The sequence below is a fragment of the Cervus elaphus genome, chromosome 14, assembly GCF_910594005.1.
Source record: "Cervus elaphus chromosome 14, mCerEla1.1, whole genome shotgun sequence".
NCBI classification, from domain to species: Eukaryota; Metazoa; Chordata; class Mammalia; order Artiodactyla; family Cervidae; genus Cervus; species Cervus elaphus.
Window position 1 is genome coordinate 17491731 of NC_057828.1, and position 72089 is coordinate 17563819.

Genomic DNA, 72089 nt, shown 5'->3' on the forward strand with positions numbered 1-72089 from the left:
ACCTGAGAATATAAATTACAATTATTGAGCTTATTCATATGCAACTAAATGTAAGTTAATGGAGGAAAAAAAACTAAAAAGTCAAAATCTTTCATTTGAAAACACTGTGATAAGTCTTTAACATTCAATGTGGGTTGAATCAAGAACAATAAAATATTATGTCATGCTCACACTCGAAAATCAGTTATGTTGACACACTCTTTAGTCAATTAAGTCTCATTCAGCTTTCAAACCTTTGTATAAAAAAACAACTCATAACTAAAGCATAGAAGAGAAATTCACAATTTATCAAAGGATGATTAAATTTTATGTCAGTCTGGCTTCATTTATCATTATCCTTGGAATATCACCATCTTAGATGCAGACTCTTGAATGTAACTTTTAAAATTAGTAATCTGATCTGATAAAATTTATCTATTTTTGACCTTTATTGCCTTAAAGAATGAATTACAATACAAGTCTGTTAAACTGCTCAGTCGTTCCCAATTTTTCTTAAAATGACCATAAGAAAAAAGATCTTTTATTTCAATCTTAAAAAACCTTCTATTATGCAATTCCAGTTAAATCATATATAAATAAGTTATCATCCATGTCTTTATTCAAAACATATATTTCAATTGATCTCTCAAATAATGCATTTTAGGAACTATATTACTCATGTTTTCAGAGCTTAAGATAGATAAATAAAAATTGAGGAATCTAAATGATTTTATTCTGAATCACATAAATTGATGAAGGTATTGTAAAAAGTGTTCATACTGATGTATTATGCCAATTTTTACCAGTATAATAGATGGTGATAGTTCAGTCCTTCAGTCGTGTCCGACTCTGCAACTCTGGACTGCAGCACGCCAGGCTTCCCTGTGCATCACCAACTCCCAAAGCTTGCTCAAACTCATGCTCATTGAGTCAGGGATGCCATCCAACTATCTCATCCTCTGCCGTCCCTTTCTCCTCCTGCCTTCAATCTTTCCCAGCATCAGGGTCTTTTCCAGTGAGTCAGCTCTTCGCATCAGGTGGCCAAAGTATTAGAGTTTCAGCTTCAGCATCAGTCCTTCCAATGAATATTTAGAACTGATTTCCTTTAGGATGGACAGGTTGGATCTTCTTGCAGTCCAAAAACTGTCCAGAGACTTCTCCAAAACCAGAGTTCAAAAACATCAATTCTTCAGTGCTCAGCTTTCTGTATAGTCCAACTCTCACATCTATACATGACTACTGGAAAAAACCATAGCTTTGACTAGATAGACCTTTTTAGCAAAGTAATGTCTCTGTTTTTTAATATGCTGTCAAGGTTGGTCATAGCTTTTCTTCCAAGGAGCAAGCATCTTTTAATTTCATGGATGCAGTCACCACCTGCAATAATTTTGGAGCCCAAGAAAATAGTGTCTCACTGTTTCCATCGTTTCCCTATCTACTTGCCATGAGTGATGGGTCTGGATGCCATGATCTTCATTTAAAGAATGTTGAGATTTAAGCCAGGTTTTTCACTCTCCTCTTTCACTTTCATCAAGAGTCTCTTTTAATTCCTCTTCACTGTCTGTCATAAGGGTACTATCATCTGCCTATCTCAGGTTATTGATATTTCTCCCGGGAATCTTGATTCCAGCTTGTGCTTCATCTGACCCAGCATGATATACTCTGCATACAAGTTAAATAAGCAGGGTGACAATATACAGCCTTGACATACAACTTTCCCAGTATGGAACCAGTCTCTTTTTCCATGTCCAGTTCTAACTGTTGCTTCTTGATATGCAAACAGATTTATCAGGAGGCAGGTGAGGTAGTCTGGTATTCCCACCTCTTGAAGAATTTTCCACAGTTTGTTGTAATCCACACAGTCAAAGGCTTTGGCATATTCAATAAAGCAGAAGTAGATGTTTTTCTGGAATTATCTTGCCTTTTTCTATGATCCAACAGATGTTGGCAATTTCACCTCTGGATCCTCTGCCTTTTCTAAATCGAGCTTGAACATCAGGAACTTCACGGTTCATGTACTGTTGAAACCTGGCTTGGAGAATTTTGAGCATTTCTTTGCTAGTGTGTGACAAGAGTGCAATTGTGCGGTAGTTTGAACATTCTTTGGCATTGCTTTTCTCTGGAATTGGAATGAAAACTGACCTTTTCCAGGCCTGTGGCCTCTGCTGAGTTTTCCAAATTTGCTGGCATATTGATTGCAGCACTTTCGCAGCATCATCTTTCAGGATGTGAAATAGCTCAACTGGAATTCCATCACCTCCACTAGCTTTATTCATAGTGATGGTTCCTAAGGCCCACTTGACTTCACATTCCAGGATGTCTGATTCTAGGAAAGTGATCACACCATCATGGTTAACTGGGTCACAAAGATCTTTTTTGTATAGTTCTTCTGTGTATTCTTGACACCTCTTCTTAATATCTTCTGCTTCTGTTATATCCATACCATTTCTGTCCTTTATTGTGCCCATCTTTGCATGAAATATTACCTTGTTATCTCTAATTTTCTTGAAGAGGACTCCAGTCTTTCCCGTTCTCTCTCTCTCTCTTTTTTTTCCTTCTATTTCTTTGTATTGATCACTGAAGAAGGCTTTCCTATCTCTCCTTGCTATTCTTTGGAACTCTGCATTCAAATGGGTATATCTTTCCTTTTCTCTTTTGCCTTTAGCTTTTCTTCTTTTCTCAGCTATTTATAAGGCCTCTTCAGGCAATCATTTTGTCTTTTTGCACCTCTTTTTCTTAGGAATGGTCTTGACCACTGCCTCCTCTACAATGTCATGAACCTCCTTCCTTAGTTCTTCAGGCACTCTGTCTATCAGATTTAATCTCTTGATTCTATTTGCCACTTCTACTGTATAATCATAAGGGATTTGATTTAGGTCATATCTGCATGGTCTAGTGGTTTTCCCTACTTTCTTCAATTTAAGTCTGAATTTTTCAATAAGGAATTCATGATCTGAGCCACAGTCAGCTCCTGGTCTTGTTTTTCCTGACTGTATAGAGTTTCTCCATCTTTGGTTGCAATGAATATAAAAAATCTCATTTCAGTAATGACCATCAGGTGATGTCCATATGTAGAGTCATCTCTTGTATTCTTGGAAGAGGTTGTTTTCTATGGCCAGTGCAATCTTTTGGCAAAACTCTGTTAGCCTTTTCCCTGCTTCATTTTGTACTCCAAGGTCAAATTTGCCTGTTACTCCACGTATCTCTTGACTTCCTATTTTGCATTCCAGTCCCCTGTGATGAAAAGGACATCTTTTTTGAGTGTTAGTTCTAGAAGGTCTTGTAGGTCTTCATAGAAAAGTTCAACTTCAGCATCGTCAGCATTACTGGTTAGGGCATAGACTTGGATTACTGTGATATTGAATGGTTTGCCTTGGAAATGAAAAGAGATCATTCTGTTGTTTTTGAGACTGTGCCCAAGTACTGCATATCAGAATCTTTTTTACTATGAGGGCTACTCCATTTCTTTTAAGGAATTCTTGCCCACAGTAATAGATATAATGGTCATCTGAATTAAATTCACCCATTCCAGTCCATTTTATAAAGTCCACTGATTCCTAAAATGTCGATGTTCACTCTTGCCATCTCCTGTATGACCGCAACTAATTTACCTTAATTCATGGACCTGACATTCTAGGTTCCTATGCAATATTGCTCATTACAGCATCAGACTTTACTTCCATCACCAGTCACATCCATGACTGGGCATCTTTTTCTCTTTGGCTCCATCTCTTCATTCTTTCTGGAGTTATATTTCTACTCTTCTCCAGTAGCATATTGGGCACCTGCCAACCTGGGGAGTTCATCTTTCAGTGTCCTATCTTTTTGCCCTTTCATACTGTTCATGTAGATCTCAAGGCAAGAATATTGAAGTGGTTTGCCATTCTCTTCTCCAGTGGACCATATTTTTTTCAGAACTCTCCACCATGACTTGTCCATTTTGGGTGGCCCTACATGTCACGGCTTATAGTTTCATTGAGTCAAACAAGGCTGTGGTCCATGGGACTAGTTTGATTAGTTTCCTGTGATTGTGATTTTCATTCTGCCTATCCTCTGATGGATAAGGATAAGAGGCTTCTGGAAGCTTCCTGATGGGAGACACTGACTGGGGGAAAACTGGGTCTTATTCTGATGGGCAGGGCCATACTCAGTAAATCTTTAATCCAATTTTCTGTTGATGGGTGGGGCTGTGTTCCCTCCCTGTTGTTTGACCTGAGATCAAACTATGGTGGAGGTGATGAAGGTAATGGCGACCTCCTTCAACAGGTCGTGTACAAGCATTGCCACGCTCAGTCCCACACCTTTGCTGGAGACTCCTCAACACTCACAGACAAGTCTGGGTCAGTCTCTTGTGGGGTCACTGCTCCTTTCTCCTGGGTCCTGGTGCACACAAGGTTTTATTTGTGCCCTCCAAGAGTCTGTTTCCCCAGTCCTGTGTAAGTTCTGTTATCAAATCCCACTGGCCTCCAAAGTCAAACTATCTGGGGGTTCTCAGTCCCTTTGCCAGATACCCAGGTTGGGAAATCTGCTGTGGGTTCTGGAAGTTTCCTTACAGTGTGAGAATTTCTTTGGTATAATTGTTCTGCAGTTTGTGGGTTGTCTGCTTGGTGACTCTATGGTGGAGTTAATGGCAACCTCCTCCAAGAGAGCTTATGCCACAGGCTGTGAGACCCAGGTAGCTGCACCCCGAGCCCCTGCCCCTGTGGCAGACCACTGCTGACGCATACCTCTGCAGGAGACACAAACATAGGTCTAGCTCAGTCTCTGAGGGGTCTTCATGTCCTGGGGTGCACAAGGTTTAGTGTGAGCCCTCCCAGCATCTCTGGCAGGTATGGGGTTTGACTCTAAATGTGACTTCGCTCCTCCCACCATCTTGCTTGGGGCTTCTCCTTTGCCCTTGGATGTAGGTATCTTTTTTCGGTGGGATCCAACATTCTCCTGTTGATGGTTGTTCAGCAGCAACTTGTAATTTGCTGAGCAAGCAAGATGAGCGCATGTGCTGCTGCTCCACCATACAAGTTAACAAAGCCTCAAATTTGATTATTTTATGTTTGATTACATATGATTTTTAAATAAATTTTTTGAGACATACATATAAGCATGTGAAAGTTACATTCAAAAGTAATATTTTCTATGGCCTGTACTTTAAAAATGCCACACTAAGATAAGCACTTAAATTAAACTAAGAGTATGCTTTTATGTCCATTCCACACCCTCAATTATTTAAATCAATTTACTGCATATTCTGAAATAACTTGATTTATATAAATAATTGTTCTTCAAAATATTATTTTTATTCCTGTTTCTAAGTTCATTTTTTCTGTGTCTTATATTAGAGATTTTATACTGATAATGAGGCAAAACAAACTGTTTTGTCCAAATTTATCAAGTGCTACAAAATATCTGTTACCTGCAGTCTCACTAGGTAGTGATTAACCCATACCGAGAAAATAACTGCATTTATAAATTGCTAAAATTTATTTAATAATCTTCAACTTCAGAAATTTTAAATTATAAATATTGAGTTGATAAAATGAAAAACAATAAAATAGTAGCAACTGGGCCCTAAATATTTGGTTCCACCTGGTGGCGCTAGTGGTAAAGAACTCCCCTGCCAATGCAGGAGATGTAAGAGACACAGGTTCCATCCCTGGGTCAGGAAGATCCCCTGGAGGAGGCATGGCAACCCACTCCAGTATTCTTGCCTGGAGAATCCCATGGACAGAGGAGCCTGGCGGGCTGCAGTCCATGGGATCAGATATGACTGAAGCAGCTTAGCACAGCACACATACACTGTAATACTATAGATGAGTCTGCCGTCCAGAAAACTGCAGTTAAGGCGTAGCTCTTAAATTTCAGCATTACTTACATGAGAACTTTCAGTGAAAAAGTTGACACATTAAAAAAAATTAATTACTAAACATTTTTCTAACAGCTCTAGGATTATTAAAAAAAAAATGAGCAGTACAGAGAGTTTTCATATATCCTCTTATGTACCTCCCCAATTTCCCCTATTATTAATATCTACATTAGTGTGCTGCTCTTGTTACAACTGATGAGCCAATATTTCTATTATTATTATTGAAAGTGAAAGTTGCTCAGTCTTGTCTGACACTTTGTGATCCCATGGACTATACAGTCCATGGAATTCTCCAGGCCAGAATACTGGTGTGGGTAGCCTTTCCCTTCTCCAGGGGATCTTCTCAACTCAGGGATTGAACTCAAGTCTCCTGCATTGCAGGTGGATTCTTTACCAGCTGAGCCATAAGTGAAGCCCAAGAATATTTCAGTGAGTAGCCTATCCCTTCTCCTGGGCATCTTCCTGACCCAGGAATTGAACTGGGGTCTCCTGCATTGCAGGCATATTCTTTACCAACTGAGCTATCAGGGAAACCCCCATTATTATCACTAATAATAATAAATTGTTATTATTAACAAAATTAAATTGAGGCAGGAGATAGATGGTCCCCAGGTTGAGCAGCTGGAGTGTTTCCCCTGTAAACAAGTACTCCAAGATGAAGATAATAGCAAGTGGATTACATCAGAGGCTAAGTCTTGTCCAGATAAAAGACAGAGAGTACATACTTTTCATTCTTGAGGTCAAAGAGACTTTCCTGACTACATATGTGCAGAAAGGCTCCTTGAAGGTCAAAAACAAGAGTGATGTCAACCTTCCCAGAGGCCTCTTCACTTGAATCCATCTTAGCTATGAGATGCAGGTGTGCACACGGGATGATACTGAGATAAACCAAATATAGACCCAGAACCAGGCAAAGCAAGATAACTGGCCAAAGGAAACCCAGAAGAAATGCCCCACAAGTGAATTCAAACTACCATGAAAGTCAGGCTCTGTCTCCAAGTCTGTCTACCAACATGTACTCTTCCCTATTAATAAACACTTATTTCACTACTTTCTATTTGTAGGAATTTGTTTCTGCAAAGCTGATGAAGCAAGGGACTTGCCATTGTCTACTGGTCTAGTGGCTAGCATTCAGTAATACTAAGGAAAGTTTTGGAAGTGTTCTGCATGTGGATCGTGAGAACTATTCATATGAAAGGTAAATATGACTTCAGTCTCTGGCCAGAAACCTAAATCCTGCTTCAAGCCACTGCAGACCAATGGTACCAGAGATCACAACCACTGACATTAGTATTTACCTTTTGTGTTGGATATTCTATGGATTTTGACAAACATGTAAATGACATAAACCCATACTACATAACACAGAGTATAGTTTTTCACTGTCCTAAAAATCCACACTAGTCATCCTTTCTGCCTACAAACTTATTTTTAGTGTGCAAAACACTCATGGATCAACATTTATTTATTAAAGAAATGAGAAGACCCCAGGAGGTTCATCTACTCCAGTCAATATGGTAGATCAGGGTGTCCGGGGAATCCTTCAACTGAAAATAACCTTGCTGTTTAGAAAATAAAACTTAAAGGAGCCAAAGAGTTACCCAGAAAGAATGGCACACACAAGACAGAAGCCAAATGGAGGGCAGAACCCAGGACATAGAGGGGAGCAGGAACAAAAGGACTTAGCAGTGAGCATACTGACCAAGAGAAATGAAGTGAGATTTAGATCTCACAGAGACAGAGAGGATAAGATACAAAGGAACATTTTCACTAACACTAGAGACTGTAAAAGAAAATAATCAAACTGGAATTCAAAAGTCTAAATATTGATTGTAGAGGGGAATTAAGAGTAAGCCCATACTCCAGAACTCTGAGAAAATTGTCCATCTTAATTTGGCACCCAGTGGAGTAGGAAGAAAATTGCCTCTGAATACTAAAAATCAGAAGCTAGTCCTCACGTGAATTTATAGAATGAATTCACACTACTTCAAGCAAAGAATTTAGTTAAAAATAGTTCTGTACAAGTACTTGTTAAACTTTTATATATATTGTCAACTACAAATTGGGATTAAAAGATGCCTGCTCCTTGGAAGAAAAGCTATGACAAACTTAGACAGCATATTAAAAAGCAGAGACGTTACTTTGCTGACAAAGTTCCGTCTAGTCAAAGCGATGGTTTTTCCAATAGTTATGTATGGATGTGAGAGTTGGACCATAAAAAAGCTGAGTACCAAATAATTGATGCTTTTGAACTGTGGTGTTGGAGAAGACTCTTGAGAGTCTCTTGGATTGCAAGGAGATCCAACCAGTCAATCCTAAAGGAAATCAGTCCTGAATATTCATTGGAACGACTGATGCTGAAGCTGAAGCTCCAATACTTTGACCAACTGATGAGAAGAACTGACTCATTAGAAAAGATCCTGAAACTGGGAAAGATTGAAGGCAGGAGGAGAAGGGCATGACAGAGGATGAGATGGTTGGATGGCATCACTGACTTGATGGACATGAGTTTGAACAAGTTCCGGAAGTTGTTGATGGACAGGAAAGTCTGGGATGCTACAGCCCATGGGGTTACAAAGAGTTGGACACGACTGAGCAACTGAACTGAACAAATTGGCACTTGCAAAGGGCATTTGCCATCTGCCTCTGTGAAGATTGAATCCTGTGCTGCTGCAGGTGTTCACCTTCCACAGGCCCTGAAGGGAGTTTGGGATGGAGAGTCCGTGCTCCAGTGAAACTGGTGGAACAGGTCTTTAAAAGGTTAGATATTTTCAGGAACTGATTTCATCGTCCCAATCCTTGCATCCCTGGTATCTAGAAAAGCACTAAATCCCTTCTTGGTGACATCTGCTCCTCATGACTAGCAGAAAACCTTTTGTAAGACACGTGCTTGATAGCATGAACTTCCCCTTCACCAATATCACATACATGGGCATTGGTAATGGACAGGGAAGCCTGGCGTGCTGCAGTCTACGGGGTCGCAAATTGTTGGACATGGCTAAGTGACTGAACTGACCTTCCCCCACTACCTCTTTGGAGCAGATTCTCAGAGCTATCTGATGTGTAGTCTCCCAGACTGCAGGCCTCATCTTGTCCCAAATAAAACTTTACTGGCAACTCTCATATTGTGCATCCTTTTTTTTAGTCAATAACAGTTACTTTTTCATCCTCATAGGTTTTGTGTGTAACTAAGTCAAAAGGAGAAGAGGGTGGCAGAGGATGACATAGTTAGATAACATCACCCATTCAATGGACATGAACTTAGGCAAACTCCAGGAGATGGTGAGCGACAGGAAGACCTGGTGTGCTGCAGTCCTTGGGAGACAGCACCTCAAAGAGTAGCAAAGAGTCGGACAAGACTTAGCAGCCGGATAGCAACAACAAAAAGTCTGTTTCAGAGACTTGCACGACACAACACAATGAGAGCCAGATGTAGCCTGTGCTCTCAGAGGGTCTGTGGCAGAGGAGAGGAATCTTGACATGTTGAATTTTAGAGCTTATATTGCTGCCTATCTTCTCCACCAGAGAAGGGTATAGGGAGAGTCTCTGTCTTTCTAATGTAAACAAATCCTCTCTGGGAATAGAATAGAAGGCTCTAAGGTCAATTATCCTTTGTAAAGTAAATAAATGGCTCCACAGGAGATTATGCAAATAAATCTCTCCTGAGTTCACAATTCAATACTTCCATTGTGAAATAAAATTCAAATTTGATGGCAGGATAAGTAAAATTTAAACATAAAAAATACTTCTCTGTGCTTTTGTCTTCTCTCTCCCTCTGCTGTGTGTTGTGTACCCACTTATCTACCAAACCTCAGCCATTAGCAGAAATACCTGCTTAACTTTAAAGAGCAACATTCTCCTAGCATCAACAAGACAGCTCCTTAAAAGATACTCATTCCTGATGTTGTAAAGGGTCAAGATGACACTTAGATTTGTATTGTGTAAACTGTCAACAGTTTATTTAATATACAGCATTCTGTCTTAAAAACATATATCTGTGCCTTGACTTCTAACAGGTGGAACAGTTCTTAGCACTTTCTGATATGCTCTTCCTGGGTCATTATCCTCAAATTTGGCTCAAATAAAATTTTCCACTTCTTTTTTATTTTTATCAACTAGATTTTTATCAACACCATTACAATAGATTTGAAACCAAGTTGTCAGCAATTTTTGCTCAGAAAAGTCCTAACTGTGAATACACACGAATATATTCAAGAATATTTTTTCTTATCAGTAATTTCCAATGCTATTTTATAAGCATACTTTTTTTTTTTCCCCCTTTCAAAATGAACCTACCTTCATTTCAGGACTCAAATAATATCTATCTGTTAGGCAGTCAGAATAGGGAAAAGGAGTCCAGAATGGCGGTGGCTAAAAGACCTGGAAGGGAAAAGCCCATGAAAATAGAACAAAGGAAGGTCCGAGGACTGGAGTGAGGATCTCAGGTAAAACAAACAGCACTCCTGGCTGGCCCAATTTACATAGGACAGGCCCAGGGAGAAAACAAAACAAACATATAAAAAGAGGATCCATGGGCTCATTCTCTCTCTCTCCCGCACGATGGGGCGCTCTTCTCTTCGCGTCTTAGGATCTACGTGCCCTCACGCCTCAAAGATGGATTTTCCTGCTATTATCTAAATAAAATAGAGCTGTAACACTGACTTATCTAAGAGCTATGACACGGTCTGTTCGAGACCTGAGAGCTATAACACGGTCTGTACAAGACCAGAGAGCTGTGACACGCTGAGGGGACTTTAATGTCCATCACTCCAAATCTTTGTTGTGACGAGATAAAAACTGTGGAGCATACACTGGCCTGACATATCTAATATTTTCCAAGAAACTTGATTTTACACTCAAAAATAACAAAGTACACAAGGAAACACTGCACCACGAATCGGAGCAAACAAAGCAGCAGAATCGTACCAAGAATTTTGAAAAGAAATTCAGATATACAATGTGAAATAAAAATAAGTAAATTATTTAATTAACTCAAATAAACATCTTCATAGAAGTTAACAGCAGACATGAAAATTCATATCATGCAAATTCTTGAAAAATAACTTTGTATCAGAGGCTTACCTCAATGAATGCTTATTTCTCATTCATGCAGTATTTCAGGGTGGGATTTTCTTGTTGGCTACAATTTGAAAAGTCAGGTTGTTCTAGTCCACCCAAGCATTCAAGAACTCTTGTTTATAGTCTTTTCCATCTTAAGAACTTGGCTATCAGTAACATGGGGCTTCTCTAGTGGCTCAGACGGTAAAAGAGTCTGCCTACAATGTGGGAGACCCGGGTTTGATCCCTGGGTCAGGAAGATCCCCTGGAGAAGGAAATGGCAACCCACTCCAGTACTCTTGCCTGGAAAATCCCATGGACGGAGAGCCTGGTGGATTCCAGTCCCTGGGGTCGCAGAGTCGGACACGACTGAGCGACTTCACTTTTAACATCTTAAGACTTCAAGTCTAACTGCCATACTGGGAGGTAAGAGATGATTACATGTTGGTACATTCTTGAGCCAGGATGTATGTAACACCTACCACTCTGCTTACATTTAATTGCATGGAACTCTGTAACATGGCAACATCTAACTTTAAGAGAGGCTGATAAACGTAACCTAGCTCCAAGCCCTGGAAGAAGAGGACCTGCCTTTGACAATCAGTTAGCAGTATTTGATATTCTCAACCTTGATAATGTACTCTTGAGGAAGAGGTACAGTTATTATTTTTTTCTTCTCACTTAACACTATAACCTCAAAATAGATTATGCAAAACCTGACAAATACAGAAGCAGAAATTTAAAGTCTATAATGACCATGAGAAAACAACTCCATAGAACAATCATCATTGATAGAATATACTAACAATCCCCTCCAAAGAAACCTTAAACTAATAATTAAGGGTATAAGACTATAGTCAACAACTGTGAAAAGTTCAGATATAGCATTCATAAAAACTGAACACATTTGAAAATATAGCAGAATATTTCTTCAATTATTAAAAAAAATGAATGTGAGATAAGATGTATCCGAAAAGAAAACCCCACATTCTTTTCACAAATTCCCTAAAACACTCAAGTCATATACATGCCTAACATGTGTATGCACACAGACGCACTATATACATTACATATATATGTGTGTGTGTATTACATATGTATTTATTTTCCCTCTGCTGCTGTAATAAATTATAACAAATATAGCTGAAATTTATTCTCTTAACAACTAGAGTCCAGGAATTAAAAAGGAATCTTACTGTGTTAAGATGACTATCTCAATAGGGCTAGTTCTTCTTGAGACTTCAGGGAAAAATCCATTCTTGGACTCCTCCAGTACTAATGGCTGCCAACAATTTCTTCTGCAATCAAATATCTTTCTGCCTCCCTATAATAAGGCTACTTGTTACACTTAAGACTCATGGATAATCTATCTCAAAATCCTTAATTTTATCACATCTGATAAATTCCTTTCACCCCATATAAAGAAACAGGACTTTTCTAGTGGTGCCATTGGTAAAGAATCCTCCTACAAATGCAGGAGACATAAGAAACACAGGTTTGATTCCTGGGTCAAGAAGATCCCCTGGAGGAGGGCATGACAACCACGCCAGTCTTCTTGCCTGGAAAATTCCATGAACAGAAGGGCCTGGTGGGCTGCAGTCCATGGAGGCACTGAGTCCGACACCACTGAGCACCTATAAAACAACATTCACAGTTTTCAGTGATTGGGACCTGGATATCCATAAGGACTATTTTCAGCCTAACAATTTCAGAGTTTGAGAAAATAAGACAGCATCAACCGCACTTATTTCATGCAGATTCTTTACCGCCTGAGCCACCAGAGAAGCCCTTTCTAAACAAGTATAAGGTAAATATGAGCTTCCCAGGTGGCTCAGTGGTAAAAATTCTGCCCGCCAAGGCAGGAGATGTGAGTTCAATCCCCGGGTTGGGAAGACCCCCTGGAGGAGGAAATCGTCACCCACTCCAGTATTCTTGGCTGGAAAATTCCATGGACAGAGGAGCCTGGTGTGCTACAGTCCATGGGTTTCAAAGAGTCAGACACGACTGAGGAACTGAGCACCATAAGGTAAATATAGAATCAATCAAGATCACTATAGGCAAGCAATATTTGTAGGCTTCTTTTTTCTTTTAAAAATTATTTATTCTTATTGAATTATAGCCGATGTATAATGATATATGTAACAGATGTGCAATATAGTGAATTCATAATTTTAAAGGTTATACTCCATTTATAGTTATAAAGGCTAGTATTAAAGAACTACTGTATAGCCACAGGAGCTCTACTTAATATTCTTTAATATTCTGAATGGGAAAGAATCTGAAAAAGAATATATAACTGATTCATTTTGCAGTACATCCGAAACTAACCCAACATTGTAAATCATCTACCCGTCAATAAAAATTTAAGAAAAATGGCATCAGCATAAGTAAAATGTCATGGAAGAAAAACAAAACAACAAAAAAAGATGAGCTGTATTTCCCGTGTTGTACAGTATATCCTTTTAGCTTATTTTACACATAATAGTTTGTACCTCTTAATCCCCTACTCCTATGTTGTCCAGCCCCATTTTCCTCTCCTCAGTGGTAACCACTACTTTGCTCTCCTTATCTGTGAGTCAGTGTCTTTTTAGTTATATTCACTAGTTTCTTGTTTTTGTTTTTTTTTTTTAGATTCCACATGTAAGTGATATGACACAGTATTTTTTTTATCATATTTACAATTGAAAATTCTTTATGTAAATTGGTAGCTAGGCAAATCAAATAATACATTTAAAAAAGGATGACACTGTAAGGCAACTTTGTTTTATTAAAGAATGCAAAGTTGGCTAACATAAATTTCAGTGAATGAAACCATCATTTTAACAGGTTAAAGAAGAAAATACTAATCAAATTTAATATAATCAAAATAAAAAACTGAATATATCAGCAATTATTTGTAATAAAATTGCTTACAAAAATGGAAATGAAAGGAATTATTCTTAAGTTGATCAGGTGTTTCTTTAAAATTGTATACCAAATATAACACTTGGTTATTGAAAAATAAAAAGTATTTTTAATATTGCAAGAAAATGTAAGAGTTTTCTTTTTTTTTTTTTTAATGTCAGAGTTTTTAGTCTCAACACTATACTGGAAATTCTAGACAGTAGAATTGGACAAGTATTATTTAGAGGTAAACAAATGCAAAAAAAAAAAAAAGTATTACTTAAACTCCAAAGAATCTATATTAATTATTGAGGTTAATAAGTAAATCTTACAGATTTTCTGGATTTAAAGTCACTATTCAAAACCAACCACTTTCATATGCACCAGCAACAAGCAAGAAAATAAATTATAATGAGAATCTGAACTTTATAACAGTATAGTACCTAGAGAATTACCACAACACAATATGATACCAATTCACAATTTCTCCAAATTGTTAAAAATATTAAAATACCAACAAGATATGAACAAAGCAAAACATTGCTACACAACTGGAAAAGATTCAGCATTTCCTGGTAAAGAAAGATGTGTTACATGAAATAGAAATTCCACACCTTGGTATAAAACCTAGAAAAACTATGCACATACACTGGGAAATACATGAAGAAAAGTTCTAGTAGCTTTTCTAGTACTACTAACAAATAAATATTTTTTTAAAAGGGTAAAAGCATATTTTATAATCTATCCTTACTGTATTTTATATTTTCTGTTATACATCTCTTGGAATATACAAGTGAAATTGAAAAATTAACTTTTAGTTAATTTAGTATTTAACATTTAGTATTTAAGTGACTCAGAAATATTCAGCTGAAATTAAAAAAAAAACAGAATACAGAAAGTATAATTGTCTTTGATGACAGAAAACTTTTAAAAATTGGGCAATATGTAATGTAATAACAGTACAAAAATATGTGGCAAATATAAATTTAAAATGCAAAAGAATTATAATTTAGAATTCAGCATAGTGATTTTAAAAAGAAGGGTAAGATATAGTTAAAATAAGGAAAAGAGACACGGGCAACTTGAAAAGTAATGAAATTAATAAAAGTGATCTATTTTCTATCATAGATATTCTCTTGTATCTATGCAGGTTTTTAAAAATTAAAAATCAGATTCAGTTCAGTTCAGTCACTCAGTCGTGTCCAGCTCTTTGCGACCCCATGAATCGCAGCACGCCAGGCCTCCCTGTCCATCACCAACTCCCGGAGTTTACTCAAACTCATGTCCATCGAGTCGGTGATGCCATCCAGCCATCTCATCTTCTGTCGTCCCCTTCTCCTCCTGCCCCCAATCCCTCCCAACATCAGGGTCTTTTCCAAGGAGTCAACTCTTCGCATGAGGTGGCCAAAGTATCGGAGTTTCAACTTCAGTGTCAGTCCTTCCAATGAACACCCAAGACTGATCTCCATTAGGATGGACTGGTTGGATCTCCTTGAAGTCCAAGGGACTCTCAAGAGTCTTCTCCAACACCACAGTTCAAAAGCATCAATTTTTCAGCGTTCAGCTTTTTTCACAGTCCAACTCTCACATCCATACATGACCACTGGAAAAACCATAGCCTTGACAAGATGGACCTTTGTTGGCAGTATACCATAAAGAGCAATAAATAATTCTCTGTTTTATAAGTAAGAATAAAGGCACAATTTTGGAGATCTAACCAATCAATCCTAAAAGAAATCAACCCTGAATATTCATTGGAAGGACTGATGCTGAAGCTGAAACTCCAATGCTTTGGCCACCTGATGTGAAGAACTGAAATTAGAAAAGACCCTGACACTGAGAAAGATTGAAGTCACGAGGAGAAGAGGTCGATAGAGGATGAAATGGTTGAACGGCATCACCGACTCTATGAACATGAGTTTGAGCAAGTTCTGGGAGCTGGTGTTGGACAGGGAAGCCTGGTGTGCTGCAGTCATGAGGCCACAAAGAGTTGGACATGACTGATGGAACTGAACTGAACAGGTGTTTCTGAAACATATATCCATATTAAAAATCACCATGTATAAAAATGAAAATAGTACACTTTGAGAAGAAACTTAACAATGTCTAAAATAGTTTTTCAGTAAAACAAGATTATGATAAATTTGTTATTGTTCAGTTGCTCGGTCGTTCCAACTCGTTCCAACCCCAAAGACTGCAGCAAGCCAGGATTTCCTGTCCTTTAGAACCTCCCAGAGTTTGCTCAAACTCATGTCCATTGAGTTGGTGATGTCATCCAACCATCTCATTCTCTCTTGCTCCATTCTCCTTCTGCCCTCAATCTTCTTCAGCATCAGGGTTTTGCTTTTGAAGATTTAATACCTTCTTAAATTATTAATATTTATATGCTATACAACTTTTTTGTGAATTTGTACATATTTTATATTTTCTGACACTAGTATATGAATTCTAGACTTAAACTAAAAAAATTGAGATAAAATATTCTGAAATAACCTAATCTATGAAACTAAAATTTTTGTACCAGGCTTTCAAGAAATAACAGATAGTTTAAAATTTTTAATTAGTTTCCTATGAAATTTTGGTTTAGAGAAAACAAATATATGTGCATTTATACCCTTCCATTATTTCATTTTAATATTGCATCTTTTCTCTAGTTCAAGAAGTAAGCTATACCACTTTTGGATAATTTATACTGGGTGGAAATATTTCTTATATCTTTATGTTTTCAGCCAATAAAAAAGTTGGAGTTTAATAGAGAAAATTTGAAGCTACATTGTCACAGAATGAGTCAAACTGTTAGGGGAAGCACACTGACTGAAACTGCCCACCCTGGCCAGCCACTATAGCAACCATTTGCATGAGTTGTTTTTGACAGGCGGTCCTGTTAAGGAACATGGAACTAATAAGCTACCACCAACCAGCAGAGTTCAGGAAAGATCAAAAACTGACACCACGTGTCCAACCACCTCCCAGAATCCTTCTCATTGAACAAGGTATGCACCACCAGGAAGGACTCTGAGTCAGAATGAGTGGTTAAAGACAATCCGGAAACTAATCCCATCACCATAAAAACACTGCAAGCCATGTGGCAAAGCTGTTCTCCTGGGTCCCCTGACCCTACTGCTCTCTGCCTGGGCATCCTATCCAATAAAATCTCTTGCTTTGTCAGCACATGTCATTTCCGAGTGTTCAACAAGTACCCACTTTCAGGACCTGGAAGGGATCCCCCTTCCTGCAACAAAACCAGATACTTTCTACTTGTAAACACCTTGACTCTTTTTAATTCCAGTAATCAGTAAAGTATGTAATTTCTCATAGTTTCTTATTATACACATAATTGACTTTAAAGTTTTAAAACTGTAAGTTTAAAATTCTGCAATTTAAGCATGTTATTTTTTTATAAACTAATATATCTAGTTATATTAAGTTGGTATTGTTAGCTAGTTAGAGTAGGAAAAAGGAGTCCAGAAGGGCAGTGTCTAAAAGACAAAGAAGGGAAAAGCCCGCGAAAATAGAACAAAGGAAGGTCCTAGGACCGGGTGGGGACCTCACTTAAAACAAACAGCCCTCTTGGCTAGCACATTTTACATAGGGCAGATACAAGGGGGAGGAGACAAATGTAAATGAGGAAGCCTAGAAGGATTGAGGCCTCTCTTCTCTTCATCTTTTGGGTCGGCCTGCCCTCAGTCCTCAAGGGTGTATTATCCTTTGTTTTTCCTAGTAAAACTGAGCTGTAACACTGATTTGTCCATCCCTTCAATTTTTGCTGCAGCGAGACAGAACCAAGGAAATTACACACTCACCCAATATACCTGGTGATGTTTCTCAGATTTAACCTGGCTAAAACAAGTTCAGCTAGGAACCTGCGAGGCAGAGGCCAAGCACAGCAGAAGCCTAACAAGGCAAAAGCTCCTGCAGAGGAAGCAGAATAAGAAGAAAATTCAGCAGAGGGGAAGTGACAAGAAACCCAGCGTGCTGGAAACCGGGACAGCAAAAGCAAACTAGCCAGAAATCTCACGAAGCTCAGTCTCAGATTCCAGAAGACCTCCAGCTAAGGTAGGAAGTCCTCTCTCCTATGGCTGGAAGGACATATGGCTAACAAAATCTTAACTCCTTTACTATCTCCCATTTCTTGTTTCCTCAAACCCCCTGCAAACAGGCAAGTGGCAGTGGGTACAACTGAGGGACTCTGGAGAGGCTACTCCTCAGTGTGTCCCAAAGGTTCCTCTATCGGCTGTGCACTAGTAGCTGTTACCCAAGTGGGAGGGGGTTCTTCTGTCCCTAATCTTCTTTGTGCCAAGGATCAGGCCAATGAAAACTGTGAGCACAGGTCATGTATTTAGCAGATTCTCCCGCAGGTTATAAAGGGGATTCCTCCACACATTTTCCCCACTGCATTTTCCTCTCATCTTTCAGCTCCTCTCTCCATCTATGCCACTGCTTACAAAGTATTGGGAAGGTCACCATCTTTCCATTTCTGAAAGCTGTGCTTGAACCCATATACCTAAGATTGGGACTCAAACGCACGTGGGACTCTGTGCTACTGGGACTTAAGATTGGCCAAAATCCATTGTGCCTGGTTTTAGGACCTAATGAAGTTCAGGATCTTGGTGTCTCATTGCAAAAAAAATTCAGTGAGAGACACAGGGATAGGTAAGATGTGGATTTGTTCAGATTTAGAGATAAGCAGGAAGATCCCCTGGAGAAGGAAATGGCAACCCACTCCAGTATTCTTGCCTGGAGAATCCATGGATGGAGGAGCCTGGTAGGCTACATACAGTCCATCGGTTCGCAAAGAGTCGGACACGACTAAGTGACTTCACTTCACTTCACTTCACTTCATACTCCACAGGGTGTTGGCCATTGCAGAAGGCAAGGGTGGTGGTCCTGGAATGTTGTGTGGTTAGTTTCTCTGAGCTGGGTGATTTCATGTGCTAATGAGTGGGGGGATCATACCAACAATTGGGGAACCATTCCCTCCTTGGTCTTTTGATAGTGTCTTGGAGCTGTCCTGGCACCTCAGGGTGTGTCATGTAGCTTGCAGATTGAGGATCAAGATTTAGTTGAAATTGACTTGTCATCTTGGACCCATTTTATTTTAATTGATTTATGTTATGCCCTTGGGCTATGTCATTCTCTCAAAAGTTGTGCCCTGCCCCCTTCCTTCCTGTTTCATGCTCTTCTCCTGGGCCCACATTGTTGCTTCTACAATCTTCTGGATGGAAAAACAAAATAGCTGGCTTTTGAGAGGGAAATATTGTATAATAACCAGTCTCTCTAGATATCCAGGCCTACATCTTCCACATTTCCTACAACACGTGCAACAACAGCATTTCTCAGTGGACACACTAGGGTGGGTGACGGGTACACAATTCCGGCTAGAAGTCCATCTATTGGCGGCATCCCTTCAAGGGCAACTGGCCTTCCAGGGACAATGTTTGCCACTTTGGCAATTAGCCCTGCAGGCTGTTTGGACCCAAACCCTTCCCACACTTCTCCTATAGTTACAAACATACCCCCAGATCAAATCACTCTACTTTTACAGAAAATGTGGTCTGTTGCCTCTTATCAATTTGTCCTTAAGCCACTTACTAACTCCTACAACCAGGACCTTTCCCCCTTGTAGGCAACATTGTTCCACCCTGCTTATTATTAAAATACTCTTAAAGCCCCTAACAAGACCAGATAACCCATTCCTTTGTCATTATTTCTGTTATTACCTAAAGTGGGTCTATGACAATGAGATTTTACCATTGGAAACACCCTAAACTGGCTCTTATGGAGGACTAGGGGAAGAAATCAATGACTTACATTCCCTCAGAGTAATAAGAGGATAAGGCTTATGGCTGCTTCCCCAGGTTCCCAGTCTCAGGGCACAGGCTTGGTTGCTTTACATCATGGTACCTATTCCCATCCATGGTGGACAACCAGCAATGAGTTAAGATTACAACTCCTTAATCCTACCCAGCACTAGTCACGCTGGAGACCTTGGGGATACCAACTCCAGCCCAGGGGTCCCAGGAGGTTGACCTGCTTAGGTCAGTCTGCTTAGGGGTCTAGTACCCAGGAGACTGTCATGCCTTAACCTGTTTGGGGATCTACCAGCCAGGGATCCCAGGAGGTTGATGTGCCTTGACCTGCCTAGGGATCTGGTTCCTGGGTGGTTGTCACTCATCAACCTGCTCAGGGATCTGTCAGTCTGTGGGTGCCAGGAGATCAACCTGCCTTGACCTGCCTAGGGATCTGGTCCTTGGAAGGTGTCATGCCTCAACTGCTCTGGAATCTGCCAGTCCAGGGGTTCCAGGAGGTCAACATGCCTCAACATGCCCAGGGATTTTATTTCCAGGAGGTTGTCATGCCTCAGCCTGCCTGTGGATCTGCACCCTGATCCAGGGATGCCTGGCTCTCAGGTTGCAACAGTACTGGGTAGGATAAGCTTCAAAAAGACTCACCCCCAAAGAAGTCCACCCACAGAAATATAAGGAAGCCTATTTGTTGTGGGACTATGTCCAGTCTCAGCAATAACTCAGGAGCCCACTGAGAACCTCAATTCCTTTCTGGAAACACTAAAAGAGGTCCTCCAAAAGTTTATCAATCTGGACTTACTCCTAGGAGAGACAGATGATTTTAAAGGACAAATTCCTGTCGCTGTGTGCATCAGACATCAGGATAAAGTTATAATAGCTGCAGCAGGACCCTGCTGCCTTTTCAGATGAAATGGTCCAGACAGCCACAAATACCTTTTATAACAGAGAACAGGAGAGGGAGGCCAAGGCCCAGGAAAGGGAGAAAAGGAAAGAGACAAGGAATGCTCAGATGCTGGCCACTCTCCAGGGAAGCCCTATGGCAAACCCCATGTCCTGGAAGGAAAAGGCATGAGGCAAATGCCTAATCTGTAGACAGGTGGGACAATGAGCCAAAGAGTATCCAAACCATGACAAGTCTCTAAAACACCTTGCTACAAATGCCATCAGTTGGGACACTGGGTGGCTCTCTGCCCTTGGGACCAAATAGCCTCAAGGTTAAGTGCCAAGCCTTCCCTCAGGATAGTTCAACAGGACTGAAGCAGCCTGTTCCAGTCAGCCAGCCTGTCACAGATAACCATCATGGGACTGGAGCCAAGGGTGCAATTGGATGTGGCAGGTAGGTCTGAGAATTTCTTGATTGACGTGGTTGCTACCTACTTTGTACTGACTTCCTACTCCAGAGCCTTTTCTCCCCAAACTAGTACCATTTTGAGTGCTACAAGTAAAACAATTATAAAAGATTTACCCAAGCACTTCTTTGTTGCTGGGATGGGCAAATATTTTCCCACCACTTTCTGGTGGTCCCTGAGTGTCCTGCTCCCTTATTGGAAGAGATCTTTCCCTGGCTTCGAAAACTTGCAGCTATTGCAGTCCTGACAGAAGATGCTTTAAAACTCTCTTGGGGGCAAACTGACTATTTTTACTAGCCACCACGTGAAACAACTACTGAATGGGTGAGGCCATTATGGATGTCTGATCAAAGAATCCTCAGATTATCAAGTAGTGTTGATAGAAAATCCAGGCCTGACTATATCCCCTTGTGAGGTTCTTAACCCTGATACCCTCCTGCCTACCCCCAAGGGCTCTCTCTCTTTTCACTCTTGCCTACAAACTTTGGACCACTGGACAAAACCGCAAGAGGCATTGTCAGAAGATCCTCTGGCCAATCTTCAGAAAATCAGTCCCTCTGGTTTTATACCATGGCCATTGGGCAATTCCAACAGCATATACACCTGTGGGGTGTCAACTAGGACCCCAAAATTCTAAAGCATCACCACTATATGCTCTAGAGATTCAAGTCCTAATTAAAATCTGGAAAGATCATCCCCAAAGACTCAACTCCAGCCCATATGGAAGGGCCCTACCCTGTAATATTTTCTACCCCCACAGCAGTTAAGGTATCAGCGCATGATTCCCTGATTCCTTGATTCATGAGTAAAGCCATGAAAGAAAACTGAAGAGGACACTCAATACACCTGTGAGCCCCTGGGAGAGCTCAGATACCTATTCAGGACTACAAATGAGTGTCATTCTAATGAACACCCACAAAATTAATTTCTGGGAACAAGATTTCTCAGAGTAGCTTTAAAAAGCCAACACAGCTTGGAAGGGTTTATCCTCCAAAATAGATAGGAGGTAGATCTCCTTATCCCTGAACAAGGAGAGACTTGAGACATTTTGAATGAGGTGTGTGGTTTCTGGGTAAATACCTCCAGCTAAGTTAAAGAAAGTCTCACAGTCCTCAGGAAAACATTCTAGATCCTATAGGACCTCAAAGAACAAGCTGGAGAGTTCTTGGGGGTGGCTACAGTCTCTCTTTGGGGAATCCTTCTCCTGGTGAGGGGGAATTTACAGTTGGCTAGTGCCCCTACTAATCCTTTTTATCACCATATTGATGCTGCTTATGATTGCTCCATACATTATCAATTGTCTAACCTGTTCTGTCTGTGTCCAGGTCAACAGGCTACAACATGCAGTGCCAGTTCAACAAGGATATATAAAACTATACTTGACCATGGAAAATATCACTCACCCTTAGATGGACACTGCTATTAGGACTCTGAGGCCTGAGACTAGCAAGAGGGGGAGGCACAATGCCCCTCACCATCCCAGTTCGGCAGGAAGTAGCCAGACAGACCTTGACGCCCCTATTCCCAAAGAATTGAGCCTCCTATCTCTTGAGTGGAGAAATGTCAGGTAGTTAGAAAAGGAAAAAGGAGTCCAGAATGGCAGTGGCTAAAAGACAGAAGGGGAAGTTCAGTTCAGTTCAGTTGCTCAGTCATGTCCAACTCTTTGTGACCCCATGAATTGCAGCACGCCAGGCCTCCCTGTCCTTCACAAACTCCCGGAGTTTGCTCAAACTCATGCCCATTGAGTCGGTGATGCCATCCAGCCATCTCATCCTCTGTCATCCCCTTCTCCTCCTGCCCCCAATCCCTCCCAACATCAGGGTCTTTTCCAACGAGTCAACTCTTCGCATGAGGTGACCAAAGTATTGGAGTTTCAGCTTCAGCGTCAGTCCTTCCAATGAACACCCAGGACTGATCTCCTTTAGGATGGACTGGTTGCATCTCCTTGCAGTCCAAGGGACTCTCAAGAGTCTTTTCCAACACCACAGTTCAAAAGCATCAATTTTTCGGCACTCAGCTTTCTTCACAGTCCAACTCTCACATCCATACATGACCACTGGAAAAACATAGCCTTGACCAGACGGACCTTTGTTGGCAAAGTAATGTCTCTACTTTTTAATATGCTATCTAGTTTGGTCATAACTTTCCTTCCAAGGAGTAAGTGTCTTTTAATTTCATGGCTGCAGTCACCATCTGCAGTGATTTTGCAGAAAGCCCGCAAAAGTAGAACAAAGGAAGTTTCAAGGACTGAGCGAAGACCTCAGGTAAAACAAACAGCCCTTCTCTCTAGCCCAGTTTACATAGGGCAGGCTCAGGGAGAGGAGACAAATGTATAAAAGGAAGAAGCCTAGAAGGATTGAGGCCTCTCTTCTCTTCGTCTTTTGGGTTGGCCCACCCTCAACCCTCGAGAGTGTACTATCTTTTGTTTTTCCTAATAAAACTAAGCTTTAACACCTATTCACCTGTCACTTCAAATTTTTGCTACAGCGAGACAGAGCCGAGGATATTTCACACTCCCCTTACAGTATTAAAATTGCTCCCTGAGTTGGGAAGATGCCCTGCAGTAGGAAACAGCAATCCATTCCAGTATTCTTGCCTGGATAATTCCAAAGACAGAGGAGATTGGTGAACTACAGTCCATTGGGTCACATATAGTCTATCCCACTGAGTGCATGCACATATACAATAATGTTAGTTGCTCAGTCATGTCTGACTCTTTGTGACCCCATGGACTGTAGACCCCCAGACTCCTCTGTCCATAGAATTCTCCAAGCAGGAATACTAGAGTAGATACTAGAGGAATACTAGGATAGCCATTCCCTTCTCCAAGCCATCTTCCTGACCCAGGGATTGAACCTGGGTGTCCTGGATTGCAAGCAGATTCTTTATCATCTGAGCCACCAGGAAATTTTGCACACACAAGAAGCTGGGCATAAAAAAGAATAATATCTGGTTACTCAACAAAAATAAAAGGATAGTAAAGACTTCATTTGAGAGCTGAGTAAAGTTGTATTTAGAAGTTCTACAAGCACAGGGGCACTTAATACAAGCTTATAATTGTGCTTCACTAAAACCAAAAATTGTATCCACATTTATATCTTGTCATCTATCACGTAGATTTATTCACTTGTGCTTGTTAGATTTATAAGCTATTATACTATCTTTGTTAAGATTAAACTTTTTTAGTTAGGTTAGAAGTTGTATTATGGATTAGAAATTAAATACATGTTAAAATCTAATATTGGAGAAAAACATGAAGATATCATTATTTATTATGTCCTTCTAGCTCTATTCATGATAGTGACTTGGAAGCATTGCTACCCTACTTACGGTGATATTTGTTCCTAATAACTAGATTTTTATTTCTAATACTACTTTCCTCTAGAATGAAGCTGGACTCCTCAGGAATTGGACTACTGTCTGGATTTAGGACTGTAGGAGTATAGTATGGGCAGTATTGGGAGTATAATATGGGCAGGAAATACCTGATTATTTCCAGAAAGCAAGGTTGTATAAAACTTGATGCTGAACCTCCCATTGGTAAGGTTCTGATAAATTTCACTTTTAATGTATGCTATTTAATAGACCAAAAATTAGTTGAACCTGCCAAAAGTAAAACAGAACAAGTCGTGTGTCCATAATAATACTCAAAAGTAAAAAGCATTCTACTTTCATGGTACTCTCTTCAGATTGATTTTATGAGAAATATGCATGTTCTGCATGCTAAGTCACTCCACTTGGGTCCAACTCTTTGTGACCCTATGGAATATAGCTTGCCAGACTCCGCTGTCCATGGGATTCTCCAGGCAAGAATACTGGAGTGGATTGCCATTCCTTTCTCTAGGGGAACTTCCCAACCCAGGGATCGAACCCACATCTCTTTCTCACCTATATTGGCAGGAGGATTCTTTACCACTATCGTCAGCTGGGAATATCAACATTTGTTAATATTTATTGTTATTTTTCCAGCTTGTAAGGAAAAAATTCATAAATCTTTAGCTTCAGAAAGAGACAATAGTATTTTAGACACCTCATGCTCCTGTTCACCAGTTAAAGACTTAGGCTATACTCTCCAAACTGTATAAATGTTAATGTTAGAAAGCATTAATGAGCCATGTTAAGAAATTCAACCCTGATTTCTGAAGTCCAACACTGAAAGAAAGAGGATTTAACACTACAGAAGAAATAACCATAATTCCTTGCTACTGAAAAGGAAAAGAAGTTTAGTACAAAGGTATATGTTGTCAATAAGCCATAACTACCCTTGAAATATTTGCCAAACTATTAAAGTACACATGTTTGCTTGAATAGCTAGATGAGGAATGGGAGAAGATAGCTGTGTAGGGTACAGGGTTGCAATGAAATAATAAGCCTCTATTTAGGTTACATAATTTTGGTTTGTTCTCCTCAGGATTTCAGATTACAGTTTATAATACTTGTGCAGGATGTAAAACCTCAAGTGAAAAAATTAACTTTAATACATAGGTGATTTATTTCTATGCATTTCTTGCAGAGTTTCCATATATGCAAATTCAACTACATAAGCTCTCAGTTCCATTAAAATAAAAATTGAGGATATACAATAAAATGAATAAGCATAAACAGAGAACATTTTGCCCATACTGGCAATCCTAATTACTGTAATTATGCCACAAAATAGCTATTATGATTAAAAATGAATGAATGACTATGGAGTTTTCAGAAAATATGTTTATCCACTCAAAGAAATCTATAGAAAACTAGAATTTATAAGTCCATTTAGCTAGGTTGCTAGCTCAAAGGCCACTATTAAAATTCAATTATTTACTATGCCACAGCAATAAAAAATTTTAAACTGCCATTAAAAAGATGTTTACAGAAAACTTTATACAGGTTACTTTAGATAAGCATCAGAAAAAAATATGCAAGAATGTTATGGAAGAAATTCTAAAACCTCCCAAAAGACATTAAAAATCTGTAAAAGAATAAAGAACTATAACATTTCAAAGAGATCAAAATAATATTCTAAACACATCACTTTTCAATCCTAAGGGAAATCAACCCTGAATATTCACTGGGAGAACTGATGCTGAAACGCTAATATTTTGGCCACCTGATGTGAAGAGTCAACTCTTTGGAAAAAACCTTCATGCTGGGAAAGACTGAGGGCAAGAGGAAAAGGGGCAACAGAGGATGAAGTGGTTGGATAGAGTCAATGGTCATGAGTTTGAGCAAACTCAGGGAAATAGTGAACGATAGGATAGCTGTAGCTCATGGGGTCACAAAGACTCGGATATGACTTACCAACTGAACAACATCACTTTTCACCAAATCAGTAAATTAATTCATTAACTTCCAAAGCAACTCCTAGTTGGTTCTGTGAATGTGTGAAAACACTTACTGACTCTGAAAATTTTCTGGTTAGAAAAACTGAAGGATAGATACATCGATGAAGAAGAAAAAATTATAAGAAATAGCCAGATAGCTAACAAGATTGTTCATAAAGGTGTAATTATTAAGATAATGCATTATTGGTGGGGTAATTAAAACAAAAAAAACTCAATTGAATTCAAGGAAAAACCACACAGAGCAACAAACATGTAGGAATTTCAGATGACACTGCAGAGAAGATTGATAGAATAAAAATACTAATGAAATAAAGCTAAAACACTTGCCTGTTAACTAAAAAAAAATGAACAACTATCTCTATCATACGAAAAAAAATGTATTTTGGTGCTTATAGAACTGGAGTTGGAAAGAAAATACTTAAAAACTTTTGAAAAAATGCAAAGGAATATTTTTAGAATACTAGGGTAGGTAAATATGACTTTGTTGTTGTTGTTTAGCAATTTAGTAGTGTAGCATTCTGTGACCCCATGGAGCACCTCAGGCTTCTCTGTCCTTCACCACTGCCTGGCGTTTGCTCAAACTCATATCCATTGAGTCGGAGATGCCATCCAACCATCTCATCCTCTGTCATCCACTTCTCCTCCTGCCCTCAATCTTTCCCAGAATCAGGGTCTTTTCTAATGAGTCAGTTCTTTGCATCAGTTGGCCAAAGTACTGGAGCTTCAGTTTCAGCATCAGTCCTTCCAATGAACACCCAGGACTGATCTCCTTTAGGATTGACTGGTTGGATCTCCTTGCAGTCCAAGGGACTCTCAAGAGTCTTCTCCAACACCACAGTTCAAAAGCATCAATTCTTTGGCGCTCAGCCTTCTTTATGTTCCAACTCTCATATTCATAAGTGACTACTGGAAAAACCATAGCTTTGACTAGATGGACCTTTGTCAGTAAAGTAATGTCTCTGCTTTTTAATATGCTATCTAGATTTGGCATAGCTTTTCTTCCAGGAGGCATGTGTCTCTTAATTCCACAGCTGTTGTCACCATCTGCAGTGATTTTGGAGCCCCCAAAATAAGGTCTGTCACTTTTCCCACTGTTTCCTCATCTATTTGCCATGAAGTGATGGGACCAGATGCCATGATCTTAGTTTTCTCAATGTTGAGTTTTAAGCCAACTTTTTCACTTTCTTGTTTCACCTTCATCAACAGGTTCTTTAGTTCCTCTTCGCTTTCTGCCATAAGGGTGGCATCATCTCCATATCTGAAGTTATTGATATTTCTCCCAGCAATCTTGATTCCAGCTTGTGCTTCAACCAGCCCAGCATTGTGCATGATGTACTCTGCATATAAGTTAAATAAGCAGGGTGACAATATACAGCCTTGACGTACTCCTTTCCCAATTTGGAACCAGTCCACTGTTCAATGTCTAGTTCTACCTGTTGCTTCTTTACCTGCATACTGTTTTCTCCGGAGGCAGGTAAAATGGTCTGGTATTCCCATCTCTTGAAGAATTTTACACAGTTTGTTGTGATCTACACAGTCAAAGGCTTTGGCATAGTCAATAAAGCAGAAGTAGGTATTTTTCTGGAAAGCTTTCCTTTTTCTGTGATTCAATGTGTGTTGACAATTTGATCTCTGGCTTCTTTGTCTTTTCTAAATCCAGCTTGTATATCTGGAAGTTCTCAGTTCATGTACTGTTGAAGCCTGACTTGGAGAATTTTGATCATTACTTTGCCAGCATGTGAGATGATAGCAATTGTGCAGTAGTTTGAACATCCTTTGTCTTTGCCTTTCTTTGGGATTGGAATGAAACTGACAGTTTCCAGCCCTATGGCCACTGCTGAGTTTTCCAAATTTGCTAGCATATTGAGTGCAGCACTTTCACAGCATCCTCTTTTAGGATTTGAAATAGCTCAGCTGAAATTCCAGCACCTTCACTAGCTTTTTTCATAGTGATGCTTCCTAAGGCCTACTTCACTTCAGACTCCAGGATGTCTGACTCTAGGTGAGTGATCACACTATTGTGGTTATCTGGATCATTAATATGTTTTTTGTATAGTTCTTCTGTGTATTCTTGCCACCTGTTCTTAATATCTTCTGTTTTGGTTAGGTCCATACAGTTACTGTCCTCTATTGTGCCCATCTTTGTATGAAATGTTTCCCTTGGTATCTCTAATTTTCTTGAAGAAATCTCTAGTCTTTTCCACTATTGTTTTCCTCTATTTCCTTGCACTGATCACTTAGGAAGGCTTTCTTATCTTTCCTTCCTATTCTTTGGAACTCTGCATTCTGATGGATATATCTTTCCTTTTCTCCTTTGCTTTTTCTTTTCTTTTCTCAGCTATCTGTAAGGCCTCCTCAGACAACCATTTTGCCTTTTTTTCATTTTGCTTCTTTTTCTTGGGTATGGTTTTGATCACTGCCTCCTGTGCAATGGTACAAATCTCCATCCATAGTTCTTCAGGCATTCTATCAGATCTAAATATGTCTCAAGGTAAAGAAACACACAATAAGAAGTTGATAAATTTAGATTCATTTGATTTTTAAAGTCCTTTGTTCAAAAACTTTGTGATAAAATAAGAAAAATGAAAGATTGCAAAAAAATGTACCAATACATTTATCAAAGGATTAGTTTTCAAAACATATAGCCCAGTAAAAAGTGAAGAAAATATGAACCAAAAAGAAAGAGAAAGATCTTTGTGTAAAAAATATACATGTTCAAACTTATAAGCAATTGCCAATTAGAAATTGTCAATTAAATCAACAATTAGATACCTAAAATAGACAAAAACTAAAATGCTTGATATGTAGAAGAGTTGGTCAGGAAATGGAGCAAATCAAAATCTCATACACTGCTGTTGATAGTTGAACTTTGAAGGTGCCAAAGAAAATGGTTTCTTTTCTTAAGTATCTTAAAGTACTAAAATTAAAGAACTTATTAATTGGGGAACTAAATATCAGCATAAGGTTAATAGAGACCATATTGAAACAAATCATTCATGTGTCAATCAAGAATGAATTAGCTAAGTAAAAAGAGTTAGCATGAATTCTTTCATATTGACTTACTCTGTGGCCATAATTAGACAAGTGAATATGTTCTAAGGGACTTGTAGGTAACTGTAAGACCAAAAAAAAAAAAAAAAAATTAGGAAAAAATGCGATGGAGAGTGGCAAAAAAAAATGAAATGAGATTTTCTTAAATTGGTACATTTAAGAATTAAGAATAAATTGGAGAGTTTTTGCAACTAGTAAAAAGGCAAATGATGAGGAATCTGTTAGAAATATAAATTTTATACATATTTATAAAGAAATTATAAAGTACCATTTAGAGTAATATTGTTTTTAATATTAAAAAATGGATCTGAATGTACTTTGACTTGAAAATAAAAAATATACTTGACACATCAACACAAAAGAATTCTAGCCCTCTGTGAAAATATGTTAAGGAACACATCATCTATCCATTCAGTTGGGTGGCTCAGATAAATGTTATACAGTGATGTGAATAAGTTACAGAGTAATGTAATTTATGTTATGTCATTGACATCATGTTTCATAACATGAAAACAGTAACATATATATTGCTTAAATATAAATGTAATGTGAGAAATACATAGAAATTTTAAAGCCCAAATTCAGAATAGTGTCTACTTCTGATGCAAATAAAGAGCTGAACTCATAGAGACGTACAGAGGCTTTAACTGTATTGGATGATGAGCACATCTATACTTGCTGCACATAGGATATATTTTTAAATTATACTAATAAAATCTTAAAATTAAACAATTTAGCAATTTAACAAAATTTAAGGGAGGAAAATAATGTTTACAGATGTGTTAAAAATATAAATTGAAGTTTATACTTATTCTACATGATTCCAATGTCTCATTTATTTATTCATTTATTCATGGCAGAGCATTTCTTTGGGATAGATGTTCCATAGGTCCCTTTTTGGAAAATATTAAACAAGTGATTTATTCCAGTAAAGTCTTAGTTCTAAAAGAAATTAGACCAGAATTAGTCTCATAAGTCTATAATGATAGAAACCATTTAGTATAGGGGCAAAAGGTCTTAGAAGTCATAACAGTTCCTGAGGGTATCACTGTAGAAAAAACATGGCACCAAATTTGCCATAAAACTGACCAGCAAAATATTATGCTGTAAGTTACTCTTGTATATGTTTCTAGGGGGACATTATAAGAGACGTATTGGAAGCAAGTAATGGCTAAAGTATGGGTTCTTGAATCATAGATCTTGAGTGTGAATCATGGGTCAACCACTTGTTTGCTTTATGATTTTGAGCTATTTAGTTATACTGTTAAACCTTATAATTCTTATCTATAAAATGGAGTTAATAAAACTTTATTAATGGGTCTCAGTGAAATAAGGCATAGAAACTTGAAGTACACCTGAATGTACATGGCAAGTTGCTTTATATATATATATAATATTATATATATTATATATAATATATATTATATATAATGTATATATAGACTTAATTTTTAAGTTATCTATTTCTCATCTTTCCTGTTTTTTAAGAAATATGTTATAAAAATTAATTTACTAAAAATATGGTAATTACAAAAAATAATGTCATATCCAACCAATGTGCCACTCAATAACCTGCACAAATTCATTCATATTCTGTAATACAGTAGTTTTTTTACTAGTTAAATGTCAAGCTTCTGGCTTACTAACTAGAGTAGCGAGGAATCAAGAGCAGGAGCCTAGGAAATACTGTCTGTGTTAAATACAATTGATAACATGTAACCAAGAACAATTGCCCTAATTGGAGACTCTAATCTTAGGGGCATAGATACCTAGCTAGGATTTCACTCAAGGAATTCCTGGAAGTTCTCACAGTGAGGATCCAAAAATGTCCCTTGCGGCTCCGACCATTAAAACACAGCTGGACCTTCTCCACAATGACCTACTCTTCAGAGAAAGCGTAAATCTGATTGCACTTTGTCTGAGTGCAATTCTAAAACCTATTCCACCTGGGGAAAGAAAACTACTCCCTAGTCCATTCTCCTCAATTTTTGGTAACACAAGGGAGAAAGTTCTGCCAATATGGAATTGGACTTCAAGGTAATAGATTTTGAATTACAGCCAGCGGGCAGGGATAAAACAAATAGCTATGCATCTGGAAAAGGGGTAAAAACACAGTCCCAGGAAACAGATCCTGGGATCTGTTAGCAATCTGTTAAGGTTAACAAACTGCACTTTCAGGAGATCAGACAACTCCAAGAAAGATAAATACCAAATAAACTGCAGAACCAAAAGCAAAGAGAGGTTCCCAAAAGTAGCTGGGAAAGGGGATGCCCCATACCTACAACTAACGAAGGATAAGAATTACAGCTGACTTCTCATTAAAAAAAAAAAAAAAAAAAAAGTGGAGTGAAATATTTAAAATATTAATGGAGAAAAAACAACACTAAACAATAATATTATATCTAGTTGTTAGGTAGTTAGAATAGGAAGAAGGAGTCCAAAATGGCGGTGGCTGAATGACAAAGAAAGGAAAAAAGCCCAAGAAAATGGAACAAAAGGAAATCCGTGGACTGGTGTGAGAATGTCAAGTGAAACAAACAGTCCCCCTCCTTGGCTAGCCCAATTTGCATAGGGCAGCAGGCTCCGTGGTGGCGGGGGGGGGGGGGGGGGGGGGGGGGGGGGAGGGCGGGGAGGATACAAACATATAAAAGGAGGAAGTCAAGAAAGACAGATTGAGGCCTCTCCTTTGGGGTTGGCCTGCCCTCATGCCTCGAGGGTGTACTTTACTGAGCCGTAACCAAGCTGTAACACTTTAGTCTGCCATTTCAAATCTTTGCTGCCATGAGACACAACCAAGAAAATTACACACTCCCTGGATGTATCTGGTGCCACTTCTCAGGTTTAACCTGGCTGAAACAACCTCAGCTTGGCCAAGCACAGCAGAAGCCCAACTAGGCAAAACTCATGCAATGGAAGCTCAATGTGAAGAAAACCCAGCACAGTGGAAATGACAAGAAGCCTAGCATGCTGGAAACTGCGACAGCAAAAACAAACTTGGCAGAAAGCTCATGAGGCTCAGACGGATTCCAGAAGGCCTCTGGTTAAGGTAGGAGGTCCTCGCCCCTATGGCTGGAAGGACATATGGCTAACAAAGTCTTAATTCCTTTACGATCTCTCATTTCTTATTCCCTCAAACCCCCTGTGAAGAGGCGAGTGGCAGTGGGTGCACCTGAGGGACTCTGGCAGGGGCTACTCCCCAGTGGGTCTTGAAGGCTCTACTGTCTGCTGCACCTTAGTAACCGTTGTCGGGTGGGTGAGAGTTCTTCTGTACTTAACCTCCTTTATGCCAAGGATCAGGTCAATGAAAACTTTGGGCACAGGTCAGGTATTTAGCAGATTTTTCAGCAAGTTATGAAAGGGATTCCTCAGCATTTTTTCCACTGCTTTTTCCTCCCGTCCTTCAATTCCTCTCTATCTATGGCACCATATACAAAGTATTGAGCAGGTCATCATCTTTCCATTTCTGAAAGTTGTGTTTGAAACCGTTTACCTAAGATTGGGACCCAAACCCATGTGGCAGAGAATGGCAGGGACTCTGTGGTATGCTTGGTCACTCAGTCATGAGGCCAACCAAAAACCATGGTGCTTGGTTTCAGGACCTAATGAAGCTCAGGTTCAAGATATCTCATTGCAAAAAAAAAATTCAGTGAGAGACACAGGGATAGGTAAGAAGTGAATTTGTTTGGATTTAGAAAGAAGCACACTCCACAGGGTATGGGCCAAGGCAGAGGGCTATTGTGGTGGCCATGGACTGTGGTATGGTTAGTTTTCCCGAGCTGGGTGATTTCATATGCTAATGAATGGGAGGGCATTCCAACAATTGGGGAGCAACCCCCTCCTTGGTCTTTTGATAGTGCCTTGGAACTGTCCTGGCATCTCTGGGTGAGTCATTTAGCTTGCAGATTGAGAATCAAGGTTTAGTTGAAATTGACCTGTCTGTCAGTTCTGAATATTCATTGGAAGGACTGATACTGAAGCTGAAACTCCAATACTTTGGCCACCTGATGTGAAGAACTGCCTCATTGGAAAAGGTCCTGATGCTGGGAAAGACTGAAGATGGGAGGAGAAGGGGATGACAGAGGATGAGATGATTGATTGGCATCACCAACTCAATGCACATGAGTCTGAGTAAACTCTGGGAGTTGGTGATGGACAAGGAGGCCTGGCGTGCTGCAGACCATGGGGTTGCAAAGATTCAGACACGACTGAGCGACTGAACTGAACTGAACTGACTTGTCTGTCAGCCTGGACCCATTTGATTTTAATCAGTTTATGTTTTACCCTTGGGCCATTCTCTCAAAAGTTGTGCCCTGCCCCCTTCCTTCCTGTTTCATGCTCTTTTCTTGAGCCTGTTCCAGGCCCACAATCTAGATTGTTGCCTCTACAATCTTCTGGAGGGACAACCAGAAAATAGCTGGCCTTTGGGAGGGAAATACTGTATAATATCCAATCCCTCTAGATATTCAGGCCTTCATCTTCCATGTTTCCTACAACATGCACAACAACAGCATTTCTCAGTGGACACACTAGGGTGGGTGACGGGTACACAATTCCGGCTAGAAGTCCATCTATTGGCGGCATCCCTTCAAGGGCAATTGGCCTTCCAGGGACAATATTTGCCACTTTGGGAATTAGCCCTGCAGGCTGTTTGGGCCCAAACCCTTACCACCCTTCTCCTGAAGCTACAAACATAAACCCTAGATCAAATCTCCACTCCACTTTTATGGAACATCTGGTCTGTTGCCCCTTATCATTTCATCCCTATGCCACTAACTACTACAACCAGGATCCTGTACTCACTGTTGGCAACATTGCTCCACCCAGCTTATTACTAAAATACTCTTAATGTCCCTAACAAGACCAGGTAACCCACTCCTTTGTCATTATTTCTGTTATTGCCTAAAGTGTGTCTATGACAATGAAATGTTTACCATTGGAGACACCCTAAACTGCTCTTATGGAGGACTAGGGGAGGAAATCAGTGACTTACATTCCCTCAGAGCAATAAGAGGATAAGGCTTATGGCTATTTCCCCAGGTTCCCAGTCTCAGGGCGCAGGCTTGGATTGCTTTACATCATGGTATCTATTCCCATCTGCATTGGACAAACTGGCAATGAGTTAAGATTACAACCCCTTCATCCTACCTAGCACCAGTCACAATGGAGACCTTGGGGATGCCCCGGGGACCCAATTCTTGGGAAGCCGACTTGCCTCGACCTGCCCAGGGATTCCATCTCCAGGAGGTTGTCATGCCTCAACCTGCCTGGGGATCTGCACCCTGACCCAGGGATGCCTGGCTCTCAGGTTGCAACAGTACTGGCTAGGATAAGCTTCAGAAAGACTCATCCCTGAGGAAGTCCACCCATGGAAATAGAAGAAAGCCTATTAGTTGTGGGGCTGTGCCCAATCTCAGCAATAAATCAGGAGCCCAACAAGAACCCCCATTGCCTTTCTAGAAATTCTTAAAGAGGCACTCCCCAAATTTACCAATCTGGACTTAAGACTCTCATGAGGGACAGGTGATTTTAAAGGATAAATTCCTATCCCAGTGTGCATCAGACATCAGGATAAAGTTACAACAGCTACAGCAGCAAGACCCTGCTGCCTCTTTAGATGAGATGGTCCAGACAGCCACCAATACCTTTTATAACAGAGTACAGGAGAGGGAGTCCAAGGCCAAGGAAAGGGAGAAAATGAAAGAGACAAGGCACACCCAGATGCTGGGCACCCTCCAGGGAAACCCTGTGGCAAACCCTGAGTCCTTGAAGGACAAGGCATGAGGCAAGTGCCTAATCTGTGGACAGGCAGAACATTGGGCCAAAGAGTATCCAAACCATGACAGGTCTGTGAAAACAGCTTTCTACAAATGCCATAATTTAAGACATTGGGCAGCACTCTGCCCTGGGGACGCAAAATCCTCAAGATCAAGTGCCAGGCCTTCCCTCACGATGGTTCAACAGGACTGAAGTGGCCCACTCCAGCCAGCCAGCCTGTAACAGATAACCATCACAGGGCTAGAGCAAAGGCTGCAATTGGATGTGGCAGGTAGGTCTGAGAATTTCTTGATTGACATGGTGGCTACCTACTCTGTCCTGACCCTCTACACTGGAGCCTTCTCCCAAAACTGTACCCTTTTTGGTGCTACAGGAAAAGCAATTACAAAAAGATTTCACCAAGCACCCAAGCTGGGGTGGACAAATATTTTCCCACAAGCTTCTGGTGGTCCCTGAGTGTCCTACACCCTTACTGGGAAGAGATCTTTCCCTGCCTTCAAAATCTTGCGGCTATTGCAATCCTGATAGAAGATGCTTTAAAAGTCTCTCTTGGGGGCAACCTATTTTTACCAGACCCCAAGTGAAACAACTCCTGAATGAGAAAGGTCATTTATGGATGTCTGATCAAAGGATCCTCAGATATCAGGTAGTGCTGATGGAAAATCCAGGCCTGACTATATCCCCTTGTGAGGTTCTTAACCCTGTCACCCTCCTGCCTATCCCCGAGGGCTCTCTCCCCTTTCACTCTTGCATAGAAACCTTAGACCACTGGACAAAGCCCTGAGAGGGATTGTCAGAAGATCCTCTGACCAATCCTGAGTAAATCTGGTATACTGAGGGAAGCAGCTTTGTCTGGAATGGAAAAGGAAGAGGTGGGTGTACAGTAGTCTCCAATTTTGAGACCATAGAAGCTAAACATTTGCCACCAGGTACTCAGCCCAATTGGCTGAGCTCATAACCTTAACTTGAGCTTTAGAGCTGAGAGAGGGAAAGCATGCCTTTCTGGTGCTACATAGACATGCTGCTATTTGGAAAGAAAGAGGTCACTTGACCACGCAAGGGTCCCCAATCAAATATGCTGATCAAATCTTTAGGGAGGCAGTCCATCTGCCTGCTGAGGTTTCAGTCTCCCCACTGTAAAGGACACCAAACTGGGAGCACAAAGTGGCATGAGGGAACCATGCAGCTGATCAGGCAGCTAAGAAAGCAGCATTGCAGAACAAGGACCTAATCGGGGTTGCCACCTTAGTTCCACAGAATAATTTGCCAGAAACTCCTTCATATACTGAAGTTGAGACTCTTAAAGCTAAGAGTGAGGGCTTTTCAAGAAGATCATATGGGGTGGTTCCAAAGAAAGGACTCTTTTTTCTGACTGGGAACCTCCAATGGAAGTTGGTTAAGTCTTTACATGCCACCACTCATTTAGGGGAGAAGGGCCTCCAAAGATTACTAGATAGGTCCTTCAGAGGAACAGGCCTCCAAACGACTATAAGGGAAATGGTCTCCTCTTGTCCCACTTACCAATTAAACAACCCCCAAGGAGCTTGAAGAACCCAACTGGCCCAGCCCATTCAACGATGTGGGACCTACCCAGGAGACTAGCAGAGGGACTTCACCCAGATGGCAGTTTCTCAAGGGTATAAATACCTATTAGTCATGATTAGATACATTCACAGGATGGATTGAAGGCTTTCCCAACTGGACTGAGAAGGTGGTAAAAAAAAAAAAAAGTTCCATGAAATCATTCTGAGATTTGGTCTGTCAAATCTGTCTGTCATTACAAAGTGACAACAGGGCATCATTTACTTCTAAGATCTTTAAAGGATTTGGCATTTCTTATTACCTCCATTGTGCCTGGGGGCCTCAGTCTTCAGGAAAAGTAGTAAGAGCCAACCAATTCTTAAAGTCAGTGATAAAAAAGATAACCCAGGAGACATCACTGGGATGGAAAGAGGCTTTACCAATAGCTCTCCTCCATAACCATATTGGCCCTAAGGAACAGGTTGATCTTAGTCCTTATGAGGTGCTATATGGGAGACCTTTTGTTTATGTCAATGACCTCTTCCTTGATCTAGAGGCTCAGACCCTCCTATCTTATACTATGGCCATTGGCAATTCCACCAAGATAAACGCTTGTGGGGTATCAACCAGGACCCTGAAGAGTCTAAAGAGCCAACACTCTATGCTCTATGGACTCTAGCCCTAATTAAAGTCTGGAAAGATGGGTCCCCAAAGACTCAACTCCAGCCCACATGGAAGGGCCCCTACTCAGTAATACTTTCTACCCACACAACAGGCAAGGTAACAAGACATGATTCCTGGATTTCTTGATTCATCAGTCAAGTCATGGAAGAAAACTGAAGAGGACACTCAGGACACCTGTGAGCCCATGGAAGAACTCAGATACCTATTCAGGACTACAAATAAGTGCCATACTAATGAACACTCCCAAAATTAATTTCTGGGAATAAGATTTCTCAGGATAGCTCTAAAGAGCCAACACAGCTTGGCAGGGTTTGTCCTCCAAAATAGACAGGAGGTAGATCTCCTTATCCCTGAACAAGGAAGAACTTGAGCCATCTTGAATGAGATGTGTGGTTTCCGGGTAAATACCTCCCTCTAAGTTAAAGAAAGTCTCACAGTCCTCAAGAAAAACATTCAGATCCTACAGGACCTCAAAGAACAAACTGGATATTTCTTAGCGTGGCAGTCTCTCTTTGGGGAACCCTTCTCCTGGAGAGGGGGGATTAGAGTTGGCTACTGCCCCTGCTAATACCTGTTATCACCATATTGATGCTGCTTATGATTGCTCCATATATTATCAGTTGTCTAACCTGTTCTGTCTGTGTCCAGGTCAACAGGCTACAACATGCAGTGCCAGTTCAACAACAAGGATATATAAAACTACAGCTGACCATCGAAAATATCACTGACTCTTAGATGGACACCGCTATTAGGAATCTGAGGTTTGAGACTAGCAAGCGGGGGGACCCAATGCCCCTCGCCATCCTAGTTCAGCAGGAAGTAGCCAGAGAGACCTTCATGTCCCTATTCCCAAAGAATTGGGCCTCCCATCTCTTGAGGGGGGGAATGTCAGGTAGTTAGACTAGGAAAAAGGAATCCAAAATGGTGGTGGTTAAAATACAAAGAAAGGGGAAAAGGCCACTAAAATGGAACAAAAGGAGATCTGCAGACGAGAGTGAGAACTTCTGGTAAAACAAACACTCCCCCTTCTTGGCTAGCCTTATTTACATAGGGCAGGCTTGGGGTTGGGCAGGGAGACAAATGTATAAAAGGAGGAAGGCAAGACAGATTGAGGCTTCTCCTTTGGGGTCGGCCCACCCTCACACCTCAAGGGAGTACTTTTCTTCACTTGCTGAATAAAACTGAACTGTAACCAAGCTGTAACCCTTTTGTCTGCTGTTTCAAATCTTTGTTGCAGTGAGACAGAATCAAGGAAATTACACACTTCCCCGACATAGAGAAATTACACTTTTAAAGTAAATGAGAAGTCTTCTTCAAACAAACACACACAAAAAAACATAAAGCAATTCATAACCAGCAGATGTGACTTATAAGAAATATTAAAGGAAATTATTTATGTGGAATAAAGTAATATTAATCAAAAACTTGAATCACTATTATGAAAGGAAGAGCACCAAAAAATAAATGAAAGTTGAAATATATTTTGTTTTAAAAAACTGATGTCTAATTGACATATAACTTTTAGTTTCAGGTGTACAGTATAATTATTTGATATTTATATATACTGTGAAAAGTCACCACAATAAGTCTAGTTACCCTCTGTTACCTTACAAGTTTACAAAATAGGCAATAAAATATCATTAACTATAGTTAATATTATCTTATTGTTCAGTCGCTAAGGTGTGTCTGACTCTGCAACCCCATGGACTATAGCATGCCAGTCTGCTGCAGTCCAACTCTCCTCCATTATCTCCTGGAGTTTATTCAAATTTATTTCCATTGATTTGGTGATGCTGTTTAACCATTTCATCCTCTGCCACCTTTAGCTATTATGCTGTACATTATATCCTCAAGAATTATTTCTTTTATGACTGGAAGCTTGTACCTCATGATCCAGTTCACCCATTTTTTTCTACCCCCAAACTCTTCCCCCTGTGACAACCGCCACTGTGTTATCATTTTGTAATTCCCTACTTTGACTACCTGACTCTCAGTCCAACTTCTGGATGAATTTTGGAACTCCTTCTCAGCTGTATTACCAAGTATATTACAGATACAATCACTGAACCAAGCTGTGGTATTGTTGGGAGAATAATGACCCAGAGATGATGTCCACAGCCTAATAACTGACAAAGGAATATTAAGTTTACACATGGAATTAAACAGCTAATAAACTGATCTAAAACTAGATTATTCTGTATTATCTGGAGGGCCTAATATAATCACAAGTGTCCTTACATGTGGAAAAATGATGAAGAATAATTATTGGTGGAATTAATGGCTCAGCCAAATTTTGCTAGATTTGAGGGTAGAGGAATGGGGCCATGAGCCAAAAAATATAGACTTTCTTTAGAAGCTGGAGAGAAGGAGAAAGATTCTACCCTAGAGCCTCAAGAAAAGAACACATCTCGATCTTGGCTCAATAAGACCCATTATCAGATTTCTAACATTCAGAACTTAAAATCATGGTGGTTTGATCGCTAAGACATGTTCGACTCTTGCAACCCCATGGACTGTAGCCCGCCAGACTTCTCCATCCATGGGATTTCCCAGGTAAAAAAACTAGAGTGGGTTGCCATTTCCTCCTCCAAGGGATCTTCCCAACCCAAGGATGGAACCCAGGTCTCATGAGTTGACAGGCAGATTCTTACTGCTGAGCCACCAGGGAAGCCCAATAAGATGATAGATTTTGTTATTTTAACCACTGTTTGGTGAATTGTTGCAACAATATAAAACTAATCGAAGCAGTATGCCCAGGTCCTGTTTGACAAGTCTACTTATTGTAGACATCATGACCATAGCCAAGTACTCACTATCCCCCATTATCTCACTAGATTCTTAAAATACTGTCAATGAATTATGTATCATTATTCATATATTATGAAGAAATTGAGGCTCAAAAAGTTCTTGCCAAAAACTCCAACATTTAAAGGCCAGTCCTAGGATTTTAATTCTGCTCCTTTCATTCCAAATCCACCCCCTCCCTCCATGGTATCCAGCTTCCTATTGTGCAAGATAAAATTTCAGCTTGTGCAAAAAACAAAAGAAATAAAATCTCTAAAATGTACTATTTCCACTCTCTTGCCCTTCTCTCCCCATATTCATTATTATCATTATAGCCACACATTTGTGTGCATAAGGCTGTCATTATATGCTGATATTCAATTTGTTTAAAGTTATTTATTTTCCTTTTATTTTTAATTGCTTAGATATATTCAGTTTTATTTTTACAGATCTACAGCTATAATTCAGAAGTCCCTCCAACCATCTTTGTTCCCGTTTCAGTCAGCCTCAGGACATGCTTCTGCCTTTTTTTGTTTCAGGGACCATCCTAGCAAGGATACCTCAGCAGATAGGAAAATATGTATGTGTGTGTGCTAAGTTGCTTCATTTGTGTCAGATTCCCTGTGACCTTATGGACTGTAGCCTGCCAGGCTTCTCTGTCCATGGGATTCTGCAAGAGTACTAGAGTGAGTTGCATGCTATCCTCCAGGAGAGCTTCCTGACCAAGGGATTGAACCCAGGTCTGTGTCTCTGGCATTGCAGGTGGATTCTTTACAGCTGAGCCACAGGGAAACCCAGGAAAACATGTCCTAAGACAAAAATACTTTTGTCTTGGGATAAAAGATCACAACTTTTTCTTATAGGTGTTCTTATGCTAAATCCCTTATTTTCAAAATTCTGGAGCCTTCTTGCTTACCTAGACCTGGAGGGCTTGCAAGTACTTGCTAGATTATAAATGTCCTGAGGGAAAGATAACAGGTTAATTGATTTATAGCTTCTTAACCTAGCTCAGTGCGTGGCTTAAGTAAGGTGTCCAATGAATATTGAAAAAAGTCCAGCTCTTATTTGAAGTCTTGCTCCTATCTGTCATTGGTGAACTGTCTCATGAACACATCTGCCTAAGTAGTCATGTTATCTTTGAGGCCCTGGCTACTGAGCAGGACACCTGGCACCTGCTCCTCTTGAATTGTGCTCCTCATATTGTGGTTCTGACTATGGCATTATGACCTGAATTTAACTAGCATAGTTGAAAAATATAGCATGGTGAAGAAAAATGCTGAAAATAAACACAGATTAACTTAGTCAAACTACATGGGAAAAGAAAAAAAAAAAAGCAACCTCTTTTTCTAATTTGTTCTAGTGGACAGAATCTCTGACTTTTCCTTTTATGCTTCTTCAATATTGCATGTGAACAGGGATATCCTAGAGAGCAGTGGGAAATATATAAAATTACGAAGTTTCACATTCAATTTAAATTTTGGCCAGCTCTTACAATATGCGTTATTTTTGTCTGAATTGCCCTGTAGCTATAAAATGCGGTTTCTCATTTAAAGGCAACTAGTAGTCAGGAACTGATTTCATGATTGAATGCATTACAAAACTCAGGTTCATTAGTATAATTATGGAAATGTGGTTCATAGCCCTGGGATATATTATTTTCTTCAAAGAAAAATAAGAGACTAACATAAGCATATAATTTGGTTTAACTAGTATATATGTGTCAAATATTGAAAGCTGAAAACTTTGGGTTATTAATGTAAGAATCATCCACTGAAAATATTTTATCCCATTATTCATTTTTTTCTCTAAAAGATAAAACATGAAATGTGGTACAAATAAAAATTTTAACAAACAATAGTAAGAGAAATGCAGTAATTAAAACAGGCAGAAAAAAAGAAAGAGTTAAATATGATAAAAAACCAATATAACATTTTAATTTTTACCTTCTTGATATATTAATTATATCATATGTTAAGTTTCATATAATTACATACTATTGGGAACTTTTGTCTAATTGCTAATATATATAAGTTTTTAAAAAAGCCATAGTGCTCTTTTATGCAATATGGTTCCCAATGCCTTCTGCATTTTACTTTTGATTTTATAAAATCACATAGGTAATAGCCACTAATAGTAGGTATAGCTTTTCTCTTTTCCTTTGTCAATATCTTTTAAATTAAATATAAAATATCTGGTGCAAATTGCCAGGAAAACCTAGATGTACTTCAACAGATGAATCAACAAATACACAAAATAGAATATTCAGTTCAGTTCAGTTGATCAGTCGTGTCCGACTTTTTGCGACCCCATGAATCACAGCACGCCAGGCCTCCCTGTCCATGATCAAATCCCAGAGTCCACCCAAACCCATGTCCATTGAGTCGGTGATGCCATCCAGCTGTCTCATCCTCTGTCATCCCCTTCTCCTCCTGCCCTCAATCTTTCCCAGCATCAGGGTCTTTTCAAATCAGTCAGCTCTTCGCATCAGGTGACCAAAGTATTATTGGAGTTCCAGCTTCAACATCAGTCCTTCCAGTGAACACCCAGGACTGATCTCCTGTAGATGGACTGGTTGGATCTCCTTGCAGACCAAGGGACTCTCAAGAGTCTTTTCCAACACCACAGTTCAAAAACATCAATTCCCTGGCCCTCAGCTTTCTTTATAGTCCATCCAACTCTCTCATCCATACATGACCACTGGAAAAACCATAGCCTTGACTAGACAGACCTTTGTTGGCTAAGTAATGTCTCTACTTTTCAATATGTTGTCTAGGTTGGTCATAACTTTCCAAGGAGCAAGTGTCTTTTAATTTCATGGCTGCAATCACAACCTGCAGTGAATTTGGAGCCCAGAAAAATAAAGTCAGCCACTGTTTGCACTGTTTCCCCATCTATTTGCCAGGAAGTGATGGGACTGGATGTCATGATCTTAGTTTTCTGAATGTTGAGTTTTAACTTTTTCACTCTCCTCTTTCACTTTCATCAAGAGGCTCTTTAGTTCTTCACTTTCTGCCATAAGGGTGGTGTCATCTGCATATCTTAGGTTATTGATATTTCTCCCAGCAATCTTGATTCCAGCTTGAGCTTCCTTCAGCCCAGTGTTTCTCATGATGTACTGTGCATATAAGTTAAATAAGCAGGGTGACAATATACAGCCTGAGGTACTCTTTTTCCTATTTGGAAAGAGTCTGTTGTTCCATGTCCAGTTCTAACTCTTGCTTCCTGACCTGTATACAGGTTTCTCAAGAGGCAGGTCAGGTGGTCTGGTATTCCCATCTCTTTCAGAATTTTCCACAGTTTATTGTGATCCACACACAAAGTCAAAGGCTTTGGCATATTCAATAAAGGAGAAATAGATGTTTTTATGGAACTCTCAAAAAATTGATGATCCAGCGGATGTTGGCAGTTTGATCTCTGGTTCCTCTGCCTTTTCTAAAACCAGCTTGAACATCTGGAAGTTCATGGTTCACATATTGCTGAAGTCTGGCTTGGAGAATTTTAAGCATTTCTTTGCTAGCATGTGAGATAAGTGCAATTGTGCAGCAGTTTGAGCATTCATTGGCATTGCCTTTCTTTGGGATTGGAATGAAAACTGACCTTTTTAGTCAGCCATAAAAAGGAATTAATTTGAGTCAATTCAAGTAGGTAGATGAACCTAGAGCCTGTTATAGAGTCAAGTCAGGAAGACAAAAAGAAATACCTTGTAATTGTATATATGTAATCTAGAAAAATGGTACTGATGAGCCTATTTGAAGACAGGAATAGAGATGCAGACATAGAGAAGAGACTTGTGGACACAGTGGGAGAAGGAGAAGGTGGGACAAATTTAGAGAGTATCATTGAAATATATATTAATACATTAGCATATGTAAAATAAATATCCAGTGGGAATTTGCTATATAACACAGGGAATTCAACCCCGTGCTCTGTGACAACCTAGAGGGATGGGCTAGGGTGAAGGGTAGGCTAGAGTTTCAAGAGGGAGAGGACATATGTACACTTTTATTCATGTTGTTGTATGGCCGAAACCAACACAACAGTGTAAAGCAATTACCCTTCAAGTACAAACAAATTTAAACTTATTAAATTTAATAAATTTATTTACTTATTTATAAATTTATTTATTCATTAAAATGTCTGCATAGCACATTGCCTCATCTGTTCTACAGGCTAACACTTGCTACCTGGAAGGAAGGAGATTTTATTGTTAAATGACAGATATTATTTCCATAGTAGCTATGTAAGCAGGGTTTAGACCAGAAAAATCATACATGTCTGCTGCCTTTTATTATCAAAAATTGTTTGAATCTACCCAAATTTATTAAATTTAATAATGTTTTTAAAAAAGGAATATCAAATGTATGCTTACCAGGGACTCACTGATTATAATTACAAACACAAAACAAAGGAGCTAGCAATTACAATTTGGTTCTGAAATGGACAAATATAGTTAGACTACACCAGGCGAGGAAGGGAAGTACCAGAAGATAAATTTATAGCATATGCTTCATGATTAGAAGCATTTATATAAAGAAAGGCAAATAAACCAAAATGTAAGTATAAGTAATCTTTTAAACATCAATGTTTATGACCTAACTGGGATATCAGAAATGAAAAGAAATAAAGGATAAAAATAGCATTTGTGTTCTTCTGTATAAAATGCACAGAAACAAGTGGCTACTGCTTTTTTTTTTTTTTTTTTTTTTAGTTTTTTTATTAGTTGGAGGCTAATTACTTCACAACATTTCAGTGGGTTTTGTCATACATTGATATGAATCAGCCATAGATTTACACTTATTCCCCATCCCGATCCCCCCTCCCACCTCCCTCTCCACCCGATTCCTCTGGGTCTTCCCAGTGCACCAGGCCGGAGCACTTGTCTCATGCATCCCACCTGGGCTGGTGATCTGTTTCACCATAGATAGTATACATGCTGTTCTTTTGAAACATCCCACCCTCACCTTCTCCCACAGAGTTCAAAAGTCTGTTCTGTATTTCTGTGTCTCTTTTTCTGCTTTGCATATAGGGTTATCGTTACCATCTTTCTAAATTCCATATATATGTGTTAGTATGCTGTAATGTTCTTTATCTTTCTGGCTTACTTCACTCTGTATAAGGGGCTCCAGTTTCATCCATCTCATTAGGACTGGTTCAAATGAATTCCTTTTGACGGCTGAGTAAAATTCCATGGTGTATATGTACCACAGCTTCCTTATCCATTCATCTGCTGATGGGCATCTAGGTTGCTTCCATGTCCTGGCTATTATAAACAGTGCTGCGATGAACATTGGGGTGCACGTGTCTCTTTCAGATCTGGTTTCCTCAGTGTGTATGCCCAGAAGTGGTATTGCTGGGTCATATGGCAGTTCTATTTCCAGTTTTTTAAGGAATCTCCACACTGTTTTCCATAGTGGCTGTACTAGTTTGCATTCCCACCAACAGTGTAAGAGGGTTCCCTTTTCTCCACACCCTCTCCAGCATTTATTGCTTGTAGACTTTTGGATAGCAGCCATCCTGACTGGTGTGTAATGGTACCTCATTGTGGTTTTGATTTGCATTTCTCTAATAATGAGTGATGTTGAGCACCTTTTCATGTGTTTGTTAGCCAACTAAACAGACATTTCTCCAAAGAAGACATACAGATGGCTAACAAACACATGCTTTTTTCTTAAGTAGGATGACAAAGATAAAATCACTTTCATCTATGATATAATTAAACCATAACTTATTCATAATTAGTTTCTATCACTCTCACTTTATAAATAAATTTCAAAATATTTCAGCCCTCTGTATCTTCAACATTGCCATATTCCAAGCTACAATCTTTTCTAATTGGACTCAGAATCTTTTCAGAGAGAAAAATGAAAGTGTTTTGTACAGCAGATAAAGCAAAGAATATAAAAATTAAAAATAAATTCTCACAAGTTTTCTTGATACAGAACATAAGGGCTTTTTTACTTAATTTGGTCATAGTTAACATAGATAATGTTATATTTAATCAATTCTAGATGTACATTATTCCCACTTTTAAAAATATCTCTGGAATTGAATAATCAATGCTGTTATGTTTGATAAGATATGATAACTCAAATGTCTGATACCACATTGCCTCACCTGTTCTACAGGGTAACATTTGCTACCTAGAAGGAACACTTTATTATTAAATGGCAGATACTATTTTCATAGTTGCTATGTGAGCAGGGTTTGGATCAGAAAAGTTATACATTTGTGCTAATCTTATTATCAGAAGTTGTTTGAATCTACCCAGAAAGTTTGGTAAGAACAGAAATCATCAGTAAAGTGATAAAAACATTGACTCTAAATCAGGTTGGCTAGGATATACAATAAAGTCATCATGTGGTGAGACACTAAGTTCTCTGTGTCAATAAAATGCATATACAACAACAATGTCAGGTGTTCTGGTAGATAACATATTCATGTTACACTACCTAACAGATGCTATGTAATTCACAAGTTATACATGTTATTACATATTCAGTTCAGTTCAGTTTGGTTCTGTCTCTTTGTGACCCCACGGACTGCAGCACACCAGGCCTCCCTGTCCATTGCCAACTCCCAGATATTACTCAAACTTATGTCCATTGAGTCGGTGATGCCATCCAACCATATCATCATCTGTCATCCCCTTCTCCTCCTGCCTTCAATCTTTCCCAGCATCAGGGTCTTTTCCAATGACTCAATTCTTCACATCAGGTGGCCAAAGTTATTGGAGTTTCCACTTCAACTTCAGTCCTTCCAATGAATATTCAGGACTGATTTCCTTTAGGATGGACTGATTGGATCTCCTTGCTGTCCAAGGGACTCTCAAGGGTCTTCTCCAACACCACAGTTCAAAAGCATCAAATTTTTTGGCACTTAGCTTTCTTTATAGTCCAGCTCTCACATCCATACATGATTATGGGAAAAACCATAGCCTTGACTAGATGGACCTTTGTTGGCAAAGTAATGTCTCTGCTTTTTAATATGCTGTCTAGGTTGATCATAACTTTCCTTCCAAGGAGTGGTATAATCTGCATATCTAAGGTTACTGATATTTCTCCCGGAAAACTTGATTCCAGCTTGTGCTTCATCCTACCGTCTTACTTGGGTTTCTCTTACCTTGGACGTGGGGTAGCTCCTCTTGGCTGTGCTTCTGCACCTCCGTCAAAAGCAAAATGGCTCTCTGAGGAGGCCTTACAAATAGCTGTGAAAAGAAGGGAAGCGAAAAGCAAAGGAGAAAAGGAAAGTTACACCCATTTGAATGCAGAGTTCCAAAGAGTAGCAAGGAAAGATAAGAAAGCCTTCCTGAGTGATCAATGCAAAGAAATAGAGGAAAACAATAGAATGGGAAAGACTAGAGATCTCTTCAAGAAAATTAGAGATACCAAAGGAACATTTCATGCAAAAATGAGCTCAATAAAGGACAGAAATGGTAGGGACCTAACAGAAGCAGAATATATGAAGAAGACGTGGCAAGAATACACAGAACTGTACAAAAACGATCTTCACGACCCAGATGAGCACAATGGTGTGATCGCTCACCTAGAGCCAGACATACTGGAATGTGAAGTCAAGTGGGCCTTAGGAAGCATCACTACGAACAAACTAGTGGAGGTGATAGAATTCCAGTTGAACTATTTCAAATCCTAAAAGATGATGCTGTGAAAGTGCAACACTCAATATGTCAGCAAATTTGGAAAACTCAGCAGAGGCCACAGGACTGGAGAAGGTCAGTTTTCATTCCAATCCCAAAGAAAGGCAATGCCAAAGAATGCTCAAACTGCCGCACAACTGCACTCATCTCAGACACCAACAAAGTAATGGTCAAATTTCTCCAAGCCAGGCTTCAGCAATACATGAACTGTGAACTTCCAGATGTTCAAGCTGGTTTTAGAAAAGGCAGAGGAACCAGAGATCAAACTGCTAACATCTGCTGGATCATCAAAAAAGCAAGAGAGTTCCATAAATACATCTATTTCTGCATTATTGACTATGCCAAAGCCTTTGACTGTGTGGATCACAATAAACTGTGGAAAATTCTGAAAGAGATGGGAATACCAGACCATCTGACCTGCCTCTTGAGAAACCTGTATGCAGGTCAGAAAGCAACAGTTAGAACTGGACATGGAACAACAGATTGGTTCCAAATAGGAAAAGGAGTACATCAAGGCTGTATATTGTCACCCTGTTTATTTAACTTATATGCACAGCACATCATGAGAAATGCTGAGCTGGAGGAAGCTCAAGCTGGAATCAAGATTGCCGGGAGAAATTTCAATAACCTCAGATATGCAGATGACACCACCCTTATTTCAGAAAGTGAAGAGGAACTAAAGAGCCTCTTGATAAGAGTGAAAAAACTGCCTTAAAACTCAACATTCAAAAAAGGAAGATCATGGCATTTGGTCCCATCACTTCATGGCAAATAGATGGGGAAGCAATGGAAACAGTGACCGAATTTATTTTCTTGGGCTCCAAAGTCAGTGCGGATGGTTATTGCAGCCATGAAATTAAAAGACACTTGTCCTTTGGAAGAAAAGGTATGAGCAACTTAGACAGCATATTAAAAAACAGAGACCTTACTTTGCTTACAAAGTTCAGTCTAGCCAAAGCTATGGTTTTTCCAGTAGTCCTGTATGGATGTGAGAGTTGGACTATAAAGAAAGCTGAGCACCAAAGAATTGATGATTTTGAACTGTGGTGTTTGAGAAGACTCTTGAGAGTCCCTTGGACAGCAAGATCAAACCAGTCAATTCTCAAGGAAATTAGTTCTGAATATTCATTGAAAGGACTGATGCTGAAGCTGAAACTCCAATACTTTGGCCACCCAATGTGAAGAACTGACTCACTGGAAAAGACCCTGATGCTGGGCAAGAGGAGAAGGGCACCATAGAGGATGAGATGGCTGGATGGCATCACCGACTTGATGGACATGTGTTTGAACAAGCTCCTGGAGGTAGTGATGTACAGGGAAGCCTTGTGTGTCCATGGGGTCAAAAAGAGTCGGACATAACTGAGTGACTGCTCTGACTGAATTTTGCTATTATAAGAATTATACCCATATTAAGATAGAATAATAAGATAAAGATTTTAACAACATTTATTTCAGTTTGTTTACATTCCAGTTTCATACTGAGCTAAAATATGTCTAAATTTTATTTACATGTAATCAATTATTTGCCCATCTGCAGATTCTGTTAAAGAAAAGCTTCATAACACAATACTTTATTATCAAAATCACAAACCTAGGTGACTAAATAGAAATTGCTGGTATTGTTCAGTCACTAAGTCATGTCTGACTCTTTGAAACCCCATGAACTACAACACAGCAGGGTTCCCTGTCCTTCACTATCTCCTGCTGAACTTCATGTCCATTGTCTTTATAATGCCCTCCAACCATCTCATCCTCTGTTGCCCCCTTCTCCTCCTGCCCTCAATCTTTCTCAGCATCAGGGTCTTTACAATGAGTATCCTCTTTTTAAGCACAAGATGGTACCTTTTATGCCTCAAGGGAAAGCAATCACATTGAGAAAGGAAAGATACTTCCAGGGTAAGCTTTTTCCTCCTGGTTTCTAAAGCTGCACACTTATTCTCAGTTGTTATTTTGTGCACTCTCTTAGCTGTGTCTGACTCTTGAGACCCCATGGACTATAGCACACCAGGCTTCCCTGTCCTTCACTATCTCTTGACTGTGATCCACACAGTCAAAGGCTTTAGCATAGTCAATGAAGCAGTGGTGGATGTTTTTCTGGAATTCCCTTGCTTTTTTCTATGACCCAACAGTTGTTGGCAATTTGATCCCTGGTTCCTCTGCCTTTTCTAAATCCAGGTCATACATCTGGAAATTCACAGTTCACGTACTGTTGAAGCCTTCCTTGAAGGGTTTTGAGCATTACCTTGCTAGCTTGCTTGCATATTCTCAATATGCAAATACTAACATTTTTCCTTGTCCTCTTGTGCTTGTATTCTGTTTTCTCTGTTGTTTTGTTGAGATTCAAGATAAACTTTCCTCTTCTTTCTCTGGTGCTGGCCTGCACATTACTTGAGAGATCTAGTATTCTTTATAAATTATGGGAAGTTAGGCAGAGATTGGAGTGGGAGTGGATTGGTAGGAGAAACTGCTGCCAACCCTTGGTACCTGGAGGGTGAGCTGCCAAAAGGGCCTAGATTTGTCCCTTATTGTATTGGTTGAGGATGTGTGGATTGTGCGTGAATTTGTGTCTCTTTGGAAACACAGTATCCTCATCCCATGTGAGTCAGAGAATAAAGATAACGAGCTTCCCATGTGTGTTCAATCACTATATTTGTTTTTTATTTTTTATTTTTCTGATTGTTTCAGTTTAAATCAATCAGCCGTATGTTCTTCAAGGACTTCATTATTAGCCAATATTCTACAAATGTGTTCCTGCCATTCCATGTGATTTGGCATGGGAAAGGGGTAGACTCAGGCACTAAATGTTTTGCTTTCATTGTCAACTCATAAAATTCCTGATTTTAATATTAAAAATATAATATACTCTATTCTTATGAACAGAATGAAAACTTAAAGGAGCTAATACAAAATTAAATTTATATAAATACATCTCTGGGTATCACATTAAACATGCTTTAGCACACAAATTAGTTCAATTGCTTTCATAGTTAAATATGTAAATAAGTATAAATGATGACAGATTCTGTAGTTTTTAAAAATAATGCCTTAATGACAATGACTGAAATCGAGCATCTTCCCTGATTTTTTAAAAACAGTATACATAAAAAAAAAAAACAAAAACAGTATACATGATGTGGCAGACACATCCACAGAGTAACCCTCAGTGAGTTACACCTTTGTATAATTCTCAGCCTTTACATGTCAGAGGACCCAATAAGTTGCTTCTTACCAAAAGAATAAAGGTCATAGAATGATACTCCTGGATTAAGTTATGTTATCTGGAAAGGTGATGGGTTTTCACACCTGTGTTACATAAGACTCAGTTTTAGCAGACTACAATGAAATTGTTGGCTTTGAAGAAACAAACTCTTATTTTGTGAATAGTCCTGGATAATTTTCCTTATTATTCATTGTAAATGAATATGTACTACCAGTTTTATTTTGTCTGAATCTCCCTCAAGATATTGTTGATATGTGGAAAACTAACCTGTTTTAGCAACCCAAGTGATTCTGTAAGAGGCACCTTTTGTAATTCTGTTAGTGAATTTAGTAGGAGTGAATACTGTGCTATAATAAACAGAATGTAAAATGTTAATTAAATCTATAGAGAAAGCAAGGTTTGGGCAGAGGAGACACAGATACTGTAGGGTGAAATGATGGGATCCTATGTTATGCTGTGGCAAAAATTCTGGTTGCAATGGTGCTGTTTTGTGGCTCCCAAACTTAGAGAAAATGGGGGGAAAAATGAAATCATATGCTGATTATTTCTTGTGAACTTTCTCTTTATTAAACTTCCATAAAATATGGATTAAGTGATAACAGAGCTGACCAGTCTGTTAAAAAAACAAACAAAAAAAAAGGTGGAAAAGAACATACAGCTATACTAAAAGAGTTATTAACAGTCTAAACTGGATGGGAATAATATTTTCACTCTTCTTTCCTAAATGTCTGACAGGTTATATTTTTCATACACAAAGAATCTGGAGATAGGGTTGGTAGGGATGCTCTGCAAAACACACTAGGGGTTCAGACATTTTCCATATTTATACTAGACTCTCTAGGATATAGATGTTCTCCTCCTACTTGCAAAACCACATATTTATTCTGAATACAAGGCAGGAAAATAGTTAGAAATGAAAAAGTCCAAAGGATATCCAAAAAAATGAAGATCATGGTGTCTGGTCTCATCACTTCATGGCAAACAGATCTGGAAATAATTGAAACAGTAACAGACTTTATTTTCTTGGGCTTCAAAATCACTCCAGATGGTGACTGTAGTCATGACATTAAAAGACATTTGCTCCTTGGAAGAAAAGCTATGACCAATCTAGACAGCATGTTAAAAAGCAGAGACATTGCTTTGATGACAAAGGTCTGTCTAGTCAAATTTATGGTGTTTCCAGTAGTCATGTATGGATGTGAGAAATGGACCATAAAGAAGTCTGAGTGCCAAAGAATTGATGCTTTTGAACTGTGGTGTTGGAGAAGACTCTTGAGAGTCCCTTAGACAACAAGGAGATCAAACCAGTCAATCCTAAAGGAAATCGACCCTGAATATTCATTGGAAGGACTGATACTGAAGCACCAGTACTTTGGCCTCCTTTGAAGGCAGGAGGGGAAGAGGACAACAGAAGATGTTTCTGTCATTGGAACCACTGACATGGTTGGATGGCATCACAGACTCAATGAACATGAGTTTGAGCAAACTGCGGGAGATGGTAAAGGACAAGGAAGTTTGGCGTGCTGCAATCCACAGGGTCAGTGGCAAAGAGTTAAACATGACTGAGAGACTGAATAACAAAAAGGACATATGCCAGGTGAGTCTATACTCTTTAACAGGTTTCCCATTCACCCATCTCTGTTGATATCTTAAAGGTTACAAATTCCTCACATCACCGTCCTATTTAGTAGGGCAGTTGGAAATCTGAGTATTTCATCCAGTGAATATTATTAGCTCAGATAAATGTATAGTTCTGTAAAGCATAAAACTGAGAGAAGTTATTGGATACCAATCTCTGCCATAACTTTTAAATCTCTGAATCTGGTGTTTATAGTTAAGAAAAGAAAGATCTACATTGTCTTAAAAAAGAAAAAGAAAAAAAGCCTTGGATTATAAAACAATCATCTTTCCTGTTCAGTAAGAAGTCTGGAAATCTCCAATCACTGACACATTTTGCCCCAGATGACACCAAGTTTAGTCTAGATCACTGTATTCCCACACCTATATGGAGATGATATTTGACAGAAGCAGAAAGATGATTTGACTGGTGGGGCTTTATTAGCCTCTGGTAGGTTTAAGGCCTTCAAATAAGATGTAGTTGTAAACAGAGATTGAAAAATAATCCTAATAGTCATAGGTATTGAGAATTTAAATAGCTATAGAAATATTTTTCTAATTTCAGAAAAAAAAAAAATGGAAACAGGGATGTGAAAAGAACAACTTATGAAAAAAAAGGAACCTGGAAGAGATTGAAGGATTAGAGTTAAACCAAAGATACAAAAGTAAATAAATATAGAAAGGAGTAAAGGGTGAAATAAGCCTATGGTCATTTTAATGACTAATGTTAAGAGCATACTTGAGAGACTCTTGAGAGTGTACAGGTATAGTCCAAACAGCTGAAAATTCTGAGAGAAGAGACAAAGAAACAAAGAGCCACCTGGAAATTACAGGTGTTTCAAAGGAGTAATTGAGATTCAAACCAAAATCAAACTCATAATTGAAGGATATTTTACTGTACTGAAAACAGCACCAAGTAAGCAAACTTAAGGGAAATTAAAATTTAAAAAAAAAAAAAAAAGCAAAAACAGAACTAAACACATTCTGGGCACTTCTATTTATTGAGACATAGCCAATTCAATGACCTGAAAAACTAGGTGTTAAAAAAGTTCTAGAAAGTCTTAATAAAATATCAGATCCACACATCTACAGTCAATTAATCTTCCACAAAGAAGGCAAGATTATACACTGGGGAAAGCATAGTCTCTTCAGCTAGTGGTGTGGAGAAAGGTAGACAGCTGAATATATATCAATGAAGTTAGAACACAGCCTTTCACCATATAGAACACAACCTTTCACCATACACAAAAATAAACTCAAAAGGGCTTAAATACTTAAACATAAGACATGCCACCATAAAATTCCTAGAACAGAACATGGGCAACACATTCTGACATAAACCAACAAATGTTTACTATGTCAGTCTCCCAAGGCAATACAAATAAAAGCAAAAATAAGTAACTGAGACCTAATCAAATTTGAAAGCTTTTTCACAGCAAAGAAAACCGTAAATAAAATGAAAAGACAAAATTCAGTCTGGGAGAATATATTTTCAAATGATGTAATTGACAAGGGCTTAATTTCCAAAATATGAAACAGCTCATGAAACTCAATAACAAAAACAATAAAAACAAATAATACAATCAAAAAAAAGGAAAGAGGACCTAGATATTTCTTTAAAAAAAGAATAAATATATGCAAAACAGAAAATGAGACACAGGTGTACAGAACAGACTTTTAGACTCTGTGGGAGAAGGAGAGGGTGGGATGTTCTGAGAGAACAGCATTGAGACAAGTATACTATCAAGGGTGAAACAGATCACCAGCCCAGGCTGGATGCATGAGACAAGTGCTCAGGGCTGGTGCACTGGGAAGACCCACAGGGATGGGATGGGGAGGGAGGTGGCAGGGGGCTGGTTCAAGAAAAAAAAAAAGAACAAAAAAATACAGATGGACAAATACATATGAAAAGAAGATGCCCAACATCACTAATTGTTACAGAAATGCAAATCAATACTACAATGAGGTATCACCTCACTCTGGTCAGAATGGCCATCATTAAAAGTCTACAAACAAGTGCTGGAGAGGATGTGGAGAAAAAGGACCCCTCCTACACCACTGGTGGAATATAAATTGGTGCAGCCACTATGGAGAAGAGTATAGAGATCCCTTAAAAAAACTAAAGTAGAGCTACCACATGATCCAGCAATACAACTCCTGGGCATATATTCAGACAAAACTGTAAATCTGAAAAGGTACATGAACCCTTATGTTCACAGCAGTGCTATTGACAATAGCCAAGACATGGGACAAAAACCTAAATTTCCATCAGCAGATGAATGAATAAAGAAGATATGATTATATATACATAGATGTAGAAATATTAATCAGCCATAAAAAAGAATGAAATAATGCCATTTGTAGCTACATGAATAGACCTAGAGATTACCATTCTAAGTGAAGTAAAGCAGAAAGAAGACAAATACCAAATGACACCACTTATATGTGGAATCTAAAATATGACATGAACTATTTATGAAATAGAAACAGACTCACAGACATAGAAGACAAATTGCCAAGGGGGTGCCAAGGGGATGGGATCAGGGGAGGGTTGGAATGGGAGGTTGGGGTTAAATGATGCACACTATTCTATATATTAATAGAACAGATAAACAACAGGGTTCTACTGTAGCGCACAGGGAACTATATTGAATATTCTGTAGTAAACCATAATGAAAAAAAAAATCTGAAACATCTTTTAGATACTCAATTGAATGTGAAAGTTTATAGGAGAAATCTCATGAATATGATCAACAAAAAGTGGAAAAGAGGAGGTGGTGTTCAGAGTTCTGAAAGTGGTGGGCTGAGGGAAAAATCACTGGCCAAAAACCAAACAGAATTTCAAAATTAAACATCTCTATTAGAGTATAACATACTTAAAGAAAGGTGAACTATATAACAAGTTTTCTCAAAGTAACAATCAGTACAATTAAAAAAAAAATCGAATATTACAAGCATCATGGAAACCCTTCATACATCAACAAAGGAAACATGAATTGCATTATAGATCATTTTCTCTATTTGTGAAGGTAAATAAATGGAACCAAAGAGAAAATACTTGTTTGTTTTGGCATCTTCTGCCCACTCTTATACTTGGAGGGTTCCATCATAAATGCATTTATGCATTTTGACTGTATAAATGTATCATAAATGAGTTATTTTTTGTCACTAATGATATTTAGGTTTAGTCTAGTATGGGGCTACTAAATATAATGCTGTTACAAATATTCATGTGCACATCTCTTTGTAAACATACATGGGCATTTCCACTGGGTATACCCATAGGAATAAAAATATCAGACCATAGAGTGTGGATAAGTTCCACTACTGTAACTAGTGACAAGCTTTCTAATATGATTGTATGCACTCCCATTTCCATCAGCGTATGAAAGGTTCAATCCTTCCTATCTCCACCTTACACAGTACTGTCAGTATCTCCCCATCTTAACCCCAGGTCAGCACCCTACCTCACACCCCACCCCAGAAGTCATAGAGGCTTAACTTTCTGCTTTTAATGTTCATTCCTTTGACAATTAATAAGATAATTATTAATTAAACTTAAGTATATTTCTCTACTGTACAGGTCACTTGGGTATTCAAAACAGAAAATACACAAAAGAATAAAGTGTCTTTCAAGTCTTTGGTTCATTTTTACTGAACTGTCTGAAGTCTGAGATTTCTCTTATTGAATTATCAAAATTTTCAAAATAAAAACATTTCTTTATGGTCTGTGTTTATTAGGTCCTATTTACAAAGTCTTTGCTTAATATAAGGTCATGATGATATAGCCCAAAGTTACTTTACTTTTCTAGAGCTTTTATTATGATACATTCTATTATTCACCTAGAATTATTTTACATATACAGTGTGATAAGAGTTGGGTTACTTTTCATTTTCCATATCAATGGTCAATTAACCTAGCACTATTCTTTTTTAAATATAATTATTTTCTAACTGCCTTATATTGTCAATTTGATATAAAACAACTTGATATAAAACATATTCATGATGTATGAATATGTCCCTTGAATTCTTTTTTTTGTACCCCTTGTAGAGTTGACTTCTGCTCCACTAATATTACAATGCTATTTTAGCTTTATGATGATTACAATTGTTATTTGGTAGAATATTTCCATAAATTTATTTTTCTTATTTACATTTCTTTTGGCTCCTCCTGGCCATTTGCAATTCCATATATATTCTAGAATCAATTAAGAATATTCACATACACAACATATAAATAAACCTAACACATTACTAGTAATTTTATTAGATTTATTGGATTTATAGATAATTTGGAGAATAAGGATATTTTAATATAGTACATTATAAACCACAAATATAAATCCACTTATTATCAGTAATATTTAAAAAATTTATACACAGTTTTTATATTTTTTCTTAGATTTATTCCCAAATATCTGGTAATTTTTATGTCACTGTATATGATGTAAATTATAATAATTAAAAATTTTTGTCACTATATATAAAATAACTTTTTACATTGGCCTCAATATTTAGCAAATTATTAAGTTCATTTTATTATTTCTAATATTATCTGGAAATAACTATACTGTGATCTATGTCTCATGTTCAATCCTTTTCCATAAAATAATCTACAGTTTAAAGATATGGTCTGATTAATCCTCAAAAGCCCATTTAAAAAATAAAATGTATAATGAAGTAATGTAATTACTAGAAACATAATTCATATCACATCGTAAGAACACCAGCAGAAAGAGTAAAGAAATGTTTATAATTTATTTAGAAAATTATGGTTTGCTCATGTGGTCAGTTGCTCAGTCATGGCCAACTCTTTGCAACCCCATGGACTGCAGTCCACAGGCTTCTCTGTCCATGGAATTTTCCATTCAAGAGTACTGGAGTAGGTTGCCACAGTCAAAATTAAAATTATATTCACAAGAAGAGACTGAGATTACTTAAATTCTTAGTTTCATAAACTACTCATGCTATGAGTGATTTGGGTTTTCATTTTATTTTCTTTTTAACATTAATATATGTATGCAGATAATTTATCTAACAAAACAAAGCCAACGATAATAAGAGTTAAAAGTTTGTGTACCAGATACTATTTGGTGAACCATTAGTTCACAAATGGTTTGTGAACTAATGGTTTGTGAACCATTGTGTGCCAGATACTATTCTAAGTGTTTAATGTAAGATAATTAATTTAACCATCACCATAAACAATTTCATATATACGCACACTGAATAACACAAATAATTTACCCAAGTTCACATGGCTGGCAAACAGTACATCTGGGATTTGAACCCTGTCAGTCTAAGTCCAAAATCTTGCTACCAATCACTGAACATACTACCAAAAGAGTTTAAAGCTCGGGCCTGGTGCACTGGGAAGACCCAGAGGAATCCGGGGGAGAGGGAGGTGGGAGGGGGGGATCGGGATCGGGAACACTTGTAAATCCATGGCTGATTCATGTCAATGTATGACAAAAAGCACTACAATATTGTAAAGTAATTAGCCTCCAACTAATAAAAATAAATGAAAAAAAAAATACACACTAAGAGTTTAAAGCACTTTGAATGGAGTTTATATCCAATACTAACTGTTATACAGGCATTCATTGGTAACGTAAAAATCTACAGAAATTAATGCAATACAAACTTTATGATACCTATTTGAAAATAACAGTATAGCCATGTGGTAGGGAAGTCAGGGAAACCCAACTATGAAAACACAAAGCGTCTATTTGTATTGACTTTAAGTCACAATTCAAAGTCTGCTCACTTATTTTATTACCATTAAATTCTCCAAATCCCCCAAAGTCCTTTAAGAAGATAAAAAATGAAGTGACTTACATTCTGTTAAAAATGTAATTTGTGTTTACTAATACAAGCTTTCTCATGTGTGTGTGTTTGTATAAATTAGAATTAGAACTGTCATAGGATGTACAACCAAATAGGTATTCAGTCTAGTTTGTGTCTCTCAGTCCTATCTGACTCTTGGCGACCTCATAGACTGCAGCATGCCAGGCTTCCCTATGCATCACCATCTCCCTGAGCTTGCTCAAACTCATGTCCATCAAGTCGGTGATGCCATCCAACCAATTCACCCTCTGTTAATCCTGTCTCCTCCTGCCTTCAATCTTTCCCAGCAACAGGGTCTTTTCCAAGGAGTCAGTTCTTCACATCAGGTGGCCAAAGTATTGGAGCTTCAGTTTCAGCATCAGTCCTGCCAATGATTATTCAGGACTGATTTCCTTTAGGATGGACTGATTTGATCTCACAGTCCAAGGGAATCTCATGAGCCTTCTGCAACACCACAGTTTGAAAGCATCAATTTTTCAGTGTTCAGCTTACGTTATGGTCCAACTCTCACATCCATACATGACTACTGGAAAAACCACAACTTTGACTAGATGGGATTTCATCAGCAAAGTAACACCTCTGCATTTTAATATACTGTCTAGGTTTGTCATAGCTATTTTTCCAAGGAGCAAGTCTCTTTTAATTTCCTGGCTGCAGTCACCATCTGCAGTGATTTTGGAGCCCAAGAAAATAAAGTCTGTCACTGTTACCATTGTTTCCCCATGCATTAGCATAAAGTGATGGGACCAGATGCCATTATCTTCCTTTTTTAAATGTTGAGTTTTAAGCCAGCTTTTTCACTCTCCTGTTTCACCATCATCAACAAGCTCTTTAGTTACTCTTCACTTTCTACCATAAGGGTGGTATCATCTGCACATCTGAAGTTATTGATATTTCTCCCTGGTAACTTGATTCCAACCTGTGCTTCGTCCAGCCCAGCATTTTGCAGGATATAATCTGCATACAAGTTAAGTAAGCAGGGTGACAATAAACAGCCTTGACAAATTCCTTTCCTAATTTAGAAGCAGTCCCTTGTTCCATGTCCAGTTCTAATTGTTGCTTCTTGCCTGCATACAGGTTTCTCAGGAGGCAGGTAAGGTAGTCTGGTATTCCCATCTCTGTAAGAATTCTCCATACTTTGTTGTGATCCACAGAGTCAAAGACTTTACCATAGTCAATGAAATAGAAAGATGATTTTATGGAATTCTCTTGCTTTTTCAATAATCCAAAGGATGCTGACAGTTTGATTTCTGGTTCCTTTGGCTTTTCTAAATCCAGCTTGAACATCTGGAAGTTCTTGGTTTGTTTACTTTTTAAGCCTAGCTTGAGAACATTGAGCATTAGTTTGCTAGCATGTGACAGAAGTGAAATTGTGTGGTAGTTTGAATACTCTTTGGCATTGCCTTTCTTTGGGATCAGAATGAAAACTGACCCTTTCCAGTCCTGTGGCCACTGTTGTGTTTTCCAAATTTGCTGACATACTGACTGCAGCACATACACAGCATCATCTTTTAAGATTTGAAATAGCTCAGCTGGAATTCCATCATCCCCACTAGCTTTGTTCATAGTGATGCTTCCTAAGGCCCATTTGACTTTTCACTCTGGGATGTCTGGCTCTAGATGAGTGATCACACCATCATGATTATCTGGTTCATTAATATCTTTTTGTATGATCCATCTTTGCATTCTTGCCACCTCTTCTTAATAGCTTCTGCTTCTGTTCAGTTCAGTTCTGTTCAGTCGCTCAGTCATGTCAGATTCTTTGAGACCCCATGAACCGCAGCACATCAGGCCTCCCTGTCCATCACCAAATCCCAGAGTTCACCCAAACCCATGTCCATCGAGTCGGTGATGCCATCCAACCATCTCATCCTCTGTCATCCCCTTCTCTTCCTGCCCTCAATCTTTCCCAGCATCAGGGTCCTTTCAAATGAGTCAGCTCTTCACATCAGGTGGACAAAGTATTGGAGTTTCAGCTTTACAATCAGTCTTTCCAATGAACACCCAGGACTGATCTTTAGGATGGACTGGTTGGATCTCCTTGTAGTTCAAGGGACTCTCAAGAGTCTTCTCCAACACCACAGTTCAAAAGCATCAATTCTTCTGTGCTCAGCTTTCTTTATAGTGCAACTCTCACATCCATACATGACCACTGGAAAAACCATAGCCTTGACTAGATGGACCTTTGTTGGCAAAGTAATGTCTCTATTTTTCAATATGTTGTCTAGGTTGGTCATAACTTTCCTTCCAATGAGCAAGCATCTTTTAATTTCATGGCTGCAATCACCATCTGCAGTGATTTTGGAGCCCAGAAAAATAAAGTCTGACACTGTTTCCACTGTTTCCCCATCTATTTGCCAGGAAGTGATGGGATTGGATGTCATGATCTTAGTTTTCTGAATGTTGAGTTTTAAGCCAACTTTTTCACTCTCCTCTTTCACTTTCATCAAGAGGCTCTTTAGTTCTTCTTCACTTTCTGCCATAAGGGTGGTGTCATCTGCATATCTGAGGTTATTGATATTTCTCCAGGCAATCTTGATTCCATCCTGTGCTTCCTCCAGTCCATTTTTCATGATGTATCCTGCATAGAAGTTAAATAAGCAGGGTGACAATAAACAGCCTTGATGTACTCCTTTTCCTATTTGGAACCAGTGTGTTCCATGTCCAGTTCTAACTCTTGCTTCCTGACCTGCATACAGGTTTCTCAAGAGGCAGGTCAGATGGTCTGGTATTCCCATCTCTTTCAGAATTTTCCACAGTTTATTGTGATCCACACAGTCAAAGGCTTTGGCATAGTCAATAAAGCAGAAATAGATGTTTTCCTGGAACTCTCTTGCTTTTTTCATGATCCAGTGGATGTTGGCAGTTTGATCTCTGGTTCCTCTGCCTTTTCTAAAACCAGCTTGAACATTGGAAGTTCATGGTTCACATATTGCTGAAGCCTGGCTTGGAAAATTTTAAGCACTGCTTCTGTTAGGTCCATACCATTTCAGTCCTTTATTGTGCTCGTCTTTGTATGAAATGTTCCCTTGGTATCTCTAATTTTCTTGAAGAGATCTCTAGTCTTTCCCATTCTATTGTTTTCCTCTATTTCTTTGCACTGATCACTGAGGAAGGCTTTCTTGTCTCTCCTTGCTATTCTTGGGAACTCTACATTCTCCTAGATATATCTTTCCTTTTCTCCTTTGCCTTTTGCTTCTCTTCTTTTCTCAGCTATCTGTACTTCAGATAACCATTTTGCCTTTTTGGATTTCTTTTTCTTAGGGATGATTTTGATTATAGTCAGTTGTAGAATGGTACAAACCTCTGTCCATAGTTCTTCAGCACTCTGTCTATCAGATCTAATCTTGAATCTATTTGTCACTTCCACTGTATAATCGTATGGGATTTGATTTAGGTCATACCGGAATGACCCAGTGGGTTTCCTTACTTTCTCCAATTTAAGTCTGAATTTTGTAATAAGAAGTTCATGATCTGAGCCATATCAGCTCCCAGTCTTATTTTTGCTAACACTATAGAGCCTCTCCCTCTTTTGCTGCAAAAAAATATTGTCAATCTGATTTTGGTATTGTGCATCTGGTGATGTTCAGGTGTAGAGCCTTCTCTTGTGTTGTTGGAAAAGGGTGTCTGCTATGACCAGTGCGTTCACTTGGCAAAACTCTGTTAGCATTTGCCCTACTTCATTTTGTACTCTAAGGCCAAACTGCCTGTTTCTCCAGGTATTTCTTCACTTCCTCCTTTTGCATTCCAGTCCCCTATGATGAAAACGATATCTCTTTTTGGTGTTAGTTCTAGAAGGTCTTGTAGGTCTTCATAGAACTGTATGACTTCAGCTTCTTTGGATTAGTGGTTGGGGCACAGACTTGGATTACTGTGATATTGAATGGTTTGCCATGGAAACGAAAGAGATCATTTTGTCGTTTTTGAGATTGCATCCAAGTACTGCATTTCAGACTCTTTTGTTGACTAGGAGGATTACTCCATTTCTTTCAAGGAATTCTTGCCCACAGTATTAGATGTAATGATCTTCTGAATTAAATTCACCCATTCCAGTCCATTTTAGTTCACTGATTTGTAAAATGTTGATGTTCATTTTTGCCATCGCCTGTTTGACCTCTTCCAATGCTTTGATTCTTGGACCTAACATTTCACGTTCCTATGCAATATTGTTCTTTACAGCATTAGACTTTAATTCTTCGCCAGTCACATCCACAACTGGGGTATTATTTTTGTTCTGGCTATTCATTCTTTCTATAGCTATTTCTCCACTTTTCTCCAGTAGCATACTGGGCACTTAACGACCTGGGGAATTCATCTTTCAGTGTCGTATTTTTTTGTTTTATCATACTGTTCATGGAGTTCTCAAAGCAAGAATACTGAAGTGGTTAGCCATTTCCTTCTCCAGTGGACCACGTTTTGTCAGTACTCTCCACCATAACTCATCCATCTTGGGTGGCCCTACATGGCATAGCTCAGAGTTTCATTGAGTTAGGCAAGGCTGAGAACCATGTAATCAGTTTGGTTAGTTTTCTGTAATTGTGCTTTCACTTGTCAGCCCTCTGATGGTTAAGGATAAGAAGCTTGTGGAAGCTTCCTGATGGGATGGAGAGGCTGTGGGGAAATCTGAATCTTGCTCTGATGGGCAGAGCCAAGCTCAGTAAATCTTTAATCCAATTTTCTGTTGATGAGTGGGGCTGTGTTCCACATTTTTAGTTTGGCCTAAGGCCAAACTATGGTAGGAGTAAAGGTGACCTCCTTCAAAAGGACTTATGTCAGTATGCCCATGGCTCCCAGGATGGCTGAATTTAGTACCCCCGACCCTGCAGCAGGCCCCTGTTGACCCATGCCTCCACCAGAGACTCCTGGACACTCATAGGCAGGCCTGGTTCAGTCTCCTGTGGGATTTATATTGAAATTTATATTACCATTGTACAAAATAATTGCTAACAAAGAAGCGGTGAGTCTGACTCATCTTTCACATTCTACATAATTTTACCAAGATGTGTTTTTCTTCAGAAATATAGGTCAATGGAACAGGAATCAAAGTTCAGAGATAAACTCTTGCACCTATGGACACCTTATCTTTGACAAAGGAAGCAAGACTATACAATCAAGAAAAGACAGTCTTTTCAAGAAGTAGCGCCAGAAAAACTGGACAGCTACATGCAAAAGGTTGAAATGAAATTAAAACATTTTCTAACACCACACAGGAAAATTAACTCAAAGTGGATTAAAGACCTACGTGTTTGCAAGACTGGAAACTATAAAACTCTCAGAGGAAAAATTAGGAAGAACACTTCCTGACATAAATCACAGCAAGATCATTTTTGATCCACCTCCTGGAGAAATAAAAATAAAAATACAAGTAAAAAAATGTAACCTATTTAATTTATAAGCTTTTGCATAGCAAAGGAAACTATCAAAAAATGAAAAGAAAACTCACAGAATAGGAGAAAATATTTGCAAATAAAACCAACAAGAGATTAATTTCCAAAATACACAAACAGCTCATGAAGCTCAATATGTATAAAAAAGCCAATCTGATCCAAAAAATGGGTGGAAGATCTAAATAGACATTACTCCAAAGAAGATGTATAGATGGCCAAGAGGCCTATGAGAAGATGCTCAACATCACTAATAATTAGAAAAATGCAAATCAAAACTACAATGAGGTATATTAAAAAGCAGAGACAATTCTTTGCTGACCAAGTTCCATCTAGTCAAAGCTATGGTTTTTCCAGTAGTCATGTATGGATGTGAGAGTTGGACTATAAAGAGAGCTGAGCACCAAAGAATTAACGCTTTTGAACTGTTGTGTTGGAAAAGAATCTTGAGAGTCCCTTGGGCTGCAAGAAGATCTAACCAGTCAATCCTAAAGAAAATCAGTCCTGAATATTAATTGAAAGGATGACACTGAAGCTGAAACTCCAATACTTTGGCCATCTGATACAAAGAAGTGACTCACTGGAAAAGACCCTGATGCTGGGAAAGATTGAAGGCAGGAGGAGAAGCAGATGACAGAGGATAAAGTGGTTGGATGTCATCACCAACTCAATGAACACAAGTTTGAGCAAGCTCCAGGAATTGGTGATGGACATGGAAGTCCAGTATGCTGCAGTCCATGGGGTCGCAAAGAGTTGGACAGGACTGAGTGACTGAACTGAACTGAACTGAACTGAGGACATGGAAGCAACCTAAATATCCATCCATGGAGGAATGGATGAAGAAGATATGATATACACATATGCAATGGAATATTTACTCAGGCATAAAATGAATGAAATATATCATTTGCAGCAACATGGATGAACCTAAAGATTGTCATACTGAGTGAAGTAAGACAGAGAAAGACAAATATTGTATAATATCACTTATATGTAGTATCTGAATAAGTGGTTCAAATGAACCTGTTTACAAAATGTTCATTGAGTTACAGATGTAGAAAACAAACTTGTGATCACCAGAGAGGATAATAGGAGGAGATAGTTTGGGAGATTGGGATTGATATCCATACACTATTATATATATAGAAGAGACAATGGATAAGAACCTACTGAATGGCACAGGGAACTCTATTCAATCCTGTATAATGATTTACATGGGAGTGGATCTAAAAAAGGGTGGAAAAAAGAAACTGAAAAATGTACTTTTTTCTTTTAGAATTATTAAAAATATTCACAATTGAGAAAGAAGGCAAATTCAATTTGACTTAATATTTCTTAATAACTCCATTTTATTTCCATAATCCTCTAATGTCCCTGGAATTTTGTACTTAGGTCAAAAAACACAAAAGCTAGAACCATATCAAGGGTGATTTGCAAACATCTCTGTAGGCCTTTCATTTATAACTATCATGAGTCTTCTGCTAATGATGTGGTATATACAATTTAGAAAAAAAAATTCACTGCAAAGATTTATTTCCATACAGCATTAATATTGTATATTATTGTATTGTATATATTATATTGTATATTAATTAAATTAATTAATTAACTTAACTAATTGTATTGTATATATTGTATTAATATTGTATACATTATGATTATTGTTTTATTAATTAATATTAATAATATTGTATATTAATATATGCTTTGTTGTTGTATATTGTATATTAATATTGTATATATTATAATTATTGTTTTACTAATACACAGAAGCTCAACAGAAATAAAAAAAATATTAGCAAGACAGCAGAAATCCAGAAAATATGTAAAGATATAGAGTTTCTACAGATAAAGTAATCAAAGGCAGTACAAATTATTTTCAATAACTTTTACTTCAAATTATGCATGGGAACTATGGCTTGTTTTATACAGGGACTTTTCAGTAAACATCTGACCATAACAGTGAGAACCATAACATTTTGGAAACTGATGAAATAAGTAAGACTATTGGCTTTAATTTTTATGTAAAATTCTGTTCAAAATATACAATACCATTGTTAAAACTAAAAATGTTCAACCTAGGTGATATGTAAATGAAACATTCACCCCAGAGTTAAGAAGGTACTGATGAGAAAATTTACTACCAATGACCAGTGAATCTGGTTAAATGAAACAAAGCAAACAAACAAAAATGATAAAGAAGAAGCTCTTATATTAATTAGACACACTGATTCATGGAAAATCACTTCTCGTTTTTTTTCTTAATATTTTTTGAAGGTACATAAAAGAGATCCATGAGATTAAAGAATCCATCTGAGAAGGGAAAACTACTGAACACTTTTAGGAAAAGCTGGGGCAAGGGGAGCCTTGTCATAGGAAATATATATATAAATATACTTTTATATTTATTTTATATATATGTATATATATACATATATATATATATATATAAAATTATATATATATATATATAAAATTATATATATATATATATATATTTTTAAAAAGATCTGTCTTGGAAAATCTCAATAGAACCAAAGAAAATATTAACTTTATAAACCAAAGGATGTAAGATAAAAGGTTATATGTAGAATATAATAAAGGAGGAGCAGGAAGAAGCTAAAAGTATTGCAAAACATAAGACTCCTTCGAGTAGGAGGAAAGGTGAGGACAGAAGAAGCAATAACATCATGTAAACTTACACGTGCAGACAATGCAGAAGTTGTACTTGAATTTTTTTAGGATAGCGTTTAGGTATAATGAAAATGTTTACCTAATTACAATTCACTAAATGCAAACTTATCCTGATGAAAATATAAAATTTTTAATCAAAGATCATGTCCCACAAGTAGACTGGCAAAATAATAAGCAAAACAAACAAAATGTGCTTGCTATAAAAATACAAGAAAGAAAACAAATGGAAATAGATCATAATGTCATCTGAAACTAACAGAATAAAGTAGAATAAAAATAATTTTGAAAGAAAAATTATGTGACTGGCAAATTTTACATCTATGATTTGTTGTTCATAAAGCATAGCAACAGTAACAAAATCTTCAAAAGAGAATCCTCACATAAAAGGACTGAGTAATCAGGACAACCTGAACCCTTCCTGAAAATGTCACCCAGCATTAGAATCTTGGGAAATATACTAAATTATTGTAAATAACTAAGAATTTAAGGGTAAAATAAGGGAAAGCGATTGATGTTCAATACTGAAACAAAAATCAAAAGTCTATGTAGGGAGGGAACTAAGATGGCGGAGGAATAGGATGGGGAGACCACTTTCTCCCCTACAAATTCATCAAAAGAATATTTGAATGCTGAGCAAACTCCACAAAACAACTTCTGATCACTAACAGAGGACATCAGACACCCAGAAAAGCAGCCCATTGTCTTCGAAAGGAGGTAGGACAAAATATAAAAGATAAAAAGAAAGACAATAGAGTTAGGGATGGAGATCCGTCCTGGGAAGGGAGTCTTAATAGAGGAAGTTTCCAAACTCCAGGAAACCCTCTCACTGGTGGGTCTGGGGGAGGTTTTCGAATTTTGGAGGACAACCTAACTGGGAGGAAAAATAAACAAAATCCACAGATTACATGCCTAAAAGCAACTCCCAGCAGAAAAGTACCCCAGATGCTCGCATCTGCCACCAGCAAGTGGGGGCAGAACAGAGAGAAGCCGGCGGCAGTGCTTACGGTAAGGACAGGGCCCGAATGCCCTGAGGGCAATCGGAGGGAGCTAATGTGAGATAGCAACTTAAACTGTGGGATAGCAAGAGAGAGAGAATTAAGTTGGGAAAAGCCCTAAACTTAGGCACTACCTGCCGGTTCCCAGAATGAAGGAATGAGCAAATACCAGAGAAGAGCTACCCAGCGGCGGACTGGCCCATCCCCCACTGGAGGCAGGAGGCAGGGGGGAGGGGAAAGGGGCAAACTCGGCCCCAGAGACGGCACCCCTACCAAACTGCAAACAGGCTTCCAGCTTCTAACCAAAGACTTCCTTGAGATTCTGGATGGTCGACATCCGCCGGGAGGGTCGCAGCTAGAGTCCAGCTCCCCAGAACTGACACAAGGCGCACCCGACGGGCACGCATGGAAACTGAGGCTGGGACCTCGGAGGGGAGAAGGCACCCTGCACCTGGGGAGAGTGCACACGTCAAGCTCCTGGCTGCCTCAGCTGCTCAGGCGGGGAAGGCACAAAACGCAGGCCAACCGAGTCTGTGCTTTTGCAGAATACCCGAAACCTGAATCTGAGTGGCTTAGGCCTGGGAAGTCCACGCAACGCAGGGCCCACTCCCTGGAGAGCAGCCTGGAGCCTGAGCAGTGTAGATGGGGAAAGCACACACACCCGCCCCCAGCGGGGGCAAACCCAGTGTGGCCGGAAAACCGCGAGTGCTCCCCACAGAGGCCAGTGATATCTGTCTGCAGCGCCCCCCCTCACCACAGCAGGACTGAACAAGCGAACCTAAACAAGGGACCACCTCCGCCCGCGTGTGTCAGGGCAGAAATTAGACACTGAAGAGACCTGCAAACAGAAGCCAAATAAACAAAGGGAACCGCTTCAGAAGTGAGAGGTGCAACAGATTAAAATCCCTGTAGGTAACACCGACTACACTGGAAGGGGCCTATAGATAGCGAGAAGTGTAAGCTCGTACAAGGAGCTATCTGAAACTGAACCGAACCCACACTGCCCACAACAGCTCCAGAGAAATTCCTAGATATATTTTTACTGCTATTTTGTTTTTTAATTAAAAATTTTTTTTCTCTTTCTTTTTTTACTTTTTCTTTTTCTTTTTTTTAAAGTCCTTCATTACTCCTTAATTTTCATTTTTATAACCCACTATAACCTGGCCAAAAAAAAAAAAAAAAGGACCCTATTTTTAAAGCAAACTCCATATATATTTCGTAAATTTTTTTGTTTTTGTGGTTTTTTACTATTGTATTTTTAAGAGTCTAACCTCTACTCTAGATTTTTGATCCGTGTTTTTCAGTATTTGATATCAATTTTGGACATTTAAGAATCCAACTTTCAGTACCTATTTTTACTCAGGAGTGTGATTACTGGTTTCACTCTCTCCCCCTTCTGATTCTCCTTCCCCGCCCCCCCGCCAGATCACCTCTATTTCCTCCCTCCCCCTTCTCTTCTCAATCCAATTCTGTGAATCCTGTGGGTGTTCTGGGCTGCATAGAACACTTAGGGAACAGAGAACTGTGTAGATCTGTCTCTACTCTTGAATCCCCCTTTTTCTCCTCCTGCTCACCTCTATCTCCTTCCTCCCTCTCCTGTTCTTCATGTAACTCTCTGAACCTCTCTGGGTGTCCCTCACTGTGAAGAATCCTTTCACCATTAACCTAGAAATTTTATTATCAGTGCTGTATGGAGGGAGAAGTCTTGAGGCTACTGAAAGAATAAGACTGAAATCCAGAGGCAAGAGGCTTAAGCCCAAAACCTGAGAACACCCAGAGAACTCCTGAGTACAGGGAACATTAATTAATAACAGATCATCCAAAAGCCTCCATACCTACACTGAAACCAACCACCACCCAAGAGCCAATAAATTCCAGAGCAAGACATACCACACAAATTCTCCAGCAACACAGGAATATAGCCCTGAGCGTCAATATACAGGCTGCCCAAAGTCACACCAAACCCATAGACCAATCTCAAAACTCACTACTGGACACCCCAGTGCACTCCAGAGAGAAGAAGTCCAGCTCCACCCACCAGAACACCGACACAAGCTTCTCTAACCAGCAAACCTCGACAAGCCAAACACCCTGCCCCACCCGCTGGGAGAAACCTCCGCAATAAAAGGGAACCACAGACTACCAGAATACAAAAAGGCCACCCCAAACCCAGCAATCTAAATATGAAAAGGCAGAGAAATACCCAGCAGATAAAGAACATGAAAAATGCCCACCAAGCCAAACAAAAGAGGAGGAGATAGGGAATCTACCTGAAAAAGAATTTAGAATAATGATAATAAAAATGATCCAAAATCTTGAAAACAAAATGGAGTTACAGATAAATAACCTGGAGACAAAGACTGAGAAGATGCAAGAAATGCTTAACAAAGACCTAGAAGAAATAAAAAAGAGTCAATTAAAAATGAATAATGCAATAAATGAGATAAAAAACACTCTGGAGGGAAGCAACAGTAGAATAACGGAGGCAAAATATAGGATAAGCGAGGTAGAAGATAAAATGGTGGAAATAAATGAAGCAGAGAGGAAAAAAGAAAAAAAGAATTGAAAGAAATGAGGACAATCTCAGGGACCTCTGGGGCAATGTGAAACGCCCCAACATTCAAATCATAGGAGTCCCAGAAGAAGAAGACAAAATGAAAGGCCATGAGAAGATACTCGAGGAGATAATGGCTGAAAACGTCCCCAAAATGGGGAAAGAAATAGCCACCCAAGTCCAAGAAACCCAGAGAGTCCCAAATAGGATAAACCCAAGGTGAAACACCCCAAACACATATTAGTCAAGTTAACAAAGATCAAACACAAAGAACAAATATTAAAAGAAACAAGGGAGAAACAGCAAATAGCACACAAGGGGATTCCCATAAGGATAACAGCTGATCTTTCAATAGAAACTCTTCAGGCTAGAAGAGAATGGCAGGACATACTTAAAGTTATGAAAGAGAATAATCTACAATGCAGATTACTGTACCCAGCAAGGATTTCATTCAGATATGAAGGAGAATTTAAAAGCTTTATAGACAGGCAAAAGCTGAGAGAATTCAGCACCATCAAACCAGCTCTTCAACAAATGCTAAAGGATCTTCTCTAGACAGGAAACACAGGAAGGTTGTATGAACATGAACCCAAAACAACAAAGCAAATAGCAACGGGACCATTCTTATCAATAATTACCTTAAATGTAAATGGGTTGAATGCCCCAGCCAAAAGACAAAGACTGGCTGAATGGATACAAAAGCAAGACCCCTATATATGCTATCTACAAGAGACCCACCTAAAAGCAAGGGACACATACAGACTGAAAGTGAAGGGCTGGAAAAAAGTATTCCACGCAAACGGAGACCAAAAGAAAGCAGGATTCGCAATACTTATATCAGATAAAATAGACTTCAAAATAAAGGCTGTGAAAAGAGACAAAGAAGGACACTACATAATGATCAAAGGATCAATCCAATAAGAAGACATAACAATTATAAATATATATGCACCCAACATAGGAGCACCGCAGTATGTAAGGCAAATGGTAACAAGAATGAAGGGGGAAACTAACAATAACACAATAATAGTGGGAGACTTTAATACCCCACTCACAACTATGGACAGATCAACTAAACAGAAAATTAACAAGGAAACACAAACTTTACATGACACAATGGTCCAGCTAGACCTAATTGATATCTATAGGACATTTCACCCTAAAACAATCAATTTAACCTTTTTCTCAAGTGCACACGGAACCTTCTCCAGAATAGATCACATCCTGGGCCATAAATCTAGCCTTGGTAAATTCAGAAAAATTGAAATCATTCCAGTCATCTTTTCTGACCACAGAGCAGTAAGATTAGATCTCAAATACAGGAAAAGAAAAGAAAAAAAAAACTATTAAAAATCCCAGCATATGGAGGCTAAATAACACGCTTCTGAATAACCAACAAATCATAGAAGAAATCAAAAAAGAAATCAAAATATGCATAGAAAGGAATGAAAATGAAAACACAACAACCCAAAACCTATGGGACACTGTAAAAGCAGTGCTAAGGGGAAGGTTCATAACAATGTTTCTTGAGGCTTACCTCAAGAAACAAGAAAAAAGCCAAATAAATAACCTAACTCTACACCTAAAGCAACTAGAGAAGGAAGAAATGAAGAACCCCAGCATTAGTAGAAGGAAAGAAATCTTAAAAATTAAGGCAGAAATAAATGCAAAAGAAACTAAAGAGACCATAGCAAAAATCAACAAAGCTAAAAGTTGGTTTTTTGAAAAGGTAAATAAAATTGACAAATCATTAACCAGACTCATCAAGAAACAAAGGGAGAAGAACCAAATCAACAAAATTAGAAATGAAAATGTAGAGATCACAACAATCAACTCTAAAATACAAAGGATCATAAGAGACTACCACCAGCAGCTCTATGCCAATAAAATGGGCAACTTGGAAGAAATGGACAAATTCTTAGAAAAGTATAACTTTCCAAAACTGAACCAGGAAGAAATAGAATATCTTAACAGACCCATCACAGGCAAGGAAATCAAAACTGTAATCAGAAATCTTCCAGCAAACAAAAGCCCAGGACCAGA

The 72089-nt window shown here is 38.7% G+C and overlaps 1 long non-coding RNA gene across 1 annotated transcript; it reads left to right on the top strand.

Annotated features, from left to right (window-relative positions):
* The first annotated feature begins 22338 nt into the window (after positions 1-22338).
* On the top strand, positions 22339-38255 carry LOC122707911. The gene is made up of 2 exons (XR_006344956.1): positions 22339-22488; positions 38173-38255. It is a non-coding gene; the product is annotated as an uncharacterized LOC122707911 (long non-coding RNA).
* The last annotated feature ends 33834 nt before the right edge of the window (positions 38256-72089 follow it).